The sequence below is a fragment of the Dasypus novemcinctus genome, chromosome Y (assembly GCF_030445035.2).
Source record: "Dasypus novemcinctus isolate mDasNov1 chromosome Y, mDasNov1.1.hap2, whole genome shotgun sequence".
NCBI lineage: Eukaryota > Metazoa > Chordata > Mammalia > Cingulata > Dasypodidae > Dasypus > Dasypus novemcinctus.
This window is the reverse complement of record NC_092216.1, coordinates 30,380,082-30,452,170: the sequence shown is the minus strand read 5'-3', so window position 1 is coordinate 30,452,170 and position 72,089 is coordinate 30,380,082. Positions and strand designations below refer to the sequence as shown.

The window sequence follows — 72,089 nt, the reverse complement described above, 5'->3', positions numbered from 1 at the left end:
CACAATCATTTTTTGCACTGTAACTGAAATGCAGGAAAGGTCTAAGAGGGATAAATTGCCTATGAAGAAGTGCATCGGAGAATGCAGATGTGGGTCAGTTACAATGGCAGTAATAGTTAGAAGATTCCCAGTCAGGGCTCCCAGACAAATCACTGAGAAGAGGAGACCTTGAAGCACTTGGCGCTCTTGGTAGCTTGAGACATCCATGAGGAGGAATTCTGTGAAAATAGTGAGATTATCCATGTTTCCTAATATACTTCCATCTGCCTGAAGTCAAAGTATAAATGATAAGAACATACTAAAAACAGTGCAGATGACCCATATTACTCACAAATAAATGTCCCCGGGGCTACCACTGTGGCTTCTCATAAGGAATTCACCTTTGAAAAAGTGGACAAAAAGTATTTTGAAACTGGTGAACTCACAATTTACCCTTTTCACTTTCTTTCCTAATTCTGTTTTACTATGCTAATTTCAACATTCATAGGATCAGACCATTTAAGCACACTAAATGATCTAACCCTAGGCCTAAAACCTTTCAGTTGTTGAGTTATAGTGATACTAACTAGTTCAGTAAAACATTTTAAAACTCAGCCAGGGTATCGCCAGTGATTATATTCTCATTTCTTCATTAGAAAATCGTCATCTCAGATATATTCTGTAAGAAATATCTTAATGGGCATAAGCCCATTTGTTTGAACACTGTACTGTCATTTTTTCACTTACCAGGTGACTAGGATGTTTGCTTATTTCTCCCATTCTTAAGCTAGCTGACATAAAACCAGTTTCCATAACAAGGTTAATGGATGATTGTGAGGGTCTTTTCAGAATGGTTTTAATCCAGAGGTGACCAGGTGAATGACTAGGCATCTAGGCCACTCTTCCATTTCAGTTGGTCTGTAAGACATGAGTGTGAGTATTTGCCTTCTTCCTTTGCAGCAACTTCCATAAAATATTTGATTCTTGTAAATTCTAATTGATTCCAATGTGTAACCAGTGTTACCTTGCTGTCTCTCAAGTTTACTCTCTTACCTGTACACAGAGTCTAAGAAAAGCATCCCACTTGGAATTATACCTTCTTAAAGCATATTTCCTTATATCAGCAATGAATTCCAATACTTGATGAAGTCCTAAATGTCTAGCCAGGTATCTTACCTGCATGCGTTTCTGGATTGTACTGAAACTCCTCTTTCAAAATCACTATTGTAACCACAATTATTTTACTTGGACTTGTCTTGAAACATACCTAGGTATAAGAAATCCTATTTCACTCATAATTACACTTTCAAATCTAAATGAATTACTTTGAAATGTCTCATTTCATAACTATTTAACTTTATATGTGGAAAACATAAATTGGAGGCATAATATATCTAAAAGTGTTAGAAACAGTATTTTATTAATATTTTTCATATATATAATAAATTTGTAATTATAAAATTACATAACAATAACAAGCATTTTATGCATATGATGATAATAAAAATAATAGTGTTTTACTTTCATTGATTAAATTTATACAATTTGTAGCACTTTTGCAATGTTTGTAGCAGACTGTTTTTCTATTGTAATCCTTCCAGTCATGAATATTTCTTCTGTCATCCTTAACTATGTGAGAAAAAGAATGACTGTTAAAGAGAGATTTTATTAAATTACCAAAAATAATACTGTGATTAATTGACTACTACTTAAATAAGTGTTCTTTATTGTACAAACTCAAAATTCCAGATGATTTTTTAATTTCCTTTATGAAAATTAAACATTATTATTGATCATTATAAATCTCATTCCTATCCTCTATCTCTTTAGATTGTATTTTTCTCCTTCTTCTGTATGAATTCACAAGTTCTCTGATGTCACAGTTTTCATTCATCTTCTACTTTGGGGTACATCATGACAGTTAAATGCACAGCTTGGGCAAAAGACGGAGAGAGAGTTCATGCATGTATCTCTGCTCCTTATTACTACAGGGATATTTTTAAAAAAATTTTCATAGTTTTAAAATGTCAAATAAATGAGTGGGATACTTATTCCTCATCAATTGTTTAAATACATAGAATACAATAATAAAAATCTCTATAGAACATATCTAATTCCTAATATCTTACAAATAAAAAAAGGATTTGTTCATAAATAACCCCCAGATATCTCAACCTATTCATTAATATATCAAAGACTGTTTTTGCTTATGAGGATTGTTTTCCATGAAATGCTGTGTTAACTCAGTGCTGCCTCTGAATTTCTTAGCTATCCTTTACCATCTATTTAAAGTAATATTTAAGACATTGGGCTTGTGCTACTTCAATATCGTGGTACTTTCTGTATCATTATGTTTTCAGTGTTAGTACTACTGGCTATGTATCACATACATATCATCAGGTACCATCTTTCAAAACTATTCATGTATAACAAAACGAGAATAAGAAATACTTAAACTTTCAATGAGTATTCATTAATTATATAGAGCAAAAATAATTAAGCACGATAATGATCTTGAGACATATCACAAATATATCTGAATTTTTCATTAGCTATTTTAAAGAAACATACAGATTAAAGCATGCAACTATACCTGAGAAATGAGGAAACACATTTTTCTTCTGTAATGGGAATATTACTTTTGAGCTGTTATAAAGAATCTACAAAATTTGTGACTCTGCCTCATTATTTAAATAAAATTCAAGAAGTGACTTCCCAGGGAAACTCATTCATCTATACTCTGGGAACAATAGTACTTCTAAATCCTATATAAACACAAGTATTCTTTAAGCAGGGTACATATGGGTCATAAATCTCAGAAACCCTGGAGAACTAGTGATTTCACCTTCTAGAGAGTCCAGTTTTCCTTCAACTCTTGATTGGTAAGGATGCTTTGGTGATACTCTTGAGATCAGATAAAGTTGTAATAATGCTTTTATCAATAAAATTAGCAGAGAATTTTTGCCAACAAAAAAAGAAACATTCAAAAAAGTTTCATAATCACTGATGATTCAATGCGTTTTCAATTTTACATTAGAGTATAATTAAATTATTAAAATTCAATATATCATTAAATATTAAACTCCAGTAAAATTGAATTTTATATGGGTTTGGATTAACATTATAAGTGGAAGGAAAATTATATACTACTCAAAATCATCACCACCACCAAAAACAAGCAAAATTTGACTAGCAGGTATTAAATTGAAGAAAAAATTTTTGAAGCAATCCTCACACTTGATATATAACAGTCATGTCAGGTAGCCCTAAGACTGTGAGTTACTACTCCACAAGGAGGTTGGAGGAAAATTGGCCATTCAGCATTATTCAGAAGATGACTTATTAATAGCTACCCATCCAGGGAGGATCAGAGTGAGGGAGAAGGTAGGAAGCTCTAAGGAAAGGCTTGGAGATGAAGTCTGGAAAATAGAAGTCTCCTCATACCGTACAAGAAATCAACACAATTAGGAAGGTTGGCAGGGACATCTGGATTAGAGAAGTTAAACTGATGAAAGCAGAAATCACCCTTGCCTTGGGTATAGGACATTGTTGGCTTCACCAGGGCTGGGAACCCTCAGCAAGGGGTTGCAAAACCTCAGCAGATCTTTACCTATTTTTAATCACTCCATGTTCTCATTTTTGTTCGTGAATTTTAGGCCAAAAAAGCAAAACTCTGAAGGAATGTTCAGTTTGATGAAGGCCACAAAAATTCCCTGTTAGAGTAAGAGTTATTCAGGGTAGATCAAAGTAAATGGAGAACTGGGAAGATTTGCCATAGGAGATGAGTTTGAGAGAAAATGATGGCCAGGCATCTAACAAAGCCATATTATTATTTGTAAGGAATAGAAAGCAAAATATATACAAATATGTACTATTTGAGATTCTTTGAAATATTGTAGACACAATTTAATAAAGTTGATATAAATCATTTGTTCTCATGTTTTTTGGTTCCAGGGGACTTTCACTTTCTAGGGAACTATTGGAAATACTTAATAACTTATACATTTGCAGTTTATATCTATGGAAAATCAACATATTAAAATTATAACTGATATTTCTAGGGCATGAGTTTTTAAAAAATCTAATTATCATTCAAAACAAAATTTATTATCAGTAAGTAATTTTGGTATTTTTTGAAATTAGAGTATTTATTGGTTTACAGGAAAATGCAGTTTTTCCTCTTATTAACATTTTACATTTGTATATTGCACAAATCTTTGATTTCTTTATTGATCTTCTGTGTAGATGTTCTATCCATTTTTTACTAAACATTTATTTATTTATTTATCCCCACCCCTCATTGTTTGAGCCTGCTGTCTGCTTTCTATGTGCATTTGCTGTGTGTTCTTCTGTGTCTGTTTGTCTTCTCATTAGGTGGCACCAGGAATCAATCCTGGGATCTTCTGGAGTGGGAGAGAAGCACTCATTCTCTTGTACCACCTCAGCTTCCTGGTCTGCTGGGTCTTTTATTGTCTCTCCTCTGTGTCTTTTTTTATTGCATCTTCTTGCTGCACAAGCTTTCCATTCCAGCCAGCACTCCTTGGGGATCAGCACACCTGTGTGGGCCAGCTTACCCTCACCAGGAGGCCCTGGGACTCAAACCCTGAACCTCCCATATGGTAGACAGGAGTCAAATCACATGAGCCACATCCACTTCCCTCTATCTATTACTAAAAGTAGTGTTTTGAAGTCCTCTGCTATTACTGAAGAACTATTTGTACCTTCAAATATAAGTATATTTGCCTCATATTTTTAGGGTCACTAGGTGCATATATATTTATAATTAAGTCTTCTTTACTTGGCCAATTTGTTAGTATATAGAGTCCTAATTTTTCCTCTCTTACCTTTTAAAAAATTGAAAGTTGTACTTTATAGAAAAATCTTGTAGAAAAACTAGTGTTCCTATATAACTGCCCCCCCCAACAGGTAATTTTCCCTATTATTAAATATTTGCATTAACTTGTTACCTTTGTTACAACTGAAAAAATGCCATAATAATTATGGTGTTAACTATATTCCATGTACACAGCACTGGTCCTATACCCCTCTGTCACCCACTTTTCAGTTATACTTGTTACATGTTATATCTTTATATACAGTATATCCAAAACCACAGGTATACCATTACTTTATATTTGCTTGCATTTTAGAATTTATAGGAAGGAAAAAGTGAATGAACATGACAAAAATATTATACAACATTAATAAACTCATAATTTCCCAAATTTTTACATTCACCAGAGATCTTAATTATTCATATTAACTCAATCCACTGCCAAGGATCTTTTCCTTTTAGTCTGAGAAGTCCCTTTATTATTGTCATATGGCAGTTCTAATGATGATGAACTACCTCAGACTTTTATTTTTTTTAATCTGGAAATGTGTTGAAATCTCCCTTATGTTTGAAAGACTGTCTTGCCAGAAATTCTTAAGTGGACGATTATTTCCTTTCATCTCTGTAAATATTACATCCCACTGCCTTCTTGCTTTCAGCAAGAAATTGGCCCTTAATATTGTAGGGTTCACTTGTACATACCACCTTTCTTTTCTCCTGCATCTTTCAGAATTCTCTTCCAGTCCTTGGCATTCCACAGTGTGATCACAATGTGTCCAAGTATGTTTCTCTATGATTTTATCCTCTATGGGGTTCATTAGGATTCTTGAATATGTATATTCATGTCTTCAATTGCATTTATGAAGTTCCCTGTCACTGTTTCTTTGAATATTCCTTCTGTCCTTTCTTTCTTCTTCTGTATCTCCTTTGATACATATATTGGTATACTTGATCATACCCCATATTTTTCTTTGGCTTTGTTCAGCTTTTGCTATTTTTATTCTACTCTCCAGTCTCAATCATTTCAATTGTCTTATCTTCCACCTCAATAATTCTTCTGCTAGATCTGATGTGCTGTTGAAACCCTTTAGAGATTTTTAATTTAAGTATCGTAGTCTTCAATTTCCATCTTTCTCTTTGGTTACCTTTTATCGTTTCCATCCATTTACTGAATTTCTCAATTTCTTCATACATAATTTCCTGATATCCTCTAGATCTTTCTGCATGTTTTGTGCATTTTCATGGTCATTTTAAAAGTCTTTGTCTGGTATGTTAAAGTTCTTGTTCCCTTCTTTGTCAATTATTTCTGATGTTTCATCTTCTTTCTATGGATGGATCATCACCTCCTTTTAGTTTTTTGTTATTGTTTTTGTTTATCTTATAATCCTTCTTGGCATATTGTATATTTTAATGTTTTCTGTGCAATTTCTGGGATTTAGACCCTGAGCTCCCTGTTCCTTATCCAGTTAGTGATATCTCAGACATTTCCTTGCATGAACAAAAGTAACCAAAGAGAGAAAAAGAAGAAAAGAAAAGATCAAAGTGAAAAAATCCTTTACCAGTGTTTGCCAGTTGTGCCTGTGTTGGCTGGTGCTTTCTCACAGAGTAACCCATCAACCAAGAAGAAAGCCTTATGCAGAACACAGACTGCTCTCACTCTTCTGAGCCTGAGCTCATGGCCTTAGGAATTTCCCTATTCACGAGAATCCACATGTCTCCTAAAAACTCAGTGGAGTAGACTCCCCCCTCTCCAGGGTGCTGTATGTTATATCTTGAAGCAGGTAAACCTTTGCCTCGGGCTGTTTCTTAAACTGCCTTGTCTATGCAGTAGGTAGATCTATGCTTCTCCCTAGAGATCAAGTTTTGGAAGAGTGAGATGTGATGAATGTCCTGGTTCATTCCTTCAGGTTCCCCATCCCCCACACACAGACTGGCGCCATCATTCAGGCAAATCAGTCTGCCTGTAAGGCTTACACTGTTTCCTGCAGGTCGTGGACAGGCACCCACCAACAGAGCAAAAGCCAGCTCCAAATGATAACAGGGAGAGTTTGAGGGAGGGATCTGTAAATATTTTAAAATTGTGTTTTTTTCTTTGGGCTTGCCCAGATACTGCACACCTTTTATGTTTTTTCTGGGGCTCTGAGGAAGAGGTTCTGCCAGAATTTGGTAGATGTTCAAATATTCTGTGGGGCAACAGATGCCAGGTAAGTCATCTCCATCTTCACTGATATGGAAACTCTCATCTTCCTTTATGACAATGAGTGCCAAGCAACGAAGTCTGAGTAGCTATAGTCTGTCAGTAATTCACCTTATTTAATTTAATTCCTGATACTCATCATTTTAATTACCTTTTATTATTTATAAAACTGGCAAGGAGTTGATCAATTTGTTTGATTTTCTCCAAGAAAATATTTTGCTTCTGTCATTTTTTTCTTTTTCTTTTCAACTTTCTATATCATTGTTCCCTACTTTTTTCTTTATTATTTTCTGCTTTCACCTAGCAGAGGGTCACTTTGCTCTTCTTTTCCTACTCTCTTGAATTATAAATGTAATTGATTTGCCTTTGTACATTTCTTCTTTTATGGTATGGAAAAACACTTAAAGATTTACATTTCTATCAATGAAGTGCTTTATTTCTATTACCCTACAATCATTCATTAACATTAAATTCAAAATATTCATATTTAAAATTTGACTATTTTTGATTCACAAATATTTGTTAGAGGTTATTTAATTTCTAAAATTTTGATTGTTGCTGATAGCTAATTTAATTTCATTATTGGAAGAAAACATGATCTCTTAAATTAAATGCATTTTAATTTACGGAGAATTGATTACTTCTTTTGTATGGCATTTGCTTCATATATTCTCAAGGGAAAAATTAAATTGACAATGATATGCTAACCTATGCCCCCCAGAATTTCTTTTTTTTTTAATTAAAATTATTTATTTTTATGAATTACATTAAAAAAATACGAGGTCCCAATCAACCCCACCGCCCCCACCCCCCACTCCCCCCACAGCAACACTCTCTCCCATCATTGTGAGACATCCATTGCACCCAGTAAGTACATCTCTGAACATCACTGCACCCCGTAGTCAATGGTCCACATCATAGCCCACACTCTCCCCCGTTCCATCCAGTGGGCCCTGGGGGGGTCTACAATGTCCTGTAATTGTCCGTGAAGCACCACCCAGGACAACTCCACATCCCGTAAATGCCTCCACATCTCATCTCTTCCTCCCATTCCCCAAACCCAGGAGCCACCATGGCTACCCTTCCCACACTCATTCCACATTTTCTCTGTGGACATTGGATTGGTTGTGTCCATTGCACATCTATGTCAAGTGGGGGCTTAGATTCCACATGGATACTGGATGCACTCCTCCTGCTTTCAGTTGTAGACACTCTAGGCTCCATGGTGTGGTGGCTGACCTTCTTCAACTCCATGTTAGCTGAGTGGGGTCAGTCCAATAAATCAAAGTGTAGGAGCTGAAGTCTGTTGAGGCTCTGGGCCTGGGTGTCTTATTATCAGTCCAGAGATTCAAATCCCCTAAATATATCTTAAACCCCAGCACCAACTACAATTCCAATAAAGTAGCATGCAAGTCTTGTGGGAAGAGATCCCCTCCGAGTTCAATTCCATCATGTAGAAACACCAGCTCCAAAGAAGGGCCATCTGCCATGGCAGTGAACCCCATCTGCCATGACCATAGAACCCGTCGGTCTCTTTATCCCTCAGAAGAACCAATACCTGGGGTTGTATCTACTTTATCTGTCTCTTAGACTCTGCTCAGTTGTGCATAAGGGCATTCCTTCTGACAACCTCCAGACTCTTTTTTAGAGACTCATAGCCTTATAATCTCATTTCTCCTTTCCATTTCCCCCTTATATTAGGTCAAACAGCATTTTGAAGTCATGTTATTATATGTAGACAGGGATATTCTGCTGATCCGTATTGAACCTTTAATTCAAGGTCATTTTCTAGTTGCATCTTCAGCTGGTATGTGGTAGTGATCCCGCGGTGCCAGGGAGGCTCATCCCCGGGTGTCATGTCCCACGTTGGGGGGAATGCACTGCATCTACATGCTGAGTTTGGCTGTGAGAGTGGCCACATTTGAGTAACATGAAGGCTGTCAAGAGGAAACTCCCAGGCACAGTGCTACTCTAGGCCTTGTTCTTATTGCAGATGTATAGGCTCAAAAGCATAGCCATTAGTATCAGGAACCCACTGTTGGGCCCTCCTTCCTTCCTGGTTCTTGCCGTTGCCCCTGGCGGACTGCCGCTGCTCCCCAGGGTCCATGACCGTGACTCCCCGGCCAGGCGCCCAGTACCCGCCCCAGCTGTTGTTTTTAATTGTTTCCACTATGAGTATATCTAGACATTACTATATACCCTGGGCATATGCCCTGTATAACTCCCTGTCAGCCATATATATCCTGTCAATAACATCCTATATCAGTATTCCTCTGCTGCCATTGTTGAACCACTCTATGATTCAAAACTTCCTGTAAAGTGAATCCCAACATAATGTCAGCTTCACAAGAGTCTTAGATCACTGAAATTCATATATACAATATACAGTACTTCCCCAGATCCACCATAAAACCTTTTCCCTTCCATAGCGATAATCTTTTAGCTTATTCATATCATATTTCCTGATACTGATGTACAGATTCCGGGACAATAGCTTTCAAACAAGGTGACATCTGTGCTTACTATGTGGTCCATACTTTAGATTGTACGGTTTTCTAAATTTTTTAGTTATCCTATGTTTTGCCTTATGGTTTACATTATTAGTCTGTCATCCCCTATATGTTTCTGGTGTAATATTACATGTTTTATATTCATCCTCGTGTCCTCTCACAGAACTCCTCTCTTGCCCCCATATTCACCTTGGTTCCTTCCATTTCCCCCCTCCCCTTGAGGCCCACAACGCCAGCCAATCTCTATTTCCCAAGAAGCCCTGTCCATAGATCCTTGCAGCAGTATTCAGGGCCTGACTTTCTCAACTGCCCTAATGCCCTGGGAGCCATCCTTTCTCTCGAGAGATACAGTTCTCTCTATTTGATGGCATTAGTCCTCCCCAGGGTGTGGGTCCACCCCAACTCTCACTTCTTGGGTCTCTTCCCAATGGTACCACCCACCTTGGCAAAATGAGCCTTGAGCTATTCCCCCGGAGTCCGTCCCACATCAGACCATACCCCCTGAGCATCCTAACCAGGTGTCCCTCCTACTTATACTTTGATATGATTTTCTCAACTTTTTCTTCTCAACGGACACCTGACACGCTCCCATGTTTGTATGTTGCCCCTCCCTCCCCCGAATTTTTGGACAATATTACCCCTCTTCCCATCCCCAGCCCCCCTCAAACCCACAAAGCCCCACCCAGAGACAACCCCTTGCCCCCATTTTGTCCCTTCTTTTTGCTCATACTTACCGCCAGCTCATCACAGATTCCACCCCTGCAGACGTTAACTCACATCCTTCCTCCACCCCCCGCTTTCCTGTAAGCCTCTTTTCCAGACTCTAGCTCTCTGAGGCAGTTTGCTTATTTCATATCATTGAGGTCATGTAGTATTTGTCCTTCAATGCCTGGGTTGCTTCACTCAACATAAGATTCTCTAGATTCATCCATGTTATCACGTGTGTTTGTAGTGTATTTGTTCTTACAGCCGAGTAGTATTCCATTGTGTGTATATACCACATTTTATTGATCCACTCGTCTGTTGATGGGCATTTGGATTGATTCCAACTTTTGGCGATAGTGAACAATGCTGCTATGAACATTGGTGTATATATATCAGTTTGTGTCCTTGTTTTCAGTTCTGATGGGTATATGCCCAGCAGTGGTATTGCTGGGTCATATGGCAGATCTATGGTTAGGTTTTTGAGAAACTGCCAAACTGTCCTCCAGAATGGTTGGATCCTTCTGCATTCCCACCAGCAGTGGATGAGTGTTCCCCTTTCTTCAAATCCTCTCCAGCATTTGTATTCTTCTGTTTTTTTCATAGCTGCCAATCTTATGGGAGTAAGATGGTATCTCATTGTCATTTTGATTTGCATTTCCCTGATAGCTAGAGATTTGGAGCATTTTTTCATGTGCTTTTTAGCCATTTGCATTTCTTCTTTGGAGAAGTGTCTGTTTAAATCTTTTTCCCATTTTTTAAATGGGTTGTTTATCTTTTTGTTTTCAAGATATATGAGTTCTTTATATATACAAGATATAAGTCTCTTATCAGATATATGGTTGCCAAATATTTTCTCCCATTGTGTGGGTTCCCTTTTTACTTTCTTGACAAACTCCTTTGAGGTGCAGAAGGCTTTAATTTTGAGGAAGTCCCATTTATCTATTTGTTCTTTTGCTGCTCGTGCTTTTGGTGTGATATTCATGAAGCCATTTCCTATTACAAGGTCCTGTAGATGTTTCCCTACACTGCTTTCCAAGATCTTTATGGTCTTGGCTCTTATATTTAGGTCTTTGATCCATCTTGAGTTGATCTTTGTATAAGGTGTTAGATGGTAATCCTCTTTCATTCTTCTACATATGGCTATCCAGTTCTCCAGGCACCATTTGTTGAATAGGCCATTCTGTCCCAGTTGCGAGGGTTTGATGGCTTTATCGAATATTATATGGCTATATACATGAGGTTCTATATCTAAACTTTCAATTCGATTCCATTGGTCTGTGTGTCTCTCCTTATGCCAATACCATGCTGTTTTCACTACTATAGCTTTGTAGTATGTTTTGAAGTCAGGAAGTGTGATTCCTCCTATTTCGTTTTTCATTTTCAGTATATCTTTGGCTATTCGGGGCCTCTTTCCTTTCCAAATAAATTTCATAGTTAGTTTTTCTAGTTCCTTAAAGAAGGCTGTGTTAATTTTTATTGGGATTGCATTGGATGTGTAGATCAGTTTTGGTAGGATAGACATCTTAATAATATTCAGTCTTCCTATCCATGAACAAGGAATATTCTTCCATTTATTTAGGTCTTCTTTGATTTCCTTGAACAGTCTTGTATAGTTTTTGGTGTATAGGTTTTTTACCTCTTTAGTTAAATTTATTCCTAAGTATTTGATTTTTTTATTTACTATTGTGAATGGTATTTGTTTCTTGATTTCCTCCTGATCTTGCTCATTATCGGTGTACAGAAATGCTACTGGTTTTTGCGCATTGATCTTATAACCTGTGACTTTACTAAACTCATTTATGAGTTCTAGAAGCTTTGTTGTGGATTTCTCAGGGTTTTCTATGTATAGGATCATGTCATCTGCAAATAAGGAAATTTTGACTTCTTCCTTTCCAATTTGAATGCCTTTTATATCTGGTTCTTGCCTCAGTGCTCGAGCAAGTACTTCCAAGACAATGTTAAATAGGAGAGGAGACAATGGGCATCCTTGTCTTGTTCCTGAGTTTAGAGGGAAGGATTTCAAGATTTCTCCATTGTAAACAATGTTGGCTGTAGGTTTTTCATATATACTCTTTATCATGTTCAAAAAGTTTCCTTGTATTCTGATCTTTTGGAGTGTTTTTATCAAGAAGGGGTGCTGTATTTTGTCAAATGCCTTTTCTGCATCTATAGATATAATCATGTGATTTTTTTCCTTCAATATGTTTATATGGTGTATCACATTGATTGATTTTCTTATGTTGAACCATCCTTGCATACCTGGGATAAATCCCACTTGGTCGTGGGGTATAATTCATTTAATGTGTTGTTGAATACGATTAGCAAGTATTTTGTTAAGTATTTTTGCATCTAGGTTCATTAGAGAAGTTGGTCTGTAATTTTCCTTTCTTGTGGTGTCTTTGTTTGGCTTTGGTACTAGGATAATGTTGACCTAAGAAGGAGTTCGGCAATGTTCCTTCTGTTTCGATTTTTTGGAATAGTTTCAACAGGATTGGTGTTAGTTCTTTCCAGAATGTTTTGTAGAATTCACCTGTGAAGCCGTCTGGCCCTGGGCTCTTCTTAGTTGGGAGATTTTTAATGACTGATTCTATCTCTCTGCTTGTGATTGGTTTGTTAAGATCATCAATTTCTTCTTTTGTCAATATGGGCTGCTTATGTGTTTCTAGGAATTTGTCCATTTCCTCTAAATTGTCATTTTTGTTGGAATATAGTTTTTCAAAGTATCCTCTTATGATAGTCTTTATTTCTGTGGGGTCAGTGGTGATATTGCCTTTCTCATTTCTTATTTTGTGTATTTGCATCTTCTCTCTTTTTTTCTTTGTTAGTCTCGCTAAAGGTTTGTCAATTTTGTTGATCTTCTCAAAAAACCAGCTCTTGGTCTTGTTTATCTTTTCAAGTGCTTTCTTAGTTTCTATTTCATTTAGTTCTGCTCTTATCTTTGTTATTTCCTTCCTTCTTCTTCCTGTTGGGTTATTGTTTTTTTAATTCCGTCAAAAGAGCAGTTAGTTCTTCAATTTTTGCTCTTTTTTCTTTTTGGATATGTGAATATATGGCTATAAATTTCCCTCTCAGTACTGCTTTTGCTGCATCCCATAAATTTTGGTATGTTGTGTTATCATTATCATTTGTTTCAAGGTAGTCATTGATTTCTTTTGAGATTTCCTCTTTGACCCACTGTTTTTCTAAGAGTGTGCTGTTTAATTTCCAAATTGTGGTGTGAAGTCTGGGCCTCCATCCCTTGCGAATTTCCAGCTTCACTCCCCTGTGGTCAGAGATATTGTTTTGTATGATTTCAATCTTTCTGAATTCATTAAGCCTTTCTTTGTGGCCTAGCATATGGTCTATCTTGGAGAATGTTCCATGTGCGCTTGAGAAAAATGTATATCCTGCTGTGTTTGGGTGTAATGATCTATATATGTCTATTAGATCCAGCTCTTCTAATATACTGTTCAAATGTTTTGTTTCCTTAGTGATTCTCTTTTGAGATGTTCTGTCCAGAGTTGATAGTGGTGTATTAAAGTCCCCCACTATAATTGTAGATGCATCTATTTTTTCACTTAGTTTTTCCAGCATTTGTCTCACGTATTTAGAGGCACCCTTGTTAGGAGCATAAATATTTATGATCGTTCGATCTTCTTGACAGATTGTCCCTTTCACTAAAATGTAGTATCCTTCTTTGTCTCTCACAATTGTTTCACATTTAAAGTCTATTTTGTCTGATATTAATATAGCTACTCCTGCCTTTTTTTGGTTGTTGTTTGCTTGTATGATTGTTTTCCAGCCATTCACTTTCAATCTCTATGCATCTCTGGGTCTAAGATGTGTCTCTTGTAGACAGCATATAGATGGGTCATATTTCCTTATCCAGTGTCCCAGTCTGAATCTTTTGATAGGTGAGTTTAATCCATTGACATTCAGTGTTATTACGTTCAGAGAATTATTTGTGGTAGCCATATTTTGGTTGGATTTGTGTTTGTTATATTTTGTTTGTATTATTATATTTTCCCCTTCTATTTTTGTCTTTTTTGTTGCTCTTACACTCTCCTCCATCTCTGACTGTCATGTTTTTTCCTTTCTTCCTGCAGAACTCCCTTAAGAATTTCTTGAAGGGGAGGTTTCTTGTTGATATACTCTTTCAGTTTCTGTTTATCTGTGAATATCTTGAACTCTCCATCATTTTTGAATGCTAGTTTAGCTGGATAGAGTATTCTTGGTTGGAAATTTTTTTCCTTTAGTACCTTGACTATATCATACCACTGCCTTCTTGCCTCCATGGTTTCAGATGAGAAATCAGCACTTAATCTTATGGAGCTTCCCTTGTATGTGATGGTTTTCTTTTCTCTTGCTGCTTTTAGAATTTTCTCTTTGTCTTAAGCATTGGATAATTTGACAAGTATATGTCTTGGGGTGGGCCTGTTGGGGTTTATGACCAGTGGAGTGCATTGTGCTTCTTGGATATGTACATCTGTCTCTTTCAGTAGATTTGGGAAGTTTTCAGCCATTATTTCCTGCAACACTCCTTCTGACCCCTTTCCCTTCTCTTCTCCTTCTGGAATGCCTATAATATGTATGTTTGAGCGTTTTGCATTATCATTCATGTCCCTAAGTCCTATCTGGATTTTTCCTACCTTTTTATTGACCACTTTTACTATCTGTTTGATTTCCAATGCACTGTCTTCCACATCACTAATTCTCTGCTCTGCCTCTTCTAGTCTGCTAATATTTGCTGCAAGTGTATTTTTGATTTCTTGAATTGTGGTGTTCATTTCCATCATATCTGTTATTCTTTTGCACATGTCTGCAATTTCCCCTCCAAGTGTTGTCTTCATGTTGTTAACCTCTTTCATTACTTCATCAAATTTGTTGGTGATAAATGTTTTGAGATCTTTCATTGCTTGTGCGAAGTTCTGCTCCCCTTCCTGATTTTTAGTTTGTTGATTGGATTCAGTCATATTTTCCTGATTACTGGTTTGGTTTGTAGATTTTTGTTGCTGTCTTATCATTTTTCCTTGACGGGTTTAATCAGATCCATAGCTTCTTTGTCTAGTCTTGGTGATTAATTAACTGTTTTTTTTTTTTTTTTGCATAAGCGTTATATCTTCTCTTTGTCACTTTGTTCTTCCTATTCGAATTTCTTAGTGTTGGTTAAGTTCACTTTAAAGGAAAGTATTAGTGCTGGGGAAAGGCAATTGTGTAATGAAGGAAAAAGTGTAAAGTAGTATTTGTGATATATGTTAACAAAGCATCAATATGAGTTCTGGGAGGATGGAGGTTAGATCATGTAAATTGTGTAGAGTTATAGTAGTAGGAAAGTACCTATAATAAGGTAGATGACTGAATATGGGAGGAATATGGTACGTACTAAGAAGCTATTGTTTTTGTGAGAGAGGGAAAGACAAAAGAAAGGTAATCATTTCAAAGGCAGATACCAGATGGAAAACTAAACAAAGGTATTAGAAATTAAGAGTTAGATGCTTAGTGGATCAAAGAAAGGGAGTTGGAATGTAGGAGAGATAGCAGATGGTGGAGGATATCAAGTTGTAGGGGAAAGGGTTTAGTGTAGCTGCCTAAATCTATTCACAGAGAAATGAGGCAGTGGAGGATGAGGAAACCCAGTAAATGTGAGGTGTTTCCTGCAGGACCTATTGTATGGTTAAGGTAAAATAGAATAAGAAGAAGATTGGGACAAGAAAGAGAGGATTTAAAAAAAAAAAAGGAAAAAGAGACTTTGGGGGATACGCCGGGAGAAAATACTAGGGGATAATGCAATGCCAGGAATCAGAACATTAAAAAACTTGAATAAATAAAAAAAAATAGAAATAGAATAAAAATAAAAGCAAAACAAAATAAAATAAAGAAGAAAAAATGCAAACTTTGAGGGCTAGGATATTCAAGGGCCTCAGATGAACCTCAGGGCATGGTGGATTCAGGGATGGACAGTCTGAGGTATTAAGGCCTCAAGAGGTGTGAGTCTCTGGCGTGTGGGCCGCCAGAGTCCAGGGAACTCAGACCTGGCAACCTCAAGTCCAGTTAATGGGAATCCTGGGAGCACCACAGTGCATCACAGCCTTCAGGGATCCCCGCAGCTGGGTGCAAGCCCTATGGGTGAGGTCTCATCCACAAGCTCTATCCTGTGTTCTATGTCCTACAATTCACTCAGTAGGGTCTATTGTGTGGATATATCACCAATTGAGTTCAGGAACCCTCCCACCCCGTGGTCCCCAGGAATGTCCACCTGGGGGCTCCTCTAGGCTGCAGCCAATTTAATGACTCAGATCACATAGCCAGGTCCAGGGGAAGGGCTCCAGCCAGAAACGCTAATAGCAGAGTCCAAACCCAAAATTCCCACGCTTCGCAAAATATTCCCCTAATCAGGTTCCAAATGTCTGGCACCCCGTGAGACCCTGGTAGCATCTCTTTGTTGCTATCACTTTGAGACTGCTGTAGTTCCGCAGCAGGGGTGGGGGGGTGGGGGCATGTCTCTAGGCAGAAACACTATTGTTTGTGTCCGCAATCACAACTTCCCCCCGCTTTGCCCTAAAACCCCCGTCTGTCTGCCCAAATGGGTCTGCAAACACCTCCCTTCCCACAAACCCCCAATAGGCCGCCCAGGGCCCATGAACTCCCCAGTACTGCAGAGGCTCCAAAAAAAAAAAAAATTTAATTAATAAAAAAAAACAAAACAAAACCAAAGAACAGAAACCCCTCCACAGGCCTGGCTCCGCCCGCTGCTGCCCGCCGCCGAGGCCTGGACCGGCTCCGCCTGGCTCCGTATGCCCCTGTGGCCTGGCCCGGCTCTGCCCACTGTCGCGGCCTGGACCGGCTCCGCCTGGCTCCGCTCGCTGCAGCGGCCCGCCCCGGCTCCGGCGTCTGCCTCCTGCCACCGCGGCCTGGACCCGCCCCGCCTGGCTCTGTATGCCGCCGTGGCCCGGCCCGGCTCCGCCCGGCTCCACTCGCTACAGCGGCCTGGCCTGGCTCTGCCTGCCCCCACCCGGCCCCGCTGGCCACCGCCGCAGCCCGGCCTGGCTCCGCCCATCTCCGTACACCGCCACGGCCCAGCCCGGCTCTGCCTGGCTCCGCTTGGCACCAGGGCCACATCCCGGCCCAGCTCCAGCGGCCGCCGCTGCGGCCCAGCCTGGCTCAGCCCCACCGCACGGCGCTAGATGCCTCAGCTCCGCCTACCCAAGGAGGGAATCCTCTACAGGTAGCTGGGATCTCCGTGTATATTTCACAGATGGATCCTCTCTGTTACCTTCCCTCCAAATCGATGTCCAGACACCTCCGGACCAGCAAAAATCCTGAAACAATCCAGTCCCAAAGAGTCTCCAACGCCGCCCAGCCGATTCCCTGCAGAAGACCCTAACAGGGAAGTTTACTCAGCCGCCATCTTGCCCCCTCCCCCAGAATTTCTTAATTAACAAATTTGGCAATTATTAAGGATGGTGATGATTTTGTTTAACTTAACAGTCACATGCATTTTGTTGGTAATGTGAAGCACTTGAAACATTTTATAAATGATGAATATTTTCCTAAAAAAGGTAAATATCACCTGTCCTATGAAGCATCAAATTCAGTCTTCACTATTTATCCAATGTAATTGAAAACCTGCCCAAAATAATTTGTAAAAGTATACGTAGCAGTTTTATTCTTAATAACTATGGAAATGGCACATTTATCCATCAAAGGAAAATTTAAAATGCAATGATTATAAAAATAACATTATTTAAGTATAAAATGAAGAAACTGTTAATACATCTAACAACATGATAAATTTCAAAATGAATCCAGGTTTTAATACATGTTTTGGTGATTTGGAGCTGTATGTACCTTGAAAACCAAATTTTCCTACACATCCCATTGTAAGTAGGACTTTTAGAGGAGATTAGTTAACTAATTAGTTAACAACTGAGACAACTCGACAACTCCCTCCATTGTTGTTTGTAACTGTAACTAAGATGAAAATACTCAACAGATATCTGAACATTTTTATATACCCTGTATACATGTCCTGGAGAACTCCCTCCCAACCATGTGTCCTCCATCAATAATTCCCCACACCAGTGTTCCTCCCCTGCCATAGTTGAACCCCTCTGTTGTCCGAAACATTTTCAAAAATGAAGCCTAATATATTTTCAAATTCAATTAGTATGAAAATGAAATAGTAATGATAGGTTTAAAGATTAGAAATAGAATACATACTAATTTGGAAAGGCTAAAATAAAGTAAAAAGTAAATTGGGGTCTTAAAAAATACCATAAAAATTGTTCTTGACATTTTGTCTTTCCTCACTATAATAGGTATTGCCCTGAATGTACAACAGTAAGGCAATTTCTTTCAATTCTTCCTCTGGATCTACATCTTTTTTTTTTAATTTTTAATTTTTTCTTCAAAAAAGTTTTAGATCACAGTAATTCACATATACTGATGTGGGCTATGGGTGGGAGACTCTTTGTCTCTTCAGAGATAACCTAAACTATCTGTGACTTGTGGGTGTGGGATGATAAAAGGCTGCAGTCCTTCCCTTGGTGAGCAGGAAACAGTTTAACAATGCAAGATCTATAAACTTTAAGTATTCAGGGGAAATGCAAACCAAATATGCTAAAAGCCTATCAAATGCCTGAGGTCCATGCTAAAAGCTTACCTAAGATGTGGAAATATATGCTAATTCAAGCCTATTGAGAACTGAAACAAAAGGACCATTTGACCTTTCCTCTCTGTATAAAAGGGACTAAAAAATCTTGTTCGGGGCTCAAACAGAAAGTTCCTGAGTCTGGCTGGCCGTCAATAAACCATTTTTCCTTCTCAAAATCATTCCTGAGTCCTGGCCTCTCTATACTCAAATAATTGAACTTCTCTTAAATTCTACAACATCTTTGGCAACCACGAAGGGACAACAAATGAAGGCCAGAGACGGTAGCATTTTTCTGCCCCTTCCAAATCCCCGAGGAAGCCGGGAGGACTCGGGTGAACCCCAAATCTGGGTGCCCCTGGATTAAATTTAATCCAGAAAAGATGTGGGCTTCACCAGAATCTTCCCGACAAAAATTGAGGGCAAGGAAAGGTCTGAAGAGAAGGATTCTGGGAATGAAAAAGAACTCTGAACATGGAAGAAGGTAAGACTCCCTGGGTGAGCACAGTCTGGAAGGCCCTAGCTTTAATTGCTAGGAAAGGGAGGCTGATCACCTCCCAAGAGAACCCTAGTAGCCCCAGAAAGTTGGGGGAAGCTGTTCTCTCTAGGCTTGGGAAAAGGAGGAAAACTGGGGAAAAGCCCTGGTGTTTTGGGTTTGTCTAACTGCATGTTAGAATCTGGTACTAGCCTTATATCCACTAAAGGAGTGGAGGCTTGATTTTAATAAAAAGGGCTATTTATAGGTTCAAGTCCTAACATCCTAGAAATTGGTCTAGATTAAAAAAACAACACAAAACAAAACTTGGTTACAGGAAAATGGATCGGCTTTTCTGGTGGAGCTTGGTCTGGGTGTAAAGTTTAAACAGTGGAAAAAGTCTAGCTGAAATCTTTTGTTATGGTGCTAAATTGTGAATGAATTTATTTTATACCAAATGTTAAGTGTTCTGAGGTTTGTGATGGCTGTGGGGGCAGCCATGGTAGAAATATATATATAAACTTGTGGTTCAGATTAGTGACCTTTGTGCTTCTGTCTGTGTCAGCTCAATGCTAGTGTTGGAGTTGTGTCCTTATGTAAAGTAGAATTAGAGCTGAGCTGGAGCCCTCCCTTGCCATTGGCAAGGGGGTGAAATGATTATGGGGCAAAACTAAGGAGTCTGGATGTTTGCAGAGTCTAGATGTTTGTGCATGCTCTGCTGTCTTGTCTCTGGTCTGGCCCTTTGCCGGGGCTTGGAGGCCATCTGTGTCCATGCCACACACCCAAGTTTGTTGGGGCTTCCCCAGTCAGGGTGGCTGGGTCCCTGGGAGAGTTGCCAAATTTGAGTGGGTTCTGTCTGCCCATTTTGGCTGAAAGCTGGAAAGGGTGGAGCGGCTTCCTCCTTTCCAGTGAGTCCACACCTTCTATTCATAAGCCACATTCCTGTTTGATTGTTGTGCACCCAACTGCCTGGAAGGGGGGGAAGTGAAGGGGGTGAAAAGCAGAATCAGAATAAATGCAGTAAAGTTCCCTCCATAGGGTGTCAAAGCCAAAATACGTTTGCATTCTGCCCAGGTTCTTAGAAGGTATTGTAGTAACTTTAAGTAAGAGAATGTGTTCTGTGAAGGTAAACTTTGTCTTAAAGGTATAAATAATTATAAAAGTTTTACAAAGCATTGTTTAAATTAAGGTATTTAAATGGCTAATTGCAGAAAGTCACTATTAAACAAAAACTGAATTGATAATAATAAAAGGTAATTTTATAACAAATTTATTTGGCAGCCAGCCTCCCCTGCCAACTTGCTTCCAAAGAAACTGTTTCTGGTATTACATGCTACTAAGTATTTAAAGTGAAGAAGAGTTCATTATTTTAACAAGCTTGTTTAGTATTAATGGCAATTATATGTTGTAAGAAGTTTGCCTGGTAACTTAGTATGTGGGATATATGGAATGTGTTTTTATTGTTAAGGAAACAGAAGATGATTTTGTCCTAAGATAAAATGATTGATTATTGGAAAGAGTAGAGTGTGGGACAAAACCTGAATGAATACTGGAAGTGTAGAAGGTTTGTGGAAGGAAAATTTTATGATTAAAATTGAGTAAGATCAGTATACAAAGAAAACCTGTTTTATCAAAATAGCTTCTTATGCTTTAACCTTATCATTTCCTCAGTGTTTGAAAAAGAAGGGGTCTTCTCTTTTAAAGAACATTATATTCTAGAGATCAAATCCTGAAAAGGAGCTTTTTATTTCAAACTAACTGCAAGAGAGTTATTCTTTTACCTTAAAAGAAAAACTAAAGTAATAGTTATGTTCATTTAATATGTTATAAGTCGAATAAAAGGTGTTTAAAGGTGTTACAAAATTAAGTTTTAAAAAAAATTAATAGAAACTGTAACTAAGTTAAAATCATTTATAAACACATTTATATTCTAAAACAGTGGAAAGATAATAACTGAAATTATAGTTGGGTGAATTTAGCCTTAAATTATTATTTAAGTGTAAACTCTAAACTTAACCTTTCCTTAGTTTATGGTTACTTCAAGGCTAACCTCACCCCTTGCCTTTGCCTATGGTTATTTCATAATAGCTTCTGCCCCTACAGGCCAGAGAAGAGCTGGGACATCACTGTCTCCTGTCCTGGTATTAGTAACCCTTTCTCTCATGAATTCAAGTGTAAACTAAATAAATTGCTGCCTGATGGAATAAGGTTAAATGATCACTGTAGTTTTATTATCTCCAAAATCAAAAGGGGAAGAAGTCTCCTGCCTTGACAGTCAGTGTTCCTAAGATTGGCAATTCATGAGAGAAACCAGTCTGTCTCCCTGAGGCTTCAAATAGCCTCAATAAATATATATAAAATTAATCTTGTTGCTTATCCAAAATTCTGGTAAATTCAAAGTAAAATATAAAGTTCTGAAACAAAAAATAGTGCTAAAGCATTAGAACATTTTGGTTACAATCCATTAAGAAAGAAAATTCTTGTATAAAACTGCATAGTCATAGTATAAAACTGCACAGTCATAGTGCAAATTAAGAAGAGTTTCAGGAGTCTTTGAAATGTTTTGCAGTCACACTTGTTTTGTAAGAATTAGAAGTTTAAAGTAACTAAAGTTATGTTGTGTCAAACTATTCATGTCTGCCTATTTGCTCAAATTATTGAGGTTAAATATTCAGTTATAAGTAATATATATTTTGGGACCCCAAATTAAGCTAAACAGTGTATAAAATAATGCAAATTATAAATAATATCAGTGAGTTTTGTTTCTGTGTCTAACTTTTTGTGTCTGCCCTTTTGCTCAGTGTATGTCTTCATACATCGGATAATATCAAATTAACAAATGAAAATTCTTAAAAGAGCTCTATTCAAATTGTTAATTACATATGCAGTTATATATGTAAATAAATATTCTTAAAGCCCAAATTAAACTAAGCAGGATGAAAAAGTCATAGAAATCTGATTACAGAAATGATTGGGAAAGAGCCTCCTCTTTGCAAGAGCTTTAAAGGCAAGACTAGGTGTGGCAGATTAAACCTATCTACTAGGCTAGGGAATTAAGAATCAGTTTGCCCTGTAATTTCCCAGTTTAAACCTTTTGTCAGCCATAAAATGTAAAAAAACAAAGATTAGGTTAATTTTCACATTAAAAAAATGTTGATGTAACCTGGTGGCCTGCTGCCTCAGTCTCCCACTCCCGGATTGGACAGAAGTGGAGGAGACCAGTTTAGGCCAGTCCTATGGGCAATGGAAGGATGCCCAAGAAGGAGCTAAGTTGGTGCCATTTCAGCACTAAATTCTGTTCCTTATTTGACAAAGGGGAGCAGGTAAAAACTAAAATGGTTGGAATGTAATAGAGGAAGCAGTTAAATCACAGAATTTTGCATGAGAAAGTTAGATCTCAGATAAGCTGTAACTTCTGAAGTATCCAATATGGAAAAACAGAGGAGGAGCTTGCATGCTATGCTTAAGGGTATAAATTGTGTCATTTTTCTTTGTTTGGGGCACCAGCCATATCTGGCTCTACACCCCTTCTTGCAAGATTGAGAATAAATTCTTTTCTTCTCCACAATCTGGTGAGCTTTATTTTCTTCCAGAAGATTTCTTTCCAACAAAATAAAGGTAATTAGTGGCTCTATTAACAAATTTCAGTAAGTAAAAGAAAGTCCATAAAAACTGTGGAGAAATCTTTCCTGGGTTATGATTTTTAAAAAATTAAATAATTGTGTAATGTGTTTTAAAACCTGGTAGTCCGTATGCTTTTAAATTATTAATTTTCATAACTTAAACAAAGAAAAGAAGTTTTTAGCTTCCTGTAAGGGAAAAATGGAACATTCCTTGCATAAACTATAATGGTTTCAATTTTATTTGAGTATAATCTCCCATAGTTAATTTATAAACTAAATTAACATGTACAAAATCTTTAGAGTAATGAAAATTGTAAGTTCACATTGGTGAAATTAGGCTAAAGGAAAAAGATTGTAGATATGCTCTCTTAAATAATTAGAGTAAATTTCTTTGGTAATTGGAATTTAATAAGTTTATTTAAACATGAGGTGTCTAGTCAATGTGGTTATAGTCAATTATAAGGAGTTTGTAAAACATCTGCCAAACTGAAAATATTTAAATAGTTCTAGTTCTAGAAGTCATTGTTAACTAAAACTTAGATTGGTATTAGTAGCAGAAATAACTTAATGATAATAAAACCTGTCTGAAGGCCACCGCAAAGTACATATTTAAGTAAATGGTAATAAAAAGTTATCTTGATTCTATTGGAAATCTTGTTTTCATTTTAACAATGAAAAATAACATTTTTCCTCTATTACTAAAGTAAAGTACCTAGTGTTATCATCATAGTAAAATTGTGTAAGTAAACAGTCATTTGATATATGTGTTGCATTAAGTTGTTTAAAATATATATAAAAACAAGGAATAAGCTAACATTGTCAAACTCTTGTGCATTCAAACCAGGCCTTGAATACATTACAGGTGGCTTCTCCATGTGAGTTATTAGCTAGGCTGGTCACTGACCCCTCAATTAAAAATATTTGCTATATCAGCCTCTGGTTCTGCTCCTGAAGTCAATGGAAACTACATTGCAGTTTCAAGCTCCTGCAGCAACCAATAATGACTCAGTACAGCCAAATATACAATGGATATCGCCTCCAGACTGGCATTGTTCCATAGTGCCAGAGAGCACTATGCACCAGGCTAGTAGAATACTGGAAAATCTCTCTAAGATCAAGGATGCTGCGACTTGCTCACTGCGTTGAAGAACATGCTAAGTGGAGCCATGATACCAGGATACTGTAAGTGAAACTTAAACACAATTGGCATTATGGCCTGCTGTCATGGAGAGATAACATGTAAAGTATTACAAACCTGAAACTCAAAACTAATAATTGCATCTCTCTCTGAATCCTTATGCATTAAGTAATACATTAGTTAATATTAAGTGGTGTACTTTTATCCTGTACTAAATATATGCTTAATAATTATAACATTATCTTTTCTATTTTGGATCAAGTGCAGAAGTATATTAGACATGTTAAATTCCTGGTAAAATCATTTTCTAAACAGTTAATAAACATGTCTATGGAATAATGTGGCAGTCTCAACCAGTCTCAGTCAACTTTTACTGTACTCTGCTGTTTAGCAAAGGTGAGGCTTGCTTGCTGATGGTGAGTCACCTATTGAACAAGTCAAAATTGCTAGAAATTGTACAATGAAAACCAAGGTGTAAAAAAACCTTTATTCTGTAGCTCTGATCACTCCCATGGGGGAAAACTAAGAGAATTTCCAATTTAGTGTTCTAATCCTGAGTGAAGCCAGTTGCCCAAGGAGTGCCAGTTCACCAGGAGCATCTGACAGAGTGAATGAGTGCCAATCATTAAACAGTTTGGAATGTGTCTTCAGACAAAGCTAAGTGTCTGTTGCAATTTCTCTCTGAAGATGAATAACTTAAAAAAGAATATATATGCTGTTTAAGTTTCACTTACAGTATCCTAGTATCATGGCTCCACTTAGCATATAGGCACCTAACCTTGTCTACCTCTGTAATCCAATGTCCTTTCTTAAAAAAAGGTATTCCAAATTTTTAATTAAGTTTGTTTCTTTCAGAGCAAACTTCTTATTAAGCATATGAAATCTTCATCCAACTTCATACAGAATGCCAGACCCATCTTCCTCCAGTTAAAATAAATTAAGAGTTTTACACCTTATTAGGCAATGACTACAGCCCATGGCCAGCAGGAAGCAGTTACAGAAAAGAGATTGTCTCCCTTCAGCACCCCTTTTAAATTAAAGGTGTAAACTCTTCAAGGGTAAAATAAAATTAATAGATGTATCTGGAACCTGACTGGAAATCCACGTGAGCACCGGTGGCTGCAGGATGACTGCAGGAGGCCCCCACCCCAGGATTCTGCTGTCCAGAATGAAAACTTCCAAACTTTTAAAAACAGTCCTGGATGCTACACTAAAGATTGATAAATAATCAATCAAAACAACAAACAGCCAACCACCTCATAGCTCCAACAATAATTATGCCAAAGCTTAGCAAGTTAAACTTTGGCAAAGGGGGAAAATGATGTGGGCTATGGGTGGGAGACTCTTTGTCTCTTCAGAGATAACCTAAACTATCTGTGACTTGTGGGTGTGGGATGATAAAGGCTGCAGTCCTGCCCTTGGTGAGCAGGAAACAGTTTAACAATGCAAGGTCTGTAAACTTTAAGTATTCAGGGGACATGCAAATATGCTAAAAGCCTATCAAATGCCTGAGGTCCATGCTAAAAGCTTACCTAAGATGTGGAAATATATGCTAATTCAAGCCTATTGAGAACTGAAACAAAAGGACCATTTGGCCTTTCCTCTCTGTATAAAAGGGACTAAAAAAGTCTTGTTCGGGGCTCGGGATTGAAACAGAGAAAGTTCCCGAGTCTGGCCGGCCATCAATAAACCATTTTTCCTTCTCAAAATCATTCCTGAGTCCTGGCCTCTCTATACTCAAATAATTGAACTTCTCTCAAATTCTACAACAATACAATATAGGGGACTCCCATATATCCAACACCAAACCCTTTTGCCTCTTGCCTAGCAATGATCTTTTTACATGTTCATGCTCTGTTTGCTGCAGCTGATGTACAGATATTGAAATATAGCTACGAAACATGGTTCCATTTAGGTTTACATTATGGTTTATATTTTAGACTTTACAATTTTCCAAATTTTTATTTACATTATGGTTTAAATTTTAATCTATAGACTTTTACACATTTTTGGTGAGATTTAACATGTCCTATATTCATCATTGCATGATCTAATGGAACACTTCCATTGCCCCCAGTTACCCTGCTTCCATCTATTCTATTCTTCTCTCCCTTTCTTCTCAGAACCCAGAGTGACAACTGAGCATCACTGCTTGAAGGACCAGATTCACAGATACTTGCAACAATGCTGGGGGCTTGACACACTAAACTGTCTTCCCCCATTGGGAACCACCAATTCTCTCGAGAGACACAATTCCCTATGTCTGGGAACATCAGGCCTCCCCAGGATGGGGGTACACCTTCCCACTCATTGTGCTGTGGGCTATGGGTGGGAGACTCTTTGTCTCTTCAGAGATAACCTAAACTATCTGTGACTTGTGGGTGTGGGATGATAAAAGGCTGCAGTCCTTCCCTTGGTGAGCAGGAAACAGTTTAACAATGCAAGATCTATAAACTTTAAGTATTCAGGGGAAATGGAAACAAAATATGCTAAAAGCTTATCAAATGCCTGAGGTCCATGCTAAAAGCTTACCTAAGATGTGGAAATATATGCTAATTCAAGCCTATTGAGAACTGAAACAAAAGGACCATTTGACCTTTCCTCTCTGTATAAAAGGGACTAAAAAATCTTGTTTGGGGCTTGGGATTCAAACAGAAAGTTCCCAAGTCCAGCCAGCTATCAATAAACCATTTTTCCTTCTCAAAATCATTCCTGAGTCCTGGCCTCTCTATATGCAAATTATTGAACCTCTCAAATTCTACAACAATTGTATGGTTCTCCACCCAATGAAATAACACACTATGACAAGATGAGCACACACACACTCCCTAGAAGCCTGTCCCTGTGGCAGATGCCCCCCATTAAGCACCTAAAAGGGGTAACCTTTCCTTATTATATTTTCTGAAGAGTTTTCTCAACATTATAGTTTCAACCACATACCCAACAATCTCCCATGTTCATCTGTTCCCCCCAAACCTCCCCCCAATTCCTTGGGCCATCTGACCCATCCTCCCAAATATAGGCTTCCTCAAGCCTGCCAAGCCCCACCTAATAGTATCCATATGCCCCATCTTATCCCTTCCCTATACAACCACTTACCTCCACTTTATTGTAGATTTCACCCATGTAGGTGTCAGCTCACACCTCTCCCCTCCCCCAATTTTCTGTAAGTCTGTCATCCAGTCTGTAGCTCTCTGAAACAGCTTGGTTTGCCTATTTCATATCAGAGAGTTCATGTAGTATTTGTCCTTCAGTCCCTGGCTTGCTTTACTCAACATTCATCCATGTTATCCCATGTGTTTGTACTGTATTCCTTCTATAGCTGAGTATAGTATTCCATTGTATGCATATACCACATTTTGTTTATTCATTCCTCTGTTGATGGATATTTCTGTTGACTCCAACTTTTGGCAATAGTGATTAATGTCACTATGAACATTGGTGTACCTATATTAGCTTGTGTCCTTGTTTTCAGTTCTACTGGGTATATACCCAGTAGCAGAATTGCTGGGTCATATGGCAAATCCATAACTAGTTTTTGGGGAAACCACCAAACTGTCCTCCAGAATGTCTGGGTCCTTCTGCATTCTGAGCAGCAGTCAATGAGTGTTTTCTTTTCCCCACATCCTCTCCAACACTGGTAATCTTCTGTTTTCTTAAAGCCACCAGTCTAAAGGGAGTAAGATGGCATCTCATTGTGGTTTTGATTTGCATTTCCCTAATAGCTAGTGATTTAGAGCATCTTTTCAAGGGTTTTTTAGCCATTTGTATTTCTTCTTTGGAGAAGCATCCATTCAAATTTCTTGTCCATTTTTTAAATGAGTTGTTTGTCTTTTTATTTTTGAGATATAGGAGTTCTTTATATATGCAGGATATTAGTTTCCTATCAGATATATGGTTACCAAATATTTTCTTCTATTGGGTAGGCTGTCTTTTCACTTTCTTGATAAACTCCTTTGAGGAGCAAAAGGCTTTAATTTTGAGGAGGTCCCATATATCTATTTGTTCTTTTGTTTCTCATGCTGTGAGTGTGATGTTCATGAAGCCATTTCCTATTACAAGGAAATAGCAATGATTCTAATGGACATGATACACTGGTACCAGTACCATGCTATTTTGGATATAAAGTGGCTTTATATGTTTTAAGACTGGGAAGTGTGAGTCCTTCAACTTCATTGTTCTTTTTCCAGATGGCTTTGACTACTTGTGGCCACTTAACCTGCCTTATGAATTTGATGATTGGCTTCCCCATATCTGCAAAGATGGTTGTTGAAATTTTATTTATTTATTTTTATTTTTCACAATGGTACATTTTTTACAATTGAGAGACACATTTTGAAGCATTGCTCCTAACTGTGAACTGTATTATAGTTTATACTCTGCCCTGCACAATATTATAGGTTATAACAAAATCTATAATGGCTTGTATCATTATTGTAATGTCATTTGGGACAATTCCAAAGTCCCCAAAATGTCCCCATGTTACACATAGAATTCCTCTTTTTACCTTATGTAGGGAGAACCACCTCTGGCAGCTCTGAACAGATCATGAAGTCCTGATGCAGCCAAGCTCACCCTCTGGAATAAAGTTCCACTTCTCAGCTGACTGCTGTGACACCAAAAAAGACTACTTTAGGTACAAAGAGAAAACAGCAAATCCTCTAATATTCACCTGGTGGCCTCTATTCCTGAAATTTTCCTGATGATACCTTTTGAAGGAAGTCAGTCACTGAATGAGTGGGTCATTCTTGTATACTATTTAATATTCAGCAAATACTAACACTAACTAAAACCATGATGTATATATATAAACATAGGACAAAGAATTATTATATTGGTGATAATACACTTTTACCTTAGATCTTTGAAATGAAGGTACTACAGGCTATGTAATTTCTAAGAGGATTCACAATTTTACAGTCCCCTACTGGAGTTATCTGATCTTCAGAATTGAGGAGTGCAGAAACTTTATGGACAATGGTTTGTAACAATTGACTACATTCAGCTCACAGTACAGTCTGGACAAACTAGAACAGCAATCCTCAATTTACTATAAGAAATGCAGTTGTATTGGAGACTGAAATCATTTTCCCTTATGAACAGATGATTTTCTTTTTTAGGGCATTGGCATTCAGTTATGAATCATAAGCCATAATGATAAGCAAGAAATAAGTACAGAAGGAATTATACAGGTCATCTAAAGAAGTACAGATATCTGTAACAGTAAGGCAGCTTACTAAAAATATGAGTGACCTAACCCCTGTACATTCTGAGCAAGGTGTGGGAATTGGACTTTTTAAAATCAACTTAGACAATTGTGTTGCTACAAGTTTGCACTTGCAATGACTGAGAGATCAATCACTGTGTACTAGCATCACTTTAGGACAAAAGAATGTGTTCATCACTACTTTTGTTGTATACCAACTTGCTGACTAAATAGTTCGGGTCCTTATTTCCTGGCCCTAGATGGATGAGTGCTATGAGTGAAAATCCTTCTTGAAGTGTCTATGGTTGAGCAACTGCATTGATAACCAACAGCTATTTTTTTAAAGAGGTACCAGGGACTGAACAAGGTTCTGGGTTCAATTTAGAACATGGGAAACAGGCACTCAACCACTGAGCTATATCTGCTTTCCAGTGAGAGGGTTTTTTTTAGTTTGTTCTTTAGGAGGTACCAGGAATCAAACTTCTATATGGGAAGCAAGTACTCAACCAATTGTGCTACATCTACTTCCCCAGCTTCTCTGTTGTTTCATTTGTTTGTTTTTTGGAGTTTTACTTTTTTTCTTTTCAATTTTATTCTTTAAAAGATGTTTAAATTACATAAGTATTATACAAGAAATATAGGGGATTCCTACATGCCCCACTCCCCACATCTCCCACACATTTCCACATTAACAAAATCCCTCATGAATGTGGTACATTCAATGCAATTGATGAACACATTTTGGAGCCTTGCCACTAAGCATGAATTAAAGTTCACATTGTACTTTACATTCTGTCCCACCAATTTCTGTAGATTATGGCAAGATATATAATGGCCTGCATCTGTTATTGCAATGTCATTCTGGACAATTCCCACATCCTGAAAATGCCCATATATTACACTTGTTTTTCCCTCTCCCTGCCCTCAGAACCTCCAGTGGCCACTGCCTCCACTTCAATAATATAATTTCTTCTATTGCTAGACTCACAATAATTCTATAGTAGAATATTGGGATTTTAATTGGGATTGCATTGAATCTATAAAACACTTTAGATAGGATTGACAACTTGAAATTATTAGTGTTCCAATTAGTCTTCTTCAAAAACATGGAATGTCCTTCCATTTATAGTGATTTCTTCTAGAAATGTTTTACGGATTTTATTCTGTTTTCAAAATTGTGGATTTATTCATTATATATCCTTTTCGCAATCAAGAAATAAATTCTTTTTGAATATATATAACGTACACATGAAAAAGATAGAAAAACATTTTATAAACTTGTAAGAATGTTTGTAAATACAATGTCTTATATGTTTCTCATAGGCAATAGGTTGGTAATGGTACATGCATAGCACAAAAGTACTAAGACAGTAAGAATACACAAAGTACACATCCACTTCATAGTAACATATAAGTGGCAATCCCTTCTACACAATCTACACAAGTTACATAATCTGTCAGAAAAATATCTTAAAACAACATTTTAACAAGAACTAATTCAGTAAAGAATAATAATACTAAGGACTTAGGTATTCAGAGATTTCAAAAGTCATGCTTTTTTCAAGGTTTTCAAAAGTTTGTTCTGAGCCAACATTACATATTAATGTCTCACATTTATTTCATATCTTTATTTTCTTCCCAATAAAAGATCTTTGATAAACATGAATAATGCCCAGGTATAACATAGTTGATATGAAAATGGATCAAATACTGATATTTTAACAACTATTATGTTAAATATTTGAATGTCCCAAGTTTATTCAAACAAAATAAATATGCAAATGTGATGAGCATTTTTTTAGTATTCTTTGCATTTTCAGTTAGATTTATTCCTATATATTTGATACTCTTAGTAGCTATTGTAAATGGACTTATTTCTTGCTTTCTACTTCTAATTGTTTATTGCTTGATTTTCAAAACTCTATTGATTTTTGGCTGTTGATCTTGCTCCGTGCCACTTTGATGTTTTCATTTATTGGATCTAGGAGTGTATTCATTCCAATTTTCTGGGATTATCTGTATATTTATCCATATAATCTGTAAATAGGAATTGTTTCCAATTTTGATGACTTTTGTTTCTCTTTCTGCCTAATTGTTCTGGTAAGCACTTCCAGTACAATGTTGGAAAGCAGTGGTGACAATGACATCCTTGTTCCTGACCTTAGAGGGAAAAATTTCAATCTTTCACCATTAAGTAGGATATTAGCTGTTGGCTTCTCATGTATGTCCTTTTTCATGTCGAGGAAATTTCCTTCTGTTCATAGTGTTCTATGTGTTTTTGTGAAGATGAGGTGCTGTATTTTGTCATAAGATTTTTATGCATCAATTTTGATGATCACTACTTTTTTCTTATTTTCTCATTCTGTTAATGTGGTGTAGTAATAGATTTCCATGTTGAAACAATCTTGCATTCTTGAGATAAATTCCATATGATTATAATAATTTTAATGTGTTGTCGGATTCAGTTTGCTAGTATCTTGTTGTGGACTTTTGCATTATATTCATAAGAAATATTGGTATGTGGTTTTCTTTCCTTTTTGGTATTTTCTGGCTTTGTATGAGGTTGATGTTGGCCTCAAAGAATGAAACAGGGAGTCTTCACTTCAATTTTTTGGAAGACTTTGAGCAGAATTGAAGATAAGTCTTTGTGAAATGTTTGGTAGAAGTCACCTGCGATGCAATCTGGTCCTGGACTCTTCTGTTTAGAGGGTTTTTTTGGTTTTCATTATGATTTATTTTATTTTTTTAAATTAATTTTTATTTATTTTTTCTTCTTTATTTTCTTTTAATGTTACATTAAAAAATATAAGGTACCCATATACCCCCCACCCACCCACCCCACAACAACCTCTTCCATTATTGCAGCACATCCACTGCATCTGGCTAACACATTCTGGAACACCACTGCACCAAATGGACAGTGGTCCCCATTGTAGTCCACACTCTCCCCCAGCCCACCCAGTGGGTGATGGCAGGACACACAACATCCAGCATCCATTCCTACAGCACCACCCAGAACAACTCCAAATCTTGAAAATGCCCCCACACCATATCTCTTCTTCTGTCTCCCGACCATCATCAGCCACCATGGCTACCCTCTCCACATCATTACTACAATTTCTTCCCTTACTAATCACAATAGTTCCCCAGCAGAACACCAGTAAGTCCACTCTAATCCATACTCTATTCCTCCATCCTGTGGACCCTGGTATGGTTGTGTCCAGTCCCCCTCTATATCAAGAGGGAGCTTAGATTCCACATGGATGATGGATGAAATTCTCTTGCTTGCAGCTGTAAGCACTCTTGGCTCCCTGGTGTGTTGGTTGAACGTCTTCACCTCCATGTTAGCTGGCCAGCCGGGGTAAGTCCAATAAACCAGAGGGTAGGAGTTGCAAGTTTACTGAGACTCAAGGCTTGGCTGTCACATGGGCAATCCAGACAGTCAGGTCTCCTAAGTATACACCAATCCAAATGCCAAACACAGATCTGGTAAAAGTAACAGAAGAGGCATGTGTAAAAAGGTTATATCCGAGTCCAACTCCATCACACTCAGGAACACAAACTCCAAAGTAGGGCCAACTGACATGGCCCTGATCTCCAGAGCCATCTGCAATGACCATAGAACCTGTGGGTCTCTGCAGCCCTCAGGAGAACCAGCACCTGGGTTTCTATCTACCTTGGCTGTCTCTGGTACCCTGCTGAGGTGTGAGTAAGCGCAACCCCTCTGATGATCTCCTGACTCTTTTTTGGAGACTCATAGCCATATAAATTCACTTTCCTTTCCATTTCCCCCTTTATCCAATGTCAAAAAGCAGTTTTTAACACCTATATTACTTTTTTTAATTGATTTTGTAAAAATATTACATTCAAAAAATATGAGGTCCCATTCAACCCCACCACCCCCACCACACCACTCCCCCCCCAAGCAACACTCATTCCCATCATCATGACACATCCATTGCATTTGGTAAGTACGTCTCTGGGGACCTCTGCACCTCATGGCCCATACTCTCCCCCATTCCATCCAGTGGCCCCTGTGAGGATTTACAATGTCCGGTGATTGCCCCTGAAGCACCATCCAGGGCAGCTCCAAGTCCCTAAGACGCCTCCACATCTCGTCTCTTCCTGCCATACCCCATACCCATTAGCCACCATGTTCACTTTTCCCACTCCAGTGCCACCTTTTTAACACCTATATTACAAGTAGGCTGAGATATTCTGCCGGTCTGAGTTGGAGGTTTTTAATTTCAGATTGTCTGACATGAATGTGAGGATGCAAAGTCCAAATTACATAAGATAGGCTGCAAACCAGGAACTCAGATAAAGGTCCTGAATGAGTTCCCTAGAAGCAGCAGGGTGGCTGAAGTAGAGATAGAAATTCTCTTTTCCGATAGCTGAAATCATTCCTCCTGTTAAGGCCTTCAACTGATCGGATGAGATGTCTTCCATTGCTGAAGGCAATCTTCTCAGTTCATTGTATATATAATCAGCTGAAATGTCCTCACAGTAACAATTAGTCCAGGGATTGCTTGACCGAATAAATGGGCAGCATTACCTGGCCAAGTTGACATATGAACCTAATCATAACAATGACCATGTCATACATTGTAATTGTTTCTGAATTAAAGTCCATTTATATCTGTGATTAGTGTAGCTTCCCTATCTCTCTTTGGTTACTACTTGCATAAAGCATGTTGTTTTTACATTCTTTAACTTTCAAACTAATTATACCTTTGAAATTAAGGTGTGTATCTTGCAAGGACATATAGTTGCTAATGTCTACTTTTTTCCAGAATATTGATTAAGTTGCTGAGAAATCACTTCAAAGATTTTAGTAATTTAATGAATTACAGTTAGGAAGATATATGAATAGGACACACATATTATAAATAATCCTTTGATCCAATGTATTCAAGAATACATGGGATAAAAAACTAAATAAATAAAATTGCATGTCAAAGGCTTTGAAATACAGGATATTTCCAGATCAGAGCTTACAGAAAAATAGGATATTTCCAGATCAGAGCTTGGGGGAAAAAAAGGTGACTCATCAAAGTGATTCAGAAAGGGAGTAGACAAAGTAGTAGAAATAAAATATGATGAAAAAATGGTGATGGGGAAATAGTTTTCTAATAATGAGGATTTAGATGATTCAGTGAAAAGTTCCCAACAAAAACAAAGGGAAAGTTCTGACAAAATACCAAAAACATGCTTGTGAAGTTTTCAGAGAACAAAAATGTTGTTGGAAACAGATATGATCAAATCTGGAATCATAAGGATACTCAGGAAATTGAACATGGAATTGGAATCTTTGCTCCTGTGAGCATCAACCTATGTGGAAGAGGAAATGGAGTTGATGAGAAACCACTAAGGCATTTCACCTGATACAAAGAGCTTGGGAACCAAATAGTGGAATTCAAAATATATAAGGGTAGATTGAGATTAAAGGGATATACCCTAGTCTTAACCATAAAGCAAAAATATATCTGCTCTTCCAAGATTTAGGCACAGTTTTGAATGTTCCCAATCCAATTCATTTACTCAGCATAGTAATATTCTTCCTGTCTTAAGTATCCTTCTAAGTAAAAGGGAACATTCTGCTCTATTTCAAATTGTCTCTTAAGTATTTTATGCACACTCAACAACATGCATATACACAACATCAGCCAGAAGGGGAAGAATTAAATATGACAAAATCCAAGATTACAAAAAAAAGAATAACAATGGAAGATACTGATAATGAAATTGACAGAGATTAGAACAATCATATATAAAATGTTCAAGTAAAAAGTGTTTGAGTTTTTTGACAAAGAACTGAAAATGTTATAAAAAGGAGCAAATGGAATTTCTTGATTGAATGGAATTTTTAAAATCTCAACAGTTTTAACAGGTTGGGAGCAATATTTATTCAGAAGAAATGATTCAAATGAAGCAAGATGAAGCAACTATGGAAAAGCCAGAAAAGTATGTAAGAAAAGTGGTAACAGTAAAATGTCTCAGAAAACAGGAAAGGAAAAATGTGTCAGAAGTGATATAGAAAACATAATCGCTAATAATTTTCCAATATTTCCAATTTCTAATATAGCTCTTGAATAAAAAAACTATATTTTGTATGTTTTTATACAGTGCAAACTCTATGAAAATAGCCAATAATATGAAAAATGAAAAATAATATGAAAATATAGGAACAAACTGAAAAGTATGAAATACAGAGAATAGAGTTTTTCAAAATGTAACTCACATAAAGAACTGTCCTATAATGTAAACCCAAATGGAACCATGTTTGAAAGCTATTGTTTCAATATCTGTACATCAGCTGTAGCAAATATAACATGAACATTTAAAAAGATCATTGCTGGGGAAAGGACAAAGTGTTTGATGTTGGATATGTAGAAGTACCATATGTTGTATATGTGAGTTACTGTGATCTAAAACTTTTGTGAAGACAAACTGAATAAGTAGGAAAAAAGAAAGAAAGAAAAGATGTAGACACTGAGGAATAAATGGAAGAAATTGCCATTATACATACAGGGCAACACCTATCGTGGTGATGAAAGACAAATTTCAAAAGCAAACCTTTTTCATTTTTTGATACACTAATTTAATTTTACTTTATTTAACTTTTCTAAATTAATATGTATTCTATATCTAACCTTTAAACCCATCACTACATTCCATTTTACTATTAATGGAACCTGGCAATATATTTGGCTTCATTTTTAAAGAAGTTTTGGACCACAGAGAGGTTCAAATGTGGCAGGGGAGGAACACTGATGTGGGGTGTTATTGATAGGGGGCACATGGTTGGAAAGGAGTTCTCCAGGGCATGTATACAGAGTACCTAAAAATGTTTGGATATTTTCATAGCAGTTTCAGTTAAAAACAACAACTGAGGGAGTACTTAGTTCCTAGCCAGGGAAGCTCTATCACATTCCCCAACGGAACAACAACAATCCCCCAAGGGCAATGGCAAAGACCAATAAAGACAGATGGTCCAATAATGAGCCCTTGATATTGATGGCTATGATAATGAGCCTGTGTGCCTGAAATTTCAACTAGGCCTAGAGCTCCAGGGTGCCTAAGAGTTACTTCCTTAGAGTCTCCATGTTGCTCAAATGTAGCCATTCTCTAAGCCAAACTCAACATGTAAATGCATTATCTCCCCTGCCTCCTCCAGTGTGGGACATGAATCCTGGGGATGAGCTTCCCTGGTGCCGAGGAATTAGTACCAAGAATGAGGTGATGATGTAACTAGAAAAAGACCTTGAATAAAAGAGTCAGCTCAGAACGCCAGAATATCTCAGTCTACATGTAATATCAGGTGTTAAAAACTGCTTTATGACTTTGGATAAAAGGGGGAATGGAAAGGACAAATGACTTTATATGGCTATGAGTCTCCAAAAAAAGAGTCAGGAGGTCATCAGAGGGGTAATTTTTACACACACCTCAGTAGGGTCCGGAGACAGTCAAAGTAGATAGAAGCCCAGGTACCTCCCTCTGGAGGCCTACAGAGACCCACAGGTTCTATGGTCATGGCAGATGGCTCTGGAGTTCAGTGCCATGTCAGTTAGCCCTACTTTGAAGTTTGTGTTCCTGAGTGTGATGGCTGGACTCAGATATGATGTTTCTACATATGCCTCTTCTGTTACTTTTACTGGACCTATGTTTGGTGCTGGGGTATACCCAGGAGACCCAAAACTCTGGACTGTCCATGTGACAGCCAGGCCCTGAGCCTCAGCAGATTTGCAACTCCTACTGTCTGGATTATTGGACTTACCCTGGCCAACTAACAGGGAAGTGAAGTTCAACCACTGCATGAGGGATCCAAGGGTGCCTACAACTGCAGGCAGGAGAATTGCATCCATCATCCAGGTGGAATCTAAACCCCTCTTGATATAGAGCAGAAGTGGACATAACCAGCCCAGGGTCCAAAGTATGGAAGAATAGAATATGGATTAGAATGGACTTATTGATATTCTACTATGGAACTATTGTGATTAGTAATGGAAGAAATTATAGCATTGATGTGGAGAAAGTGGCCATGGTAGCTGCTGAGTGTAGGGAGAGGGAAGAAGAGATATGATGTAGGGGGCACTTTCAGTACTTGAAGTTGTGCTGGGTGGTACTGCAGGGACAGGTGCTGGACATTGTATGTCCTGCCATGGCCCATTGGGTGGACTGGGGGAGAGTGTAAACTACAATGTAAACCACTATCTATGTGTTGCAGCAGTGCTCCAAAACGTATTCACCAAATGCAATGAATGTGCCACAAACACGAAAGAGGTTGTTGATGTGGGAGGAGTGGGGTGAGGGGGGTGGGGGACATATGGGATCTCATATTTTGAATGTAAATTTTTTTAAAAATAAAGAAGGAAATAAAAAAAGAACTGGCTTATTTCCCACTGTTCTGTAGTATCATTTAATCTTGAATCAATTATTGCTCCCCATTCGTATTCTCAACTTTATTGTTTTATTTTATTTGTTTATAATTTTAGCAAGACATATGGTCTTAATTATAAGGAAATTTAAGCATTTATACTTTGTCTTCTGCATTTCTCTATATACTTTAGAATCAATGCCATTTTTTTAAATATTGAGTAGTTCTAATTCATGGATAGTATATTGGGTAGAATTTTGGATTGACTAGCATATGTATGAAGCTCATTCAAATCAATATATTTTTACTTTTGTTCTTTATGCATTTCAAGATTTAATACAAATATTTATAGTTGGGTATAAATGCATATCTTTTACCTTTATTCTGTGATGAAAAGCCTTACCCAAATGTTTCACTCCATAATTATTTCTTGATTATCTTTTTTTAAAGTTAATAGATCAAACAAAATGTTACATTAAAATACATAAGATGTTCTCACATACCCCACTCCCCACCCCACCCCATCATTTTTTTAATTGTATTTTTTGAAAATACAAAAATCACAAAAAATGTTATATTAAAAAACATAGGATGTTCACATATATCCCCACTCCCCAACCTCACTCCTCCCACATCAACAACTTCTTTCATCATTGTGGGACATTCATTGCACTTGATGAATACATTTTGGAGCACTGTTGTACCACATGGATTATAGTTTACATTGTAGTTTTACACTTTCCTCCAGTATATTCAGTGGGTTATGACAGGATATAAAATGTCCAGCATCTATCCCTGCAATATCATTCAAGGACAACTCCAAGTCCCTAAAATACTCCCATATCACATCTCTTCTTCCCTCTCCTTGCCCTTGGCAACTACCATGGCCACTTTCTCCACATCAATGCTCCAATTTCTCCCATTATTAGTAACAATAGTTCCATAGTAGAATACCAGTAAGTCCACTGTAATCCATATTTTATTCCTCTACCCTGTGGACCCTGAGAGTAGATTTTTCACTTGTTTTTTTTCTTTTCTTTTTCTTTTCTTTTTTTTTTAGAGAATTAGCACATATCTGATAAAGCTTTAATATCTAGAATATATAAAGAAATATTTCAACCTAAAAACCAAAAGACAAATAAAATCCAGTTTAAAATTGGTAAAAGAAAAAAAAATTGGTAAAAGCTTTGGATAGATATCTCTCTAAATTTCTGTCTTTATATAGATATAAAAATGACAAAAAAATACAATGAAAAATGCTCAACATCATTAACCATGATGGAAATGCAAACAGAAACCACAAGAGATACAATTTCATACCCATTTAGAATATCTGCTATTAAATAAAAGCAGAAAATTACAAGTGTTGACAAGAAAGTGGAAAAATAGAAACATTCTTCATTGCTGTTGCCAATGTAAAATGGGACAGGTTTTTTTGTTTGTTTTTTAATTTCTTTTTTCTTTTAAACATAAATGGCAATCTTCTTAGACTGTGAAATTTGTCTCCCATCCAGACCACTTGCAGCTTGATAAAACTTACTCTATTTGGCTTTAATCTATCACAAAGTCATGGAGCACCCTTGAGTTATTACCTTAGGTATTCCCAATCTTATGTCCTATCCAGGAGACAGAGCTCTCTGTAATCTTAATCGCCCTACACCATATTTCACCGTTTTTGTACTTCATAATCTATTATTTCCTTTTATGTCTTTTTTTATGTCCAAATACAGGGGAAACCAAAAATCAACCCTATCATATTAGTCAGATGTGCCCCAGACCCTTAATTGGACCTTTGTTACCATCAATGTGTTTCATGGGTGTGTTGAAGAAAAAGTAGCAAATACAACCTGCAACAAGATAGTACAGTCCCAATTCTGAAATATGTTATGACTTCTTATTAGATAAACCTCCTCTGCCACCTATTCTTTCTTCCCTTGTCTAGCAGGATACCCTTATTGTCTACCTTACTATGGTATAACAAACTTACATTCTCACAGGATCCATATCCTTGGTTGGTTTATGTTGTTTCTTTTTTTCTGTTTAAAATTATTTTGTTTCATATCAGAGATTTTCAATACATAGATATTGTATGAACACTAATGGGTTGGTGTTTGTCTAGCAAATCTCCAGGTTCTAGATGTTTCCCTCCCCTTCATTGCATGACATCAAAGCAGTTTCATATGGTAATTGTCATCAAGCCCCCTGGCCAGTACTGACTCCTGGTCTCTATAAGTGAGTAAGTACATTTAATATTGAGAGTAGCCATCTCACTCACATCCATTGTTTTCTGGATTTATATAACCTGACTCTGGGGAAATAGTTGCATGACTTAACCTGCTGAATTATGTATATTATCCAAGCATCACAGTGTGATTTACACCACAGCCAAGCCTTAATTCCACCATTCTGCCAGCCTGGTTGCTGCCAAATGAAATGACAATAAGTGTGAATCCAATGAAGATCTTTCCCATGCTCTCATTACCATAAATGAGTTCCTTTTTCAAAGGTCATGTGTGTCATGCCTTCTTGTTAGTTTTATAAAGATGATAAAGGCTAGTTGCCCATAAGGACAAACCACTGTCATTGAGGATGACCAGGGCACCCAGAGAATAGAGCCATTTCTGTGGCTGAATATTGGTCTTTGCTGTAGGCTGGTGAAGTATTAAATTGGTAACAGGGAGATAAACCATTGTTGAGTACATTCATGGCTTTTATCACTGCCCCAAGTCTACATTTCAGTGGGCTCATTGAACAAGCACCAGAGCTTCAGTGAAGAACAGATGAATAACACTCACTGGTTTGGTCATTTTGTGTATCTGATGGTTGAGGATTTGCATAGAAATGCCATAGGCCACCCAAGCAAGAATGGAAGAAGATGGATTAATGCTGTAACTTCTCTCTCTTCTCACCTCATTTACTCTACCAGTGCCTGTTATGCCTGCTAATCCAAACCAAAAAGGAAGCAGGGAGAAGGGACCCTGAAAGATGAAATTCCTATAGATCATCTTCCAGGGAATAAAACATGGCAGAAAAGGGCATGGACCATATGGAGACGGGAAGGAAAGAAACTGCTATCACAGTTGGAGTTACAGTAAGAGTTATCATTTTAAAAATTAAAATGCATGCTCCATTTCTTACAAAGTAAATTTGAATTTTTCATAATAGGCACTAGAAGTTCACTATTATCATTATATGACAAAGGAGGATTACTTAATTCAATTTAACTAGAAAAATTAAAGAAAGTTAAAAAAATTATAAGTAACAGAGAAAGGAGAGTGTAGTATTTGTTTCTAATAAGGGATTAAGGTAAGAAGTAGCATATCTCACATTGTTCTAAGGTAATAGGCTGCTCACTCAGCACAGTCAACATGGTACAATTTAGGTATCTATTATTCCATAATAACTATTAACAGCACATCCTTTCCTTTTCCAAATTGTTCCAGATAAGAAGACTGTGTTCACCTTAAATTTAAGCCTGTTTCTTAATATGATTCTAGGTGGTCACCACTTCTGGATCCAGATATTTTTTGGAGGGAAGGACAATTCCCAAAAGCTAGACCAGATAGTTTCCTTAACTGAACCTTTCCAAAGTGGAATGTGGAATCAAGTTAGTTTATATTTGCTGCAGTTGCTAGAGGTTATTGCCAAATACATCACTGTATTCCTCCTTATAAATGGAAAACATTTTTCCTAGATAGAAAGGAGCCAGCAGCAGATAAAGGGAGAGAATAGCAAACTGATTTGAGTGCTGTTCAGCATGGAGGCCTGTGCTTTGCTCTCTCAAACTCTTGCAGGTTTCTCTGAGTTAGTAAAATATTTTCTTCCCTCTGACTTAGAATTTTTTGTTACTTGCAAACCTCTTCCCTGCCCCAATACAGATTTTGGTTATTAAAATCAATGTACTGAATGTTATATGCTCAAAACTATGCACCTAGCAATATTATTTTATGCTACAAGATGCAAGAATAGTTTAGATGGGGCAGCTGACCACACTTATGTAGATGTGCAGAAGTTCACTAAGTTATAATTTGCTGTTTTCTATCAATCACTCTGTAGCTTTTAGGCATAGAGCCTTGCCAGTCTCCCTAAAATAATCTCATCTTGCCCATTCAGAAAACTGGCACCAAGCACTGATTTGTAGAGGTCTTGAGGGCCATTAATCACATAGTGGAAGACATTCACCTGGTAGTACCAAATCCCTACACATCACTCACCACTTTATCCAGAAACCGCTATTTGTCCATGGTATTTGACCTAAAAGATAATTCTTACTATATACCTCTGAGTCCAGATTCTCAAGAATGATTTGCTTTTCAGTGTGAGGATCCTAAAACCAATAGAAAACAGCAATATTGCTGGACTGTCCTTCAACAAGAATTTACAAATGCCCTCACTCTTACTTATAGAATTACTGTCTAAAGATTTGAGTGAATTACAACTACAGGATGGAGTTCTATTATACTACAGTACATAAACAGCCTCTTAATCACCAGTAATACCAAGGAATATTTGGATAAAATACCCTCCCAACTCTGAACTTCCTAGCAGACCAATGTCCAAGAAAAAGGACTAAATCTTAGAGCTGATAGAAAGACACATAGGGTTTGAATTATCAGAATGGCAAAGAAATGTTTTACCAGACAGAAGAGGCATTTGTTAGCATGGCTGTGCCAACTACCAGGAAACAGCACTGGTGTTTAATGAGAATGACTATGTTCTGCAGTATCTGGATCTCCAATTTTGAACTTATCACTAAACCTTTGCATGTAGTGCATAAAGGAAAAGTCAATGATGACTGTCAAATCATCAGTCATATCACACAATCAAAGAAATACTATTAACTGCTCTGGCACCTGCCATCCCAAACAGAACATATAGCTATAGCTACTACAAATACATTAAAGCAAATTCAATTCCCCCTAGAATTTGTAGTGGGGTTATTCTAGATAAATGGATGACTCTAAACTTTCTACTAGCTGAATAAGTAGTTTGTGTTTTCCTCGGTATCTTTTTTTGTTCATGGGCAAATGCTTCTGGACAAACAGAACTAAACATAAGAAAAGTTAACAATCAAGTTTCCTGGCTTCATGGTTTTCACAAGCCCTTGGCCATTGACTTCTGGACAAGCCTCAAAAATTATGATCTAAAACATTCATGGTTATCCTTTTTAATCAGAACCTTCACTCTTGTATTCTTATTGCTCCTTTTCTGAACTCTAAGTACTTAACCTTATTGTACAATCTGTCTCCCAAAAGCTTCAAGTTACAGAATTGTACCTCCTCATCCCCTCTCAATGATGACACTTAATCCATTCAAAGTAGAGTAGACAGCACCCTGAATCTTAAAGATTGAAGAATGTTCAAAAGCTCAAAGGAAGAGGGAGTTTTGGGAAGATGGCATCAGAGCAGGCAGTCAGGACTCAATTCTGTCATTAAAACAATGGAAAAAGGGCCAGATGCTATTCAAGGGACATGCATTAAGAGTTAGCAGGCTAGGACAGTTCTGTCCAAATCCTATGAGGGCAAGGGACAGATAGATGAAGAACCCAAAACAAAAAACATGAGTTACTAAACCCTCACAGCACCTGGGAAGGGCACCCATCCCACAGCCTCAAGCCTGGATAGAAATCCTGGTTTTCAGGAGCAGACTGGAAGGGTAACAGACATCTTCCCTGTCATTTGTTACAAGGGAAGAGGGAGAGTGAGTCAGAGGGCTTCTCTTCAGTGAATTCAGCCAGCAGAGCCCACTTTGAAACTCAGATCTGACCAGACAAGAAACCCAGGAAAGTGGAGGTTGAAAGAAACAAATCCATGGAAAGGTTTGCCAACAAGGGCCATCTGCTGGCTTGCCAGGAAATTGCAAGGAGAAAAATTGCCTCTGGGTTTCTCTTTAAACCCATCCCTTGGAAAAAAAATCTAAGCTCCATTAATGAGTCCCTTGCCTGAAATTTTTTAACTAATCAATTATATGTATGCATATTACTAAAGCAAAAACACCTCCTACATGTACAATCTATGGTATTCATTATAATCACATAATTGTGTATTCACCATTTCAATCATTCTTAGACCATATTCATTATTGCAATAATAATAATAAACAAAAGCAAACAAAAAACTCATCACCCCTCAGTCTCTCTCTGCTTCCCCTGGTGTACATAGCTGCTATTCTGTTTCTGTATCTCTAGTTTATTTGAAATTATTTTTTTTAAAAACAGGCTTACATATGCAATATCACCCATATTCATATTTCACATGAGGCTTCACTATGTTATACAGTCCTACATGACATTTTTTAGCTTTCCTTCTAGTAATATACATGACCTTATACTTACCCTTTCAACTACTGTCATAACTTACAATATTTCTGCTAGTTACAAAAACTCTGTGTGTTTTCCCACTGTTTTTCATTTTTAAAGATTTTCAAAGTTTTACCAATTTTGCACAGATTAATCCTCAGCTTTCTGATCTTTACATGCCTTCTATTTTCAGTTGACCTATATTCTTATTATTAGCTCCATGAGTTCACACAATATATTTATTTCATAAAGCACAATCATACAGTATTTGTCTTTTTGTGCCTGGCTTTCCCCATTCAACATAAGGTCCTTCAGTTTTATCCATGTTGTCATATGCTTCATGAATTCATTTCTTCTTAGCATTGCATAATATTCCATCATGTGCATACACCACAATTTGTTTATCCATTCCTCAGTTGATGGATATGAGTTTTGCTTCCTTCTTTGGCAGTCATGAAAAATGCTGCTATGAACATTGGTATGCAAATGTTTGTTCATGTCACTGCACTCAGTTCTTTCGATTATGTGCCTTGTAATTATATTGTCAGATCACATAGCAAGTCTATATTCAAATGTCTTAGAAACTGCCAAACAGGCCTCCACAGTGGCCCCACCATTCCATATTCCCACCAATAGTGAATAAGTGTCCTATCTCTCCACATCCTCTCCAACACTTGCAGTTTCCCAACGTTTTAATAGTGGCCACTGTAATAGGTATGAAATGTTTTTCTGTTGTAGTTCTGACCTGCATTTCCCCAATTGCTAGTGATGATGAGTATTTTTTCATGTACTTCTTCATCACTTGTATCTCTTCTCTGTACAACTGTCAACTCAACTCTTAGGTCCATTTTTTAAATTGGGTAGCTTTATTTTTATTGTTGAACTGCATGGTATCTTTTATTTTCCAAACTACCTTTTGTAAAAAGACGTTTTAGAGTACATAAATGTTACATCAAAAATAATAAGGGATTCCCATATACCCTCCTGATGCCCTGCTTTCCCTCATTAACACCATCTTTTTTAGTGGGGCACATTTGTGACAGTTGGTGAACACATATTGAAGAATTGTACAAACCAAGGACTATAGTTTACATTATGGTTTACACTTTGCACTGAAAAATTTTTTTGTCTGAACAATTTTATAGGTTTTGACAAAATATGTGATGGCCTGTTTTCTACATTGCAATGTCATGCAGGACAATTCCAATGTCCCAAAATGACCCCATGTTGCACTTATTCTTCCCTCTCCCTCTCCTCAGAACTGATAGTGACACCTGCCTTTATATCAATAATGCAAGTTCATCCATTAATTGAATAATAATAACTTTACTTTAGTCCATATTTGCTTTTACACCCTTATGTTTTTTCATTCACAATCTTGAGGATTTTGGAATGGTAATGCCCACCCTGCCTCTGATTGGGACGGGGATTAAATCCCATGGGGATGATGGATTTAACTGCAGTTTCAGATACTTTCTGCTTCCTAGAATGGGCATTTTCCATTATCAACCTTTTGTAGTTGTCCTGTTAAGTCCAAAGAATTGGTAAGTAAATGTTAAAACTCTGCTGAGATTCAGGGCTCAAATGACATATGAACAGACCAAATATTTAAATACTTGGGACATATATTTAGCAAGTATATAGCTAATTATAGGTTCAAATTAAAGGGGCAGAAGAGCAATGTGTAGGGAAAGTGTAATTGAGTGTAGCATTGTTTCATTGGGGAGCATGTGTTCCAAAGGAAGGGCAAATTCCTGAGATTGCCTGCTGTTCCTACAGTGTTTAGATATCTCTAGAGCCCTGAGGAGCCCCACGGTTTAGGAACCATTTACTGTAGCAGTCAATCAAATCCTGCTGACCTGCATATACAAGCATAAGCATAAATTCTGTAATTAACTTCATTTGTATTTAATATGAACTCCTCTTGGTCAAGGTCTTTTTTTCAAGTTTATCACTGGTCTGTGCTTGGTAGTAATCCCTTGGTGCTAGGGTGGCTCATACCTGGGAGCCATGTCCCACACTAGGGGGAATGTAGCACATTTACATGTTGAATTTGGCTTAGAGAAAGGCCACATTTGAGCAACAAGGAGGCTTTCAGGAGGTAACTTTTAGGCAGTATATAATACTAGACTGAGTCTGGATTTCAGTAGAAAAGGAGGCTTTCAGGAGGTAACTCTTAGGCAATACATAATACTAGACTGAGTCTGGCTTTCAATAGAAAGGGTCCATAAGTATAGCCATCAATATCAAGGGGCCTGGTGTGATGGCCTGTCCAACCTTACTAGGCACTGTGATGTTCTTGGGGGATTCTTGCTGCTCTACTAGAGAATGTAGCAGACTTTCCAGGACAGGAATTCAATATTCTTTTTATAAAAAAATTTTTTAATCTTTTTAAAGATACATAAATTGCACAAAATGTTCCAATAAAACATATAAGATGTTTCCATATAACTCACTCCCCACATCCCCCACTCTTCCCACATAAGCAACTTCTTTTATTAGTGTGGTACATTCATTGCATTTGATGAGTACATTTTTGGAGCATTGCTACACAGCATGGATTATATTTTATGCTGTAGTTTATACTCTATCCCAGGCAATTCAGTGGGTTATGACAGGATATATAATGTCCTGCATCTGTCCCTGCAATATCATTCAGGACAACTCCAAGTCCTGAAAAATGCCCTAATATGACAAATCTTTTTCCCTCTCCCTGCCTTCAGCAACTCCTGAGGTCACTCACTTTATCCACATCAATGAAATACATTCTTCCATCACTAGAGTCACAATAATTCTATAGTAGAATACCAGTAAGCCCACTCTAATCCATATTTTATTCCTCCATCCTAAGGATCCTGGGATGGTGATGTCCACTCCACCTCTATATCAAGAGGGAGCTTAGATTCCACATGGATGATGGATGGAATTCTGCTTGTAGATGTAGACCTTTTGGTTGCCTGGTGTGGTGGTTGGCCATCCTCACCTCCCTGTTAGCTGACTTAGGTAAGCCCAGTGAACAAGAGTCAGGGTTGCAACTCTGATGAGGCTCAGGTCCTAACTGGCACATAGACAGTCCAGAGATTCAAGTCTCCTGAGCATATACCAACTTCAGCGCCAACCACAGGTTCAGAAAAAGTGACAGAAGAGGCATGCATAAAGAGGTCACATATGAATCCACCTGCATCACATTTAGGAGCACAAATTACAAATTAGTGCCCACTGGCAAGGCACTGAACTCCAGAGCCATGTGTCATGACCATAGGGACTGGGTATCTCCATACCCCTCAGGAGAACCACCACTACCTGGGGTAGTATCTACTTTGGCTGTCTCTGAGATCTTGCTGAGATGTGCACAAGCACAACCCCTCTGATGCTCCTGACACATTTTGAAGTCTCTTAGCCATATAAACTCATTTGTCTTTTACCATTTCTGCTTTTTATTCAAGATCTTTTTCTATTCTCATCACCAGCTGGTGCTCTGCAATAATCCCTCCGTGCCAGGTAGGCTCACCATCAGGAGTCAAGTCCCACACTGGGGGGAAGGGAATGCATTTACATGCTGAGTTTGGCTTAGAGAGTGATCACATTTGAGCAACATGGAGATTCTCAGCATGTAACACTTAGGCACCCTGTAGCTCTAGGCTGAGTTGAAATTTCAAGCACACAGGTTCAAAAGCATAGACATCACCCTCAAGGGCCCACCATTAGACCATCCTTCTTCCCTGGTCTTGGCCCTTGTACATGGGGGGTTGTTGCTGCTCCATTGGGGAGTATGACAGAGTTTCCCTGAATGAGAACTCAGCACTCCCTCAGTTGTCATGTGGTACTCTATGTCATATACCGAACAAACACCCAAACATATCCATATAACCTATATGCATATCCTGGAGAACTCCCTCTGACCCATGCATCCCTCATCAATGACACCTCACATCAGTGCTCCTCCCCTGCCATTGTTGAATCCCTCTGTGATCCAAAATTTCTTCAAAAATGAAGTCAAATATATTGCAAAATTCAATTAATAGGAAAAAGAAATAGTAATGATAGGTTTAAAGATTAGAAATAGTATACATAATAAATTATAAAAGCTAAAATAGAGTAAAAAGTAAATTGGGGCATTAAAAATTAAAAAATATCACAAAAAGTTTTTTGACATTTTGCCTTTCATCACTGTAATAGGTGTTGCCCTTTATGTACAGTGGCAAGGCAATCCCCGTTTCTTTCTCAGTGTGTACAACCTCTTTTATTATTATTATTATGTCTTCAAAAAAGTTTTAGGCCACAGTAAAGTCACATATAGAATATAGGGAATTCCCATAACCCAACATCAAACCCTTTTCCCCCTTCCCCTGCAATGATCTTTTTACATGTTGTATTAGTCAGGGTTCTCTACAGAAACAGAATCAACAAGAGATATCTGTCAATTGTATGTGATTATAGAAGAATTTCTCACGCAGCCATAGGGATGCACAAGTCCAGGTTCCACAGGCAGGCAAAGAAAGTCCAATGAAGGATCGTGATGAGGTCTGGGAGATGTTGGCTGTCCAAAGATGAGCTGGGAAATTCTCTCTCAATGCTGGAATCACTTCCCCTTTTAAGGTATTCAACTGATTGGATTAAGTATCACTCTTGCTGATGGCAATCTCTCTGACTGATGTAATTATAACCAGCTATCTAAGATTTACCACTGCAGTAAAGTTAATGGTGACTAAAGTCCACAAATGCTCTTCTATTACGGTTAGCCCAGTGCTTGCTTGACCAGACAACTGGGCACAATTACCTGGCTGAGTTGACACAATAGCCTAACCATCACACATGTAGATGTTATATTTGTTGCAACTGATGTACAGATATTGAAACATAGCTAACAACCATGGTTCTATTATAGTTTACATTTTAGACTATACACTTTTATAAATTTTTGGTTTCAAAGGTTAACATTATGGTTTACATTTTAGTCTATACACCTTTATAAATTGGGTGATATTTTAAATTGCCTGTATCCATCACTGCAGGATCATGCAGAACACTTCCATTGTCCCCTAGTTACTCCCCCTTCTACTATTCTGTTCCTCTATCCCCTCCTCTTAGGGCCCACGGTGACATCCAAGCTTCACTGCTTGATGAACAAGATTCACAGATATTTGCAACAATGCCGAGGGCTTGACATACTGGTCTGTTCTCCCCATTGAGAACAAAACATGCTCTTGGGAGGCACACACCCCTCTATTTGGGAACATCAGGCATCCCCAGGATGGGGGTACAACACCTTTTGGCTCATTGTATGGGTCTCATCCACTGATATAACACACTAAGACAAGATGAACACTCACACACTCCCTAGAAGCCTGCTGTAGGTGCATCCTGTGTCACATGCCCCCCTTAGACCAGTAACCCTCCCTTATATTTTCTAAAGAGTTTTCTCAACATTATAGTTTGAACCACATACCCAACAATCTCCTGTGTTCACTTTCTCCTGCCAACCCTCCCACCCATTCCTTGGACCATCTGACCCATCCTGCCAACCCAGATCCCCCACAAACCTGCAAAGCCCAACCCAATAGTATCTCTGTGGTCCCATCTTATCCTTTCACTGCACAACAATTTACCTCCACTTCATCATAGATTTCACCCATGTGGGCATTGGTTCACAAAATTCCTCTCTCCACTTATTTCCTGTAAGCCTTTCTTCCAGTCTCTAGCTCTCTGAGACCGCTTGATATGCTTATTTCATATCAGAGAGTTCATGTAGTATTTGTCCTTCAATGCCTGGTTTGTTTCACTCAAGATTCATCCATGTTATCCCATGTGTTAGTACTGTGTTTTTCTTACAGCTGAGTAGCATTCCATTGTGTGTATACACCACATTTTGCTTATCCATTCATCTGCTGATGGGCATTTGGGTTGGTTCCAACTTTTGGCAATAGTGAATAATGGCACTATGAACATTGACATGTATATATTGGTTCATGTCCTTGTTTTCAGTTCTACTGGGTATATACCCAGCAGTAGAATTGCTGGGTCATATGGCAAATCTATAGTTAGTTTTTTTCAGGAACCACCAAACTTTCCTCCACAATTGCTGGATCCTTCTACATTCCGACCAGCAAGGGATGAGTGTTCCCATTCCTCCACATCCTCTCCAACATTTGTAGGCCTCTGTTTCTTTTTAATACCCATCAGTCTAATTGGTGTAAGATGGTATCTCATCATAGTTTTGATTTTCATCCCTAATACCTAGTGATGTAGAGCAATTTTCATGTGTTTTTTTATCCATTTGCATATTTTCTTTGGAGTAGCATCTGTTCAAATCTTTTGCCCATTTTTTGATTGGGTTATTTTCCTTTTTATTTTTGTGATATAGGATTTCTTTATATCTGTTGGATATTAGCCTCCTATCAGATATATGGTTACCAAATATTTTCTCCCATTGGGTAGGCTATCTTTTTACTTTCTTGTTAAACTGCTTTGAGGTGCAAAAGGCTTTAATTCTGAAGAGGCCCATTTATCTACTTTTTCTTTTGCCGATCATGTTTTTGGTGTGAAATTCATGAAGCAATTTCCTATTACAAGGTCCTATATATGCTTCCCTACATTGTCTTCCAAGATATTTATGGTCTTGGCTCTTATATTTAGGTCTTTGATCCATCTTGAGTTCATTTTTGTATACAGTGTGAGATGGTAATCCTCTCTCATTCTTTTGAATATGGATGCAAATTCTTGAACCACCATTTGTTGAAGAGGCCATTCACTCCCAGTTGAGTGGGCTTGGTGGCCGTGTCAAATACCAGATGACTGTACATGCAAGAATTTATATCAGAACCCTCAATTTTGTTCCATTGATAAGTATGTCTGTCCTTTTGCCAATATTGTTTTATCCACTACAGCTTTTTAATATGTTTTAAAGTCAGGTAGTGTGATTCCTGTGATTTTCTTTTTCTTTTTCAATATGTCTTTGGCTATTCAGGTTTGCTTGGCCTTCCAAATAAATTTCATAGTTAGATTTTCCAGTTCATTAAAAAATGCTCTGTTGATTTTTATTGCAATTTGTATAGACATCTTGATGATATTTAGTCTTCCTATCCATGAACAGGGAATATTTACCCATTTATTTAAGTCTTCTTTGATTTCCTTTAACAATGTTGTGTCATTTTCTGTGTATATGTCTTTTATGTTTTTAGTTAAATTTATTCTTAGGTATTTGATTTTTTAATTTACTATTGTAAATGGTATTTGTTTCTTGATTTCTTGCTCAGATTGCTCATTAATGGTGTACAGAAATGTTACTGATTTTTATGCATTGATCTAATAACCTGCAGCTTCATAAGTTCCAGAAGCTTTATTGTAGATTTCTCAGGGCTTTCTCTCTGTATAGGATCATATTATCTGCAAATAGTGAAATTTTGACTACTTCTTTTCCAATTTAGATGCCTTTTATATCTGGTTTTTGCCTCTGCTCGAGCAAGTACTTCTAACACAATGTTAAATAGGAAGGGTGATAGTGGCATCCTTGTCTTGCTCCTGATCTAAGAGGGGAAAATTTTAGGATTTCACCATTGTAAATGATGTAAGTTGCGGGTTTTTCATATATACCCTTTATCATGTTCAGAAATTTTCCTTCTACTCCTATCATTGGAAGTGTTTTTATCAGGAAAAGGTGCTATATTTTGGCAAATGCATTTTCTGCATCTATAGATATGATAATGTGATATCTTTTCCTTTGATCTGTTTATGTTGTGTATTACATTGATTTTCTTAAGTTGAACCATCCTTGCATACCAAGGATGAAACCCACTTGGTCATGGTGTATAATTCATTTGATGTGTTGTTCAATCTGATTAGCAAATATTCAGTTCAGGATTTTAGCTTCTGGGTTCATTAGAGAGATTGGTCTGTAATTTTCCTTTTTTGTGCTGTCTTTGTTTGGCTTTGGTATTAGGGTAATTGTTGGCGTCATAGAATTAGTTAGGCAATGATCCATTTCAATTTTTAAAAAGAGTTTAAACAAGATTGTTGTTAGTTCTTTCCAGAATGTTTGGTAGAAGTCAACTATGAAGCCATCTGGCTTGGGGTTCTTCTTAGTTGGGAGGTTTTTAATTAGTGATTCTATCTCTTCACTTGTGATTGCTTTGCTGAGATTGTTAGTCTCTTCTTTCATCAATGTAGGCTGCTTATGTATTTCTAGGAATTTGCCCATTTCCTCTAAATTGTCCTTCTTGTTGACCTATAGATTTTCAAAATATTATTTTAGGGTAGTCTTTATTTCTGTGGGGTCAGTGGTGATATCCCCTTTCTCATTTCTTATTTTGTGTATTTGCTTCTTCTCTCTTTTTTTCCTTTTTAGTTTAGCTAAGGGTTTGCCAATTTCATCGATCATCTCAAAGAACTAGCTCTTTGTTTTATTTTTTCTAGTGCATTCTTGTTTTCTATTTCATTTACTTCTGCTCTGCTCTTTGTTCTTTCTTTCTTCTTCCTATGGGCTTAGTTTGTTGCTCTTTTTTATTAATTCCTCAAGGTGTGCAGTTATGTCTTCATTTTTAGCTCTTTCTTCTTTTTGATGTATGAATTTTATGACTATTAATAGCCCTCTAAATACATCTATTGCTACATCCCATATGTTTTGATAGTTTGTGTTGTCATTTTCATTGGTTTCGAGGAAGTTACTGATTTCTTTTGAGGTTTCCTCCTTGACCCACTGTTTGTCTAAGAGTGTGTTGCTTAACTTCCATATCTTTGTGCCTGATCTGGTCCTCTGACCCTTCCAGAATTCCAGCTTCATTCCACTGTGGTCAGAGAAATTATTTTGTATAACTTCAATCTTTCTGAATTCATTGACACTTTCTCTGTGGCCTATTATGTGGTTTATCTTGGAGAATGATCCATGCATGCTTGAGAAAATGTATACCCCTGTGTTTGGGTGTAATGTTCTGTATATGTCTATTAGGCCTAGATCCTCTAATATATTGTTCAAAGTCTTTGTTTCTTTATTGATTGTCTGTTGAGACATTCTTTCTAATGGTGATAATGATGTGTTAAAGTTCCCCACTATAATTGTAGAGGTATCCATTCCTTCACTTAGTTTTGCACTTCCAGTTTGGTCACTCTATCCTCCTCTCCCTGGAGGGGTGCAAAACTACACCTTCCACAAGAGGCCAATTGAAGGATGACCCCTCTGACAAGCCTTATCTGAATGCCCCAAGTAGTAAGAGTTTCTTCAGGCCAGTAAGAGTTTTCCCAGCCCTTCTCCTATGCACTGTACTGCTTATCATTTTTGGCTTTTCCTTCATATGTTTGTCATTAACTTGGGAAATAAATTGATATTTGTGATATTGGTCTGAGTTCAGTACTTGGCTCATTGATGGCTCAAAAATATATGTGGAATTTGTGAAATGCTGAAAGGGCATGCCCTGGTCTGATTGGAAAAGTCATCAGCTGCCTCCCCCATCTTCCCTAATCCTGGATGGGCTCTGAGACCCTGACAGACAGAGACATTCCTCCATGGACATTCCTCAATCCATGGCCAGAAGCCCTCAGGGAAAAGACACATTCATTTCAAGAGAGATGCTTGCCCCAAGGCCATGCTGCTGGACAGCACCATTTCCTTCTCAGCTCCAATCACAGCTTGACCTTTGGCTCACACCTAGGAAAAGGGGGTCTGGACACTGCCCATTTCAAAAGGTTGAGGGAGGATGAAATGGGGGTAAGGATTTGAACTCTGTCCAGTATGTGATGCAGACTTACTGCTGTGATCATTATCACCATTGAAATGGCTACTCTAGGACCAGAGCTTTGAGGAAACTTCTCTTACTTTTCTTCACTGACTCCTGCTCCTTCATACCCCACAATGATACTCACAAGACTCAACCATCAATGAGGGAACCTGAAAGAGATCTTGTGTTTGATTTGGAAAAATCAGCATTGGAAATATGTTCTTTTGAGCACTAGCCCTGTAACACAGCCTTGTTTCTGTGTTGCTCTAAGTGCCTGTATTTGCATCTGTAGGATGGATGTAAGGTGCCAACCAGATCACCCTGAAGTGCTGAGAACATGAAAGGGGGAACAAGGAGCATCAGACACAGATCTGGGCACACAGCAGGTACAGGAATGGGCAGTGCTGCCATTCCCACTGGGTCCCAGTATTGTCCCCTGGACTCTCAGAAGCCTCAACCATGGGTGACTGATGGACACCCGTGTGGCACAGATGCCCCATGATAAGATCCCCACGGGGCCTTGGATGCAGGAGAGAAGACACTTGCTACTGATGCTGTTGTCTCATTCAATTATCTTTTGCGGTCAATGTAAATAACTCCTTTCCTTACTGGATTCCCTTTGCAAACAAAATCACTTTTTCCCCTGAAGCAAAGACACCAGCCTCACCCACACAGCATTTTGAAGAGCAGAAATCTGGCTACTGGCACCACCTAACTGGAGCCCCTTTGCCCATCCCTGTTGATGCCCAGGCTTTGCTGATCATTCTCAGAGCACCCAAATTTAGGAAACGTGGCTTTCTCTGTTTCTTTACATTATTCAGTATAGCAGCTACTGATGTTCTAGTAACAAGCCTCCCATGGAGGACATGGCTCCCAGGCCCATCACCTGCTCATATTCCCTGGTTTCTTTCCCCTCTCTTGTTCATTTGGGATAATGTTGCATGCATCTTACTTATGCTGGCATAGAGCCTCTGAACTCAATACCATTATCAAAGAGAGCCCAATATTACAGAGGAATTTCCAGAAAAGGCTGGAAAAGGGCAGAGTTGAGGGCTTTTAATGTGGGAGTTTTAATGATGGAGTTTGGCTGAAGCTGGAGCCCCAGGTGAAGAGACAGAGCCATTTGCCTGATAGTCTACAGCTGACTTTGTACAAAGAGGCAGAGCCTAGAGAGCCTCATAGTCTATAGCTGACCCTGTGTAGAAAACAGAGGAGGTGAGTCCAGAGGAACCCAGGAAGCCTGAACCCTTGCAGATGCCAGCAACCATCTTGCACCAACACGTGCAAATAGCCTTTGGTGAGGGAAGTAACTTATACTTTGTGGTCTGGTATCTGTAAGTTCCTACCTGAAATAAATACCCTTTATTAAAACCAACCAATTTCTGGTATTTTGCATCAGCACGTCTTTGGCTGACTAATACAAGCAGAGATGTGTTAGCTCTGGCCAAAGGCAGTGCTTCTCTGAAACCCCTTTTTACACAGCCCCTGGGCAGGGATGTAGAAAGGCCCAGTCCCAACATGGCCAGCAGCTACCATCCCTCCCATTTTCTCACACCCATTCCCAGGAGGCATAACCTGTTCCTGGTGCCCACAGCTGGCCAGGCCAGCTTGCCCCCAAGGACTGGGAGGGCTGTGCTGCATGGACTTCCTACAGACAGCAGCTCAGAGGCCCTGGGCCAAGTGAACCCCCCTGGGCCAAATGGGTCAGACACTTGCTCCCAGCCCCAAGGGACAGTCTTGGCCCAGACCCCTCTAAGCCACCTCACCCGGGTGTCCTTGCAGGCAGGAAACTTAGCCAGGCCTGTCTGGGTGATGGTGATGGCTTGACAATGACTGGGCTTGTGTTTAGAGCCAACCCCTCTCATTTTCCTGCAGCTTCTTAGAATGCCCAGAAAGATCATTCCATGGTGCCCCCACCTCCTGCCCCACATTCTCTCTTCCATATGGAGCTTCCTGGTTCTGAATCCTCTCATTTGGCCCAGTGTTATAACTGGGAGTTAGAAATAAACAAATTATTGTGATTACTGAGTCATATATAGACACTTTTTCTTACTTTCTGGTATATTATGGAATAGCCAAAAGTTAGTATCTAAAATTACAGAAACTCACTAGACTAAGTCAGCCCTTGCTTATACTTACATCATGATGATTACCCTAGACTAATCCCAATCCTTGTTTGTACTTGCTATTGTAACATATAATAGTAATCACTCCATCTCCCCTTGTTTGAATCCATGAAAACCCTGAACTCCTTAGGTTTTGGGCTGATAGACCACCCTATCTTCTTGCTTTGCCACTTAGCAACAAACTCTTTCTCTCTTTAAAATTTGTCACTGGAGTGATTGGGCAGAGAACCCTCCACTTTTGCTCAATAATACTTTGGCAGCTCTAGTGAGACCAAGAGTCCCTAAGGAAAAAGGAATCTGCCCAAGGTTCTGGAGCCCCAGCAGGACAGGTGAGCACCTAGCCTTTTACAGCTGCTAGACCCTGTTGGTGTAAAGGCTCAGCCATTGGAATTTTCTGGCCTTGCTGGCATTCCAGGCCTCTCACCACTTTAACGTTTCAAAGGCAGAAACTTTCCAGTTCCACATCTGGACATCGAACTAGATGAGCGGGTCACCAAAGTAGACGTGGATTGGGGAGTTTGGATGGAGGTTTGAGTCTCCTGGGCCTGGGTTTGAGGTCCTGGGCCCTGCTTCCAGAACAATTACTCTTGCTTTGACCTCTACACCTTTCTAGTTTCTGAGTACCATTCTTCTGTCCAGGGTTTGAGGTCCTGGTCTGAGTCCGTCTGTTGAGTATATTCCTGAAGAAATAAGTAATCCAGCAATTAATTGGTATTTAGTGAAATTAAGTGTTTAATGTCCAATTGTTAACTGATGTGTTGTTGAGATCATGTATATTCAGACATATTTGTCTGAATTTATTTGTCTCTGTACTTATTTATCTCTCTCAAATGTCAGTATTAATGGGAAAATTTAAAAACTTACCTGTGAGGTGGAGGCGTCTTCGGGACGTGGAGCTGCCCTGGATGGTGCTTCAGAGGTAATCACCGGACGTTGTAAATCCTCACAGGGCCCACTTGATGGAATAGAGGAGAGTATGGGCCATGATGTGAACCAATGTATATGAGGTGCAGAGGTGCCCAGAGATGTACTTACCGAGTCCAGTGGATGTGTCATGATGATGGGAACGAGTGTTGTTGGGGGGGGGGAGAGGGGGGGGTGGGGGGGGTGGGGTTGAATGGGACCTCACATATATATTTTTAATGTAATATTATTACAAAGTCAATAAAAAATAAAAAAATTATAAAAAAAAAAAAACTTACCTGTAAAGACTGTTTCAAGAAATGTCCTCCCAGATTCAACCCCGAAGAATCCAATGAAGCCTTTATTTAGCTCCTCCTGTTTATTCCCCTTTACTGAGCCTGAGAATGGAAATAACCACCCCACCACCCCACACCTGTCAGGGTACTCAGTTCAGACAGGGCTGCTCTCTAAAACCAGCAGCTGAGCCACCACAAAATTTCTACCCCTCTACGAACTGCCTACAGGAATAAATGAACAGGGAGGCTCCAAAGAACCTATATATGTGCATATTTCAAGAAGAAAGGACACTGGAAAAATGTTTGCCCTCCCATCTCCTGGTAACTGCCCCCCCCGACCCCCCCCCCCCAACCAGAAGAAAACTGGGTGGCAATTGGCAGAGCCCAGGAATGAAGAAAACACCATTTCCCTCAATCTCCCACCTGGAGCCTCAGGTAACAAGATTAAATTTAAATCCTCAGCTCCTATAGGAGGAATATATGTGGTAGATAGCTTAATTGCAGGTCATACCAGGAAAGAGCAAAAAATGGTGGTTCACGTTAGTGATTTTTATGTTTTCTGTGTTTCTGTTTGTGTGCATGTGTGTGTTTCTATTTGTGTCTGTCTGTTTGTATATATTTTCACATCTCCAGATGGTAATACCAAAGTAACAAACAAAATTCTTAGAAGAGCTCTATTCAAATTTCTTTAAAAAATTAAGTGCTTGTATATAAACTAGAACTCCTGGAGTGCCCCAAATTAGGAAAGTCGAGCTTTAGAAGCTGTTTTTAGCTCCTCCTGCCATCTTACCATTTAAACTTAAAAGCCAGAATACTCAGACCTTTACTAATTAATGAACAGGAAGGTCATGCCAAAATCTAGATAAACAAAACTATTTGGACAAAAAAAATGGGAAGAAAAGTGAGAACTCCCTGAAACATCAGAAAACAGCAGCACCCGATCCGAGGGCTCTTTGTCCCCTAAGGAAGCCAGTGCCTTTGGGGTAACTCCTCAGTCAGGCTGCCTGAGTCACAATCTTCTCTTCTCATCTTCTGAATCTCTGGCTCCAGGGCTTTCCCAGTAGATGCAGCTCTGGGGGAAGGGCAGGGTCCAAAATGATGGAGATGGTGTGGGTTTAAGTTAGAGTTCTCTCTACTGGGGTTTAGGGGGATAAGCACAAGGAAAATGTTATGGAATAAGCCACCTTTTGCCTGGTTTATTCTGCACAGTGGGTTCCTGGATTGCTGTAGAGTTCTGAGGGAATTCCCACCTTGAGATTATTATTCTTTTCATTATTAAAACATGGGGATGGAAGTGGCTGTGGCTCAAGCAGTTGAGCTCCTGTTTACCACATGGAGTACCTGGGTCTCATCCCCAGGACCTCCTGGGGAAAAATAGAAAAGAGGAGTCCCAGACCTGCACGGAGAGGCACAGGCCCCGAAGAGGTGTGGTGACACACCAAAAGGACAATGACACAACCAGATAGCCAAAAAACAAAAACCATGGGGAGTAGATGTGGCTCAAGAGACTGAGTGCCTGCTTCCAACATGTGAGGTCCTGGATTCGATCTCTTGACCTGGTACCTCACTTAAAAAAAAAAGAAGAAAGAAAAACATGTGTAGCCTCGGGGATAATTAAATAAAATCGACTTGCCAGGTAGGGTGAGGTATGGGAGCCCTGTGTGATATTACGTATGTTTGTTTTATATTCACAACTTTTGCTATACACGTATTTATTATGTATGTTCATGTATGAATGATATACATCAATTTTTTTAATGGAAAAAAATTTTTTAATCTAACTGCCAGACTTCACTAAGTAAAGCTCCTTGAGAGCTATAAAAAAGGTTTTCCTGGATTATGCTTTGGGCAAAATGCTAAGAACAATTGTAGTATATTCTTCAAAGATTGTATGCTTTTGAGGTTGTTCATTTTAGAATATTATGGAAACAAGAAGGTTTTTAACCTGTGGAAGAAGAGAAAAAACATTTCTTACATAAACCATCATTGTTTCCATTTTAATCTACTTGGGTATGTTCTCCCTAAATTTATATGGGGACTAATAAAATAAGCTAGCATTATGTCTATTAGATCTTTAAGAGGAAAAATGTAAGTTTGTATTTAATGAGTTTATTTTGGCAAATGTTATTTAAAAATGATCGTATTTTGTAGGATGTATGAAAGCAATTCAAAGATCTTTTTTGATAACTGAAAGTGTGCAGGTGTATCAAGCCTGCAGCATATGCTTTGTTAAAGAAAAGATTGTGTGCTTTGTCCTGAAGTGAAATCACTGGCTTTCACAGAACGAGTGGTACCAATATGTAGGACAAGACCTGAGTGGACATGGAAAGTCGCAGAGGGTTTGCGGAAGGGAATTTAGTTTGCCATAGTTTCAGGGCGTGTGGTTTTCCTAAGGCCAATGCCTAGTTTTATGAAAGGTAGGAACATGCAGGGTGATCTGAATGGATACAGAAAGTCACAGAGGGTTTGTGAATGTGAATTGTGTGTGTCACAGTCAATGCTAATTAAAATTTAATAAACTTATGATACTTTTTGACCTTAAAAAAGGTTTCGTATCAAACTGAGTGTTCATACAAAACTGGAGTTTGGTTTTCTCTCTGTTAAAATAATGACATTTTCTTGGATTATTAGTCTGCTCTTAATGAAAGTTTATAAAAAGTTGTCTTAATTATCTGAGTATTCTGTCCAGAAGACCAAGATTCCATATCATACCAGATCATGCTTGTGGTCTTACTCGTCTTCTCTGGGAGGCATCAGGAACCGAACCCTGGACCGCCATGTGGTAGGCAGGGGCTCAACTGCTTGAACTACATCCATTTCCCAGAACTTCATCTTCATCAAAAAGGGACTTTTAAAGAGAAGCAAAGCAAGTCTGTTAAGCTATGTTCTACCTGTTGATTAATGTAACCCTGGTAAAAGTGTAAAGGTAAATGAAACAAAGCTTCTGCGGATGGTCTGTGCCCAATCACCTCAATATAAATTAATCATCAAATGATTTTTATATCTAAAAATAGTTTCATTTAAAGATGCTCCTAAGGGAATTAGGGCCTAGACTGTAAGCTGTTATAACAGTCACGTTTACTCTGGGACTTTGTTATTTCTAAGTTCCGAGATGCTCTGCTCTTTCTCTGTAACCTAGTAGCTCCCTGGAACTTTAGGTGTCTGATGACATCTGAGATTCAGAGCTGAAGTTCTCCAGCTCTAAAGGTGCTGAGAAGCAGCAGTAACTGAAAAAGGCCACCCCACGCAGCAAGTGTTAAAGAAGCTAAAGAAAGGATCAGACTTCAGCCAAAAGGGGATGGGACTGATCTAGTTAAAGACTAAGGTGGATCATAATCCAAAGTAAAAAGTAATGCTATCTGTATTTTTAACCTATATTACTTATGAGGACCAAAAAAGGAGAAATTAATTTTGTCAAAAAATTTTTTTTGAGTCTTATGGGTGGGCTCGGCGGTCGGCGCCCTGGGGGGGCGGTAGGAGGTGCCGGCGGGCGAGGCGAGCGGCGGGCGGCGGTCCCCCGGTCGCGGCGTCCTCCAGCGGGGCTCCGGGGGTGGGGAGGCCCGGGGCGGGGCTCGCAGGCCCCCGGGGTGCAGGAGGCTGGGCCGCCGCGAGGAGCCGCCGCCGGCCGCTGGGCCCCGCCGCCGGGCCGCTCGACGACGACGCTCCCGCGGGGCCCCGCCCGAGGAGGCCGCGGAGGAGGGAGGCGCGGCGGGGGGAGGGCGAGGCCGGGGTCCGGGAGCACGGCCCGAGCACTGGTTCTCCGAGTGGTGGGCAGCGCCTGGCCGAGGCCGCGCAGGCCGAGCAGCTGCCCCCGAGCTGCAGGAGGCGGCGGCCGCGCAGCCCGAGCACAAGCCGCAGGAGCTGCGGCGCCTCTGCCAGAACTCGGCCTCCGCCGCGGCCCGGCTCCACAAAGCCCGAGCGTGTCACAGCCAGGACTTCCTCTCCAGGTCCCCTTCCAAAATGCAGCCACCGCCGTCACCAGTCTCTGCAAAGAAAGCGTGGATACCCGTCAGCGAAGTTTTGATATTGGAATTCAGATTGGCTATCAGCGTCGCAGTAAGGATGTGTTGGCTTGGGTTAAAAAACGCAGAAGAACTGTACGTAGAGAAGATTTGATCAGCTTCCTGTGTGGAAAAGTTCCTCCACCTGGGAACTCTAGAGCTCCCCCAGGACTGACTGTAGTGCCCCCTAACGGAGCACTTCAGCGGAAGCTAGCTCATCTGCAGAGGCTGGTTTGCAGCCCTTCCGGGAAGCCGCGGCTCTGCACGGGCTTAGTGGTGCGATGGCCAGCATAGCGCACTCCAGTCCCCAGGCTCTCCTCCACGGGTAAGCAGCGCATCGAATGCTCGTAGTCGGAGAAGTGGACTCCACGATGTCGATGTGAACACTTTCACATCAGAAGAAATGGCACTCCACTTGGACAATGGTGGAGCTAGAAAGCGTACCTCAGCCCAATGGGGCGATGTCTTTACAGACTCAACAACCCATAAACGCAACAGAATGATCAAAACTGCAAACATTTTCACACCCACCATGCTGCTTGAAAGCCGCTTGATCCTCAACACATACTATTATTGGAAAGGAAACATGAGGCCATCCTCCCTTGTTCACTGTTTAAGACAAGTGAATTCTATAGTGGTTGCCATAAAAGGAATTTCTAGGTATTTGCAGTAGATGCCTCTTGTAACTATGGCTTTCTCAAAACTATAATCCTAGCAGAGGACATCAGATAATGTGTAGTCGTTAGCAAGGTCATCATAGGCAAACATATATCCGTTCCAAGGCTAAAAGTGACCTTAACTGTATTCATTCTCAAAAGGGAAAGGAAATATCAGATGTTTATTTGGTTATATAATACTTTTTTTTTTCTTTTCTTCTTTTTTTTTGGTCCTTCATTTCCTGCTGTGTTGAGTATTATGCTTCAGCAGTATTGCCACTTTCTTAAAATTGTCTAAAACATGATTTGGCTTCCTTGTCAAATCTGCAGGCTTCCATTTTCACAGCAGCACTGTACCATGCACCTGGTTTCTATATAGTAACAGTGTGCAACTTCTAATTATTGGACTGTGCCCTGTTTTTAGTTGTCAAAGCAATTTCTAATTCTGGTGATTGTGTGAGGTAAAGAGGTGCTATGATGGTCATGCAATTAATACTTAACATTGAATCAATAAAAAAAATTTTTTTTTTTTTGTAAATATCTGTGGCACACAATCTAATTTAATCTGTCTGGTCAGTTTATTTGAACAACCTAGCTCAGCATTATTTAACAAGGAACCTAAGATGGGGAATGAGATCTTGGTATTCTGTACAGATTGAAGTAGTACCCTGATGCATTTCAGAGTGTTTGGGGCATAAAATAAAAGGGATTTGCAAGGTCCCTTCAGGCACTGGGGCAGGAAAGCATGAAACTTGCCCACCTTGGGAATTCCTGCTATTCTGTCAAGCAGTAGGGGCTCCCAGTTTACTAAAGCTGTAATCAGAGAACTTTGCAAGGCCTAAATCTAAGAATTGAAAGCAGGGAGACCTGTGAAAAAAAACTCAAGGTAACTCATTTTTATAATGAAGCATAATTAGAGTTAAACCTAAGAGTCACTCTTTGGATGTTACTACACCAAACAAAATGAAAAAAAACCACATTATGCTAAGTGAAAGAAATCAGACACGAAGTACTATATATTGCGTGATTCCATGTGTAAAAAATGTCACTATAAATCAATTTGTAATGATGACATTAGATTAGTGGTTATATAGGGCTTGGGAAGGACGCATAAAGAGTACAGAGTTCTTTTTGGAATAATGAAATTGTTCTAAAATTTTTTGTTGTGATAAATGCAGAACATTGTGATTATACTAAAAACTATTGATTATATACTTTAGAGAGAATAAAAAGAGTCCCTTACCTGTGGATGGGGCTTTAAAGTTTTCAAACATAAAGCTCATCTCATAGGCATTCACTTATTTAATTTCAGAATAACCCTATGGAAGAGGTGAGTCTCATTTTATTTTTTATTTTTTTAACTTAAAATTTATTTTTTTGGGGAAACAGACTTTGGCCCAGTGGTTAGGGCGACCGTCTACCACATGGGAGGCCCGCGGTTCAAGCCCCGGGCCTCCTTGACCCGTGTGGAGCTGGCCTATGCGCAGTGCTGATGCACGCAAGGAGTGCCATGCCACACAGGGGTGTCCCCCGCGTAGGGGAGCCCCACGCGCAAGGAGCACACCCATAAGGAGAGCCACCCAGCGGAAAGGAGGGAGCAGCCTGCCGAAGAATGGCGCCCCCCACACTTCCCATGCCACTGACGACAACAGAAGCGGACAAAGTAACAAGACACAGCAAAAAGACGCAGAAAACAGACAACCGGGGGAGGGGAGGGGAATTAAATTAAAAAAAAAATTATTTTTGTTTTCAAAGAAGCTTTAGATTATATAAATGTTACATAAAAAATATAAGGGATTCCCATATGTCCCACACAACCTCCCATACTTCCCCACATCATCAACTTTCTTCATTAGTGTGGTACAGTTGTTACGATAGATGAACACATATTGAAGCTTTGCTACTAACCATGGACTATAGTTTACATTATCGTTTACACTCTGCCCCACACAATTTTACAGGTTATGACAAAATGTATAACTGGCCTGTATCTGTCATTGCAATGTCATTGCAATTTCAAGCAGGACAATTCCAGTGTCCCAAAAATGCCCCCATGTTACACCTATTCTTTCCTCTCCCTCCCCTCAGAACCTCTGGTGGCCACTGCCTTTATATCAATAATAAGTTAACTTTAATTTAAAAGAAATTTTATATTACAGAAAAGTTACATAAAAAATATAGGGGATTCCCATATACCCACCTTCTCCCCATCTCCCATTTTCCCCTATTAATAACATCTTACATGAGCGTGGAACATTTGTTACAATGGATGAACATGTATTGAAACTTTGCCACTAACTGTAGTCTATAGTTTACATTATGGTTTACACTTTGCACCATATGATTTTATAGATGTTGACAAAATATGTAAGGGCCTGTATCTGTCACTGCAAAATCATGCAGCACAATTTCAACGTCCTAAAAATGCACTATGTTCCAGCTATTCTTCCTCTCCCTCCCCTCAGAACCTCTGGTGACCCCTGTCTTTATATCAGTGTTACAAGTCCTTCCATTGCTAGAACAATAATAAGTCCATTTTGGTCCATGGTTGCATTCCCCCCTTATGTTTGTTCATTCCTCAACCATGAGGATTTTGGGATGGTGATGCCTGCTCTGCTTCAGATTGAGAGGGGACTTAGATCTTATGGGGCAGAGGGAAGGAACAGTTTTCCTTGGAGTTGTAAATACTCTTTACTTTTTGGAATGGAGATTTCCCACTGTCATCATTTAGTTAGTTGTCCTGGGCAAGTCCGATGAACTGGAAAGTACATGTTGGCTACAGCTCTGCCAAGATTTAGGGCTCAACCAGCATGTGAACAGACCAAAGATTAAGTCTCTAGAACTTATATTTAATGGGTATAATGCTAATTATAGTTACAAATAAAAGGGGTAGAAGACTCATGTGTAGGGAAATTATAAATGAGCCTAACTCTGTTACAGTGGGGAAATAGGTTATCATATATTCCAAGGCAAGGCCTGTTATGGGTACTGATTTCATGGGGTTGTGTGCCTTGCCCGTAGTGTCTGGATGTCTCTAGATCCCTCTGGAGCACCCCTCTTTGTGTTTTTATTTAAAGATTTATTTATTTCTCTCCTCCCCACCCCCACCCCACTGTCTGTGTCCATTCTCTGTGTGTTCTTCTGTGTCTGCTTGTATTTTCATTAGGCAGCTCTGGGAACTGACCCTGGGACCTTGCAGAGTGGGAGAGAGATGATCATTCTCTTGTGCCACCTCAGCTCTCTTTCCTGCTTATGTCTCTTATTTTCTCTCCCCTGTGGCTCTTGTTGCATCATCTTGCTGTGCCAGCTCTCTGAATAGGACAGCTCTCCTGCATGGGATGGCATTCCTGCACTGGGGTCACTCCTGCACCAGGCAGCATTCCCACATGGGGCAGCACTCCCACATGAGCTTGCACTTGTGTGGGCCAGTCACTACATGGGTCAGCTTGCCTTCACCAGGAGGCCCTGGGCATTGAACCCTGGACCTCCTACATGGTAAACAGCTGCCCAATTGCTTGAGCCACATCTGTTTCCCTGGAGCACCCTCTTCGAGGCTTTGTCTATTGCAGCAGTTAGTGAGATCCTCCTGGGTCATGCATAAGCATAACCTCTGGAATGACTTTCCAACCCACTTTGAAATCTCTTATTTAATTTTTTATTTAATTTTCTGTAATTTTTTCACCTTTTGGTTCAAGGTCTTTTTCCAGATGCATTGGTGGTTAGTGCTAGGAAATAATCCCTTGGTGCCAGGGAGGCTCTTCCCCAGGAGTCATATCCCATGCCAGGGAGATGGTAGTGAGTGTGTAGTGAATTTATTTGCCTGGTTTGGCTTTGAGAGAGGCCACATTTGCATAATAAGGAGGTTTTCAGGTGGTAACCTTTTTGTTTTTCTTTTATTAATTAATTTATTTTTTTAGGTACCTGGACCAGGGATTGAACTAGAGACCTCATATGAAGCCGGCACTCAACTGCTAAGCCCCATTGGGCTTAGCTGTTTTTACCTTTCTTTGCTGAGTTGGTTTTTACATTTCTTTGCTCACTGTTTGTTATTGTTTGTAGGAAGCACAGGGAACAGAACTTGGGATCTCCCATGTAGTAAACAGGTACTCAACTGCTTGAGCCATATCTGCTCCCAGGAGGTAAACTCTTAAGCAATGGATATTATTAGGTTAGGTTTCAATTTTACAAGAATAAGGTTCATAAGTACAAGCATTAATATTGCGGTCTTGGCGTATTGGTCTGTTTTCTTTTATTAAGCACTGTCTATGTACTCTAGATTCTTGCCACTCTATTAGAAAACATAGCAAGAGCCCCCAGGATGGGAATTTAATATTTTCTTAGTTGCCTTGTGGGTCTCCATCCACTGAGATAATACCCTATGACTACATGAACACATTCATATTCCATAGAGGCATGCCCCATGTGCACCCTTCTCAATACCTACCCCACCACTGCCATCCCGCACCAGTGATCCTCCCCCTGCCATATGTTAAAAGAACACTCAAAATTGTACTCACAACCACAGTCCTCAACCTCCCCAAAGTTCACCCGTTCCTTTCTCCAGCCCTCCTACCAACTCTATGGATAGTCCAACCCAACCGCCAACCTTGCTCACACTCACACTCCAGCATCACTGTACCATTCACATCACTCTGCCACCATCACCTCATCCACTACCAAACCTCCCCCATCCACCTTATCATAGATTTTACCCAGACTGAGCATTGGCTCACCACTCACTACTCACTTTCTCTCCCCTGGTGAACTATCTTCCATACTCTACCTCTGTGAGGCTGCTCAATATCTGTAGTTCGAATAAGTGAGATCATGCAATATTTGTCCTTTAGTGCCTGGTTTCACTCAACATAAGATCTTATCGATTTAACCATGTTATCACATGTGTCAATTCTTCATTCCTTCTTAGAGCTGAGTAATATTCCATCATATGTATATACTGCATTTTATTTTTCCATTCATCCATTGAAGGATTCTTGGTTTGCTTCCAACTTTTGGCAATGATAAATAATGCTGCAATAAACATCGGTGTGCATATATCTGTTCACATCCCTGCTGTCAATTCTTCTGGGTATATTCCTAGTTGTGGGATTGCCAGATAATAGGGCAATTCTGTACTTAGCTTCCTGAGGAATTGCCAAGCTGTCCTCCACAGTAGCTGCACCATTCTACATTCCCATGAGCAGTAGATGAGTTTCTATTCTTCCACATCCTCTCCACACTTGTAGTATTCTGGGGTTTTTTAATAGCAGCCAGTCTAGGAGGTGTAAGATGTTATTTCATTGTAGTTTTGATTTTCTAGTGATGTAGTGATGTTGAACATATTTTCATGTTCTTTTTAGCCATTTGTATTTCCTCTTTGAAAAAGTGTCTATTCAATTCTCTTGCCCATTTTAAAAAATGGATTTTCTTTTTATTTTCAAGATGTAAGATTTCTTTATATAAGCTGGAGATTAGGCCTTTATCAGGTAGGTTGTTTCCAAATATTTTCTGCCCTTGAGTAGGCTGCCTTTTTACTTTCTTGAAAAACTCCTTTGAAGAAGAAAAGTTTTTAATTTTGAAGAGGTCCCATTTTTCTGTTTTTTTCTTTGCTTGTGCTTTGGGTGTAAAGTTTATGAAACCATTTCCTATTACCAGGTCTCATAAATGATTCCCTATATTATCTTATAGGACCTTTATGATCTTAGTTCTTATATTTAGGTCTTTGATCCATCTTGAGTTAATTTTTATATTGGGCATGAAATGGTGATCCTCTTTCATTCTTTTGGATATGGATATCCACTTCTCCAAGCCCCATTTTTTGAAGAGACTCTTCTGTCCCAGCCGAGTTGGATCAGTGGCCTTGCCAAATATTAGTTGGCCAAATATGCATGGGTTTGTATCTGAGCTCCTAATTTAGTTCCTTTGATCAGAATGTCTATCCTTGTGTCAATACCATGCAGTTTTATCCACTGTAGCTTTGTGGTATGATTTAAAGTCAGGTAGCATGATTCCTCCAGTTTTGTTTTTCCTTTTCAAGTTGTTTTTGGCTACTGGGGGCCCTTTACCCTTCCAAATATACTTGATAATTGGCTTTTTCAGTTCAGTAAAAAATGTTGTTAGAACCTTTATTGGGATTATATTGAATCTGTCAATTCGGGTAGGATAAACATCTTAATGATATTTAGTCTTCCAATCCATGACATGGAATATTCTTCCATTTATTTAGGTCTTCTTTGATTTCCTTTAGCAATGTCATCTAAAATCCTTTACATCCTTAGTTAAGGCTATTCTTAGCTATTAGATATTTGATTCTTTTAGTTGCTAGTATAAATAGAATTTTTTCTTGATTTCTTCCTCAGATTGGTCATTATTAGTGTACAGAAATGCTACTGATTTTTGAATGTTGATCCCATATCCTGCCACTTTACTGAACTGTTTTATCAGCTCTAGAAGCTTTGTTGTAGATTTTTCTGGACTTTCTACATATAGGACCATGTCATTTTCAAATAGTGAAAATTTTACTTCTTCTTTTCCAATTTGGATGCCTTTTATTTCTTTTTCTTGCCTGAGTGCTTGAGCAAGTACTTTGAGCACAATGTTAAATAAGAGCAGTGACAGTGGGCATCCTTGTCTTGTTCCAGATCTTAGAGGGAAAGCCTTTAGCCTTTACCATTGAGTATGATGTTAGCTGTGGGTTCTTCATATATGCCCTTTATTGTCTTGAGGAAGTTTCCTTCTAATCCTATCTTTTGAAGTGTTCTTATCAAGACAGGATGCTGGACTTTGTCAAAAAAATGTGGAACGCTTCATGAATTTGTGTATCATCCTTGCGCAGGGGCCACACTAACCTGTGTCATTCCAATTTTACTAGGTGTGCTGCTGAAGCAATGCTGAGTCTCATTTTAGGCTTTCACTCATTCATATATTCATTTATTCATTCAATCATTCAGTGCCAGGCCCTGTGCCCCATAGTAGCTACCCCAAGATGGAAACACAAGCTCCCCAGTCCTTTTACAGGGAGGCAGTGTGTTCATACATTATGTGCAAGACAATGGCCAAACAGGAGGTACTAGAAGGAAACTGAGACTCAGAGAAGTAATGAGTGCTCCTGTCAGGACCTTTACCTGCCCCAGCCTCTGACTCCTGGTCTGTTGCTCTTTCTTCTATGCCAGCACTGACCAAAGTGGGTTCTGCTGCTCTCCAGTTTCTAGGGAAGTTCATTGGTGTTCAGAGAGAAAAAGAACTTGACATCAAAATGGTTTGGAGAGGGAAGTGGATGTGGCTCAAGTAGTTGGGCCCCTGCCTACCACATGGGAGTTCCTGTGTTTAGTTCCGGGGTCTCCTAAAGATGACAAGCAAAACAGCAAGCTGACATAACAAGATGATGCAACAATGACAAAATGAGAGAGACAACAAGGAAATGCAACAAGAGACAGCAAGCAGGAAAGAAAGGGAGCTCAAGCAATTGGGCACCTTCCTTCTACATGGGAGTTCCTGGGTTTGGTTCCCAGTGCCTCCTCAAAAGAAGATGAGCAGACAAAGAGAGCATACAATGAACAGTGACCACAAACAAGGTGGGCAGAAATAAATAAATCTTAAAAAAAAAAAAGACTTGGAGAGGAGAGGAAAACAGGTGTAGCTCAGCCTGCTTCCCATGTTCAAGGCTATGGGTTTAAACCCTGGTACCTCCTGAAAAAATAAAAAGGTTTGGAGAACACTGGGTGAAACAAAACATAAAAGATGTTTTCCATTGCAGGACTTCTCAGAGCCTTTAATATAGTTTGGTGGGGATGCAGTGCATAAGGTGTCATGGATCCTTCTCCAGCAGACTCTTCCAGGGCTGTGTTCTGGGGAAACACTGACTCAAAACTTCCCTTAGTGTCCCATTAGTTCTCTTTCCCACAGACAACTACTTGTCTCATCCACACAAAGCCTTGCTCTGGGCTAAATTCTGTTGAAGACCTTTTCTCTTCCATGTGAGACTTGAACAGAAGGGGTGGGAGGGGATCGACCAAGCACAGCTCTTGCTGTTCTGAATCTCAGCTTCATCTCACAACTGCCAAGCAAAAGCTGGGACCTGGACACAGCAAGGGAGCCCTCAGAAGGAGAGCTCTGCAGGGAGGACCGCTCCTATCCCAGCCTCACCAAGCCTGGCCCAAGGCCTGAGTCGAGGCTGGGCCAGAGGGACATTTTTAAAACAAAAATCTACCCATGAAGCTCCTGCTTAAAACCCTCCATGGCTCCCCACTACCAACAGGAGAGGGTCCAAAGCCTCAGTCTGGCCCCTGCGCCCCTCTCAGCCTCACACCCACCCCTTCCTGCTGTCTGCTCTGACAAGTCTGACCTGTGTGCAGTTCCCAGTACACCAGGCTCCTTTCTGTCCCCTCAATTATGTGCACTCAGGCCCCGTGCCTAAGCGTCCTTCCCCTTCTTCTTCCTCTGGATGCTTTATTCCTCCTTTGAGGTTCAGCCAAGAAGCTTCCCTGAGGGAATTCTCCCTACACCCCCAGGCTGACCTCTCCCCCACATTCAAGGAAATGATCTTTTTTGTGTCTGTCTCCCCAGCTGGACTGTAAATCCCTGCTCTATCCTGTCGGCCTTGAGCCCTGAAGAAGACCATCCCCCTGTCAGTGTCCACAGTGGGCACTCAGGACTGTTCTGGATTCTAGAGGACACAGAGTCCCCAGGGACTGGCTGTGTGACCTTGGACAAGTTCCTGAACCTCTCTCTGCCTCTCTGCCTCATCTGTAGAACAGGGTTACCCTGAGTTGAGAGATAGGAAACTCAGAACATTGTCCAACACATTCTAAGAAATATGCTTTCATGCCCTGATGGTGGCCTCAGGGCCAGGCTCCTGGGACCTCCAGGGAGACCAGGTCCCGATCCAGCTCTGACATTGCCTGACTAGCTTTGGGCAAGAGGCTGGTTCTGCCTCAGAGTTCTCGGCTGTAGAATGAGCCTGTTGGATGGTAGATCCCTAACGGGCTCTCCTGGCTCTAGTAAGAACTGACTCAGAAACTCTCATAAGTATTAGAAAGGTTCCTATGGGCTCCCTGAAGCCTGGGACCCCCAGATACCCACCCTTTCTCCCCTCTTCATCTCTTCATGGTGACCCTCCAGTACTGAAGAGTTAGAGCTGGAGGAATTCTTCAAGATTGGCCTCATGCCTCTCCTCCTTAGCACAGGCTCTTCCCTCTGGAGGAAATGCTTTTCCCTCCACCTCTCTCTACCACTTGACTATGCAATCTCCAGATTGGCTCAGGCCTTCTCTTCTAGATGAAGCCTTCTCCAAAGGCTCCCACCCACGGCCTGGCAGAGTTAGCTCTGACGTGGCACTTGTCACACTGTTCTGTGCCCGTCACACCAGGTTCCCAGATAGGCAGGGCCTTATTCATTTCTCTATTTCCGGGGTCTAACCTGACCCCGTGCCCATGTGGGGTCAGCACATGTATGTTTCCATGAAGGCATGCTCCAGCCAAACACCCGCGGTTTCCAGATTCAAGACCAAGTTCCCAAAATAGATTGGTTTGCTCACGGCCACTCGAGGCCTCTAATGGGGAAGGTGATGACTCTGGTTCAGCCACTTGCTGGGGACTCCAGGGCTCTGAGCCTCAGTTACTTTCTTTTTTGGTTATTATTTAAATATTTTTATTGTGGTAACATATATAGCAGAAAATTAGCATTTTATCTACTCATGGGTGTACAATTCAGCGGCATTAATTACATTTACATTTGTTCTACCATCACCACCATCCATTTCCAGAACTTTTCCATCATCCCGAGTGCTGCCCCATGTAGCCATACACCCCACTTCCCTCTCCACAGCCCCTAGTAACCTTTACTCTACTTTGTCTATGGATTTGCATATTTTAGTTATTTCATTTAAATGGAATCATATGCTACCTCTCCTTTTGTGTCTAGTCCATTTTACTCAAAAAAGTTCATCCATGTTATAGCATGCATCAGAACTTTATTCCTTTTAATGGCTGAATAATATTCCATTGTGTGTATATACATTTTGTTTATTCATCTGTTGATAGACACTTGAGTTGCTTTCACCTGTTGCTCTTGTGAATAGTGCTGTGATGAACATTGGAGTAGATATATCTGTTTGAGTCCTCGGTTTCAATTATTTTGAGTTTATACCTATGAATGGGACTGCTAGGTCATATAATTCTTAGACAACTTTCTGAGGAACTGCCAGTTACTTTCCTCAGTGGTGAGGCTCAGTTTCTCAATCTGTAAACATGAGAAAATGGGAGTGGTTGTAGCTCAGTGGTTGAGCATCTGCTTTACATGTGTATGAGGTCCTGGGTTCAATCCCTGGTACCACCTAAAAAAAGAACATTATGGGGAGTGGTTGTAGCTCAGTGGTTGAGACCCTGCTTCACATGGATAAAGTCCTGTGTTCAATCCCCTGTAACACCTA

At 39.2% G+C, this 72,089-nt stretch overlaps 2 pseudogenes; one reads left to right on the top strand and one right to left on the bottom strand.

The window, feature by feature from the left end:
- Positions 1-40,695: 40,695 nt before the first annotated feature.
- LOC101415670 (HUWE1-associated protein modifying stress responses 1 pseudogene) lies at positions 40,696-61,680 on the top strand (annotated as a pseudogene).
- A 6,770-nt stretch (positions 61,681-68,450) lies between these two features.
- LOC139438448 (U6 spliceosomal RNA) lies at positions 68,451-68,548 on the bottom strand (annotated as a pseudogene).
- Positions 68,549-72,089: the final 3,541 nt, after the last annotated feature.